Genomic DNA, 72,089 nt, shown 5'->3' with positions numbered 1-72,089 from the left:
TATCGCTTAAAATTTCTGTTTCGTTGCATGTGATAGTCACTTGGTCTATCCTCCGCTGTTTATTTCGTATGTCTGTAGTTTTGAAGGTTGGAAACATAAAACATTTTTATTACTTTATTAGTCAATACTTTGTAGTCTATACACCGTTGCTACAGTCGATACTCTATAGTCTATAATAATATCGGTGAGTACTACGTACTCAGTAACGCAGACATTCAAAATATTTCAGAACCACATTCGAGTATTTACCCAGAAACCACTAAAAATTACGCGTCATTAATAAGTATAGATTTGATTGATAAATCAATAATAATATCTTCAACGTGATAAGGTATATTTTATTTAAGATTATCCATACCTATAATAAAACACTGATTCATGATTAAATACATCATCTATGTATGTACATTAATGACACAATTTTTAATTTTTACAACGTAATTTCAATAATCATGAGTATAAGTACTTTGCATACATTGATTGCTCAATAAAATCTTAAAAATCAATTTACGTAGGTGCATGGTGCATGTATTATACTAAAAGATATCTAATAATTTGACATGAAAGTTTATTATTCTAGTATTATCTAGTATTGGCAAAAATCTAACTACTTAAATATTATTTACCAGATTAAAATTGTTCAATTAGGGCATTTTGTCAAGTTATATATTTACTATAAAAATAGATATATCGTTGAAAATAGTAACAATGTTGAGCCTGAAAGTAATGTTCTTTATCTCATATGATTTTTTTTAAGTAGGTACTCATTTCGGTTTCGAATTTTAATGTATAATACGCGTATACATTATGTTTGTATGGAATTATTATCGTTTCGACTATCTGAATATTGATGATTTTAAACGAATATAGTACCTAACAATTATTAATTCGCTCAAACTTAAAAACATATTCCAAATAATATATGTATTTATCTCGGGAAAACGTGTTAATTGTAGCAACACATTTCCGGTTTGATATTTTTTCAGACTGTAATTAAAATATAGGTCAATATACATTTTAAAGGTCATTTTTATTAGTTGTTTTAATTGTGTATTTTGTCCGTAGTCCTAATCCCTAATTACGAAATGCCGTTTAAATATCTATTATTGTAATCGGATTGGAGTTGAAGGATTAAATATTTTTTTCCTTCTATGAAAACTCGGATTTAATACAGCTTAATGCAAAATAATAATATCGATTAATGACCATAATATATTATATTGGGTTTTATATGACGTCTTTTGTGAAACAATATAAAATTTAATCAGACAATTCACTTTGAATATCGTTTTGTGTCTGTACAATTATTATAGGCGTATCGCTTAGGTATATGATATTGTTGATAATTTCCGCTGAAATTTCAGAATACTTGCAATATATTTTGTGCTTGACAGTAATAGACCAAGTACTATATAATTCTACTATATGCAGCCATGCAGGTAGCACCGTATATGTATATTATATTATCCAAATTAAATAATTAGGCATGCATTTCAATAATAGCCAATGTATAATGTGTACGTGAAGTATGACGTACAGATATATACATAACACTATTGGCACAGTATCGCAATAATCGAGAAATATCAACAGTACCTATACCTATTAATCCATTATCATAATTTATCATTTCGTACCTAAATAATATTATATCGTTGCAGCTACCGTTTCACTATGGTTCCTGGTGTTTGCCGGGTTCGCGTGCAACTACATGATACGCATCAATCTCAATATCGCCATAGTCGACATGACCACGGCGAAGAGCCGAGGTCGGAGTGTACTGTTGTGCGGCAATCTGACGGACAGCGTAAATTTGACCGTTGGAAATGATGTCGTCGTCAAAAAAGTAATAATCCGAAAACGTCGAGACGCGGCGGCCGCGGGCGTGTATAAGGAGGCGATCATTTTGATTTTATTGGGTTATTTCAGACCGACTTCGAGTGGAACGACCGCGAACGGGCCAGCGTACTTGGATCGTTCTATTGGTTGCACTGGGCGTTGCAGTTACCGGGAGGGTTGCTCGCCCGACAATTCGGCGCCAAGCGCATATTTGGCCTCAGCAATTTGTTCATGTTCGCCATGTCCCTGTTGATGCCGGTACTCGCACGGTGGGACATCAAAGGACTCATCGTAGCCCGAATGTTACAAGGGTTCGTCGGGGTAAGTGCGCCACACTTATCTCATTTCCGCACAGGCGACTATTAATACCCAAGACGTGGTATCTAATACGCACAGGACAGGTATCCGGTTTGCGGTTAGGACTGCAGTGGCGCAACCCGCAGTACCGCGCCGCCGCGATATGGTGATGCCTGACATCGGAGGTCCCTGTTCCGAATTTTGTCCCCTCGGAGCGGCAAACCTGTATATTTAGGAAAAACACATACATTTTTATTATTTTTCCTCGTAAAACGACAACAGTGCGAATATAGAAATGCTGAGAACACATTATTATCACTCGCTATTTCTTCCACTCACATTATGTGATTATCTTTGAAAAATAAAGCAGTAGATCATAATAACACAAATTATTCAAAATAAGTGAAATTATATTTCTTGTTGAATGTTTGATTATTAAAAACTAGAGAACTTAAATATATTTAATCTTGAGCAGTTTGGTGAGCTGGTTTTCTACATTTTTCAATGCAGTTTTCAATCAGTTGTAAAATGTCAGGTTTGGTTTTTAAATAGGAATGATAACGTTGATATGACTTTCTCATTTTAGTCTTGAGAATGGCTTTCAATACCTTTGCCCAAAGTCCCAACTGATGACATTTCCACTAATCCAATCTTATTCATACGAAAAAACACTATTGAGTGTCGACTAGGGCGTTACTGCTCGGCAGTCAGCAGATATAAATTAATGTACTCTACAATTAAATGAACACTTTTTTTTGCAAATGATCTTTGCATATGGAACTGCGTAAATACTTCTATCCAACAATCATTAACAACTATATTATTCCCCGTGTTCCGGTCTTTAACTTTTTTTGAGTATTGTTTGTTTACAAGGATAATAATATAAGTTCAGCCAGTTCAGGGATGTATTAGGGATTATATTATGACATAAATAGGTATTATATACTAAACATAATATAGTATGGTCATAATAATATTTATAAGCTACCTACTAAATATTCGGGAAAATAAATTAAATTTTTTTAGCTTTCGGTCAACTGTGCGGAAATAATATAATACTTCGTTATTTGTATCTGTATAGTCTGTTCGATTGCGACTGTATGTCTGGAGTTCACATCCCTTAAAACATTATATTATAATTCAATACCTATTATATTCTATAATGATAGTATTATTAGTCTAATGATAAACATAATAATTATTATTGTTCGTACCTATTAGTATTTATTGCATTGTAATTTCTTGATACTAATAACCAACATGTGTCGATTGTTTGTACAGGGTATGGCGTGGCCGTCGGTGCACCATCTAACCGCACATTGGGTACCACCAAACAAGAGGAGCAAATTCATTACAGCATATTTTGGTCATTATTTAAAATTAATATTTAATTTTCCCCTCCGCTTATTATGTTAAGCTCGCCGTTACCGTTTAAAAAAATATGTTATCGTATAACGACTGCAATATTCAATTGTTATTAATTATTATAATATTTATTTATTGCAAACAAATCAAACATTGGCTATATACAGTTAAAAAAGAATTCGTACATGTGTTTGTGCTCATCTCTTTTAAGCAAAGCTTGTGTTAGAGATAAGGAGTACCTAAGATTAAACATACAATTGGCATTAAAGTTATTTGAAAGCAGAGAAAAAAGAAAGGAAAATAACAATGAGACAATGGCAAATATAAAACATAATTTTCATAATAACATTAATTACTTTTAAAGATTAATTTGCTTAATAAGTACTTTAGGAACTATATCGAACTTTATAACAATTTTGAAATTGTTTTTTTAAAGTTACAAAGGTTGTTATACTGTTTAATGTTTATATTTAAAGACCTGCACAACTCAACTGCAGCTATATTTAAATTACTTCCAAGTTTAAAGGACTTACTACACTTTGTTTTGATTACATTGATATTTTTTTTGTATCTCGTATTATGACCATGTACACTGTGTACACACTAATGAATAAGATTTTTTTTTCGGTATTTAGAATTAGAACATTTTTTTTAAAATACGAGTAGTTTATCAAAATTAAAAATACCAAAGCTTTTTTTAATTTGCTCTGTGCTATAAAGGTTTGATAGTTTTAGTATATATTTAATAAGTTTGTTTAGGTATAGTGGCTTTTAACTAAATGAGATGGGAATTAAAGGTCTCTTCCCATAATACTCATAAATTTCTAATGTTTCTGATATGGTTGTGAATTGTGATTTGTGGCTAAGGGAATTGTTGAATTATAATTATGTTCGTACGGTTATTTAGATTCAACAGTTAATATTTTATAGTTTTATAATATTTTAAAAGTATTAGCTACAGTCTACAGATGCGTCATGCGTCATCATTATTTTCATTAAAATTATTGTTGTAGTGAGTTGTAACAGAATATTCAAGTAGTATATTTTAGTATACAACTACCTATTATTATTTATTTACAACCTACATTTGAGTAAAGTCGATAGGTACCTATATTATACTGGAAATCTATTTTGATTTTTTTACATCTACAACAAAAATACAAATATAAAACTCCGCTAAAAATCTAAATTTTCTGATTCATCATACGTTAGTAGGTATTACTGAACTAATATTGCTATTTATTTTAAATAAATCACTGAGCATTAATAATTATTTAACACTTAAAGTTATTGATTCAGCTGGCTATTGTTTATAATATCTACATTATACATATCGAAACCATAAGCTATTGATTCCGTCAGATACTATTCATATTAAGTACCTATTGATTTCACTGAGTTTTTTTAAAATATAAACAAATAGTAATAGCTTAAAAAATTATACCTATAGTAAAAAGTAAAAAGTAATTTTTTTTAGAAAAATTTTATACATACATAAATCTAGGTATGAGAAAATACGCAATTTATTATTCTGTCTTGTGTATAGGTTGCCATAAATATTAAATATAGGATGATTTTTTTTTTATTATTATGAATGACGAATCACTATTAATATTTAAAAAAGTATCAATGTTGTTTTTTTACATAATTGTATATAATAAAAAAATGAAAATTTCTAAAAAAAAATAATTTTTTTATATTAAAAAAAAATTAACACTGTGGAATCAATATAGGCACCTAATTAATATAAACAGTAGCCGGCAGAATCCATACTAAATCGATGGAATCGATATACGCCCAGTGCAACAACAACAATAATAAGTTTATTTAATTATTTAACCATGCTACCATCATGCTGGTACAATCACTTCTTACGTCCAACCATGGTTTATCCTACAATAATTTATACTATTTTCTTTTATTGACTTTAAAAGGCAGTTCGATCGGCGTGGCTATTACGTTCCCGTTTTGCGGATTCATACTTGAGAAATGGGGCTGGCCGTACGTGTTCTATATCACGGGGGTGATCGGAATGGTGTGGTTTTTGGCGTGGTGGTTATTAGTGTACGATACGCCTGCGCAACACCCTTACATATCTGAAGTTGAGCTTGTGCACATCACTAGTAGCCTCACCAACGTGGTGTCCACTACAAAGGTATGAACAGTTATTTTTGTAAATAATATATACACCAACCATTTGAACCGTGACAATTTAAACCGTATGATCTTTGTTTTTTTTTTTTTTAATTTGACCACAGCCTATATACTATTTTTTAAATATCGTAACTGAAAGAAGCAACATAGTGCTTATCTAAAAACGTTGACTTAAAAATATCGAACAATGAATGGATTTGTTTTATTATTCAAGTCCTGAAGAGAAAAGCGAATACCTATATAATAATAAGTATTGGCTACAGGTTACAGCTTACTTTTAAGTTTTGTCCTTTTGCAGCTTTACCCGTAACATCCTAACTTTCAACTCTATACAAATATTTCAAATTACACACAAACAAATTTTTGTTTTGTTTTCAAAATTAGAAAAATCTACTTGGAAAACTAGAGTTATAAAATATCTGGTTCAAATAATGAAACTCAAACCTCTAATTTGTGGTTGGTCGGATTTTTTCATTCAATCTTTCGTTTTACAGTTACCGATACCGTGGAAAGCCGTGTTGACGTGCGTGCCGTTTTGGATAGCATTGTCCATTCAATGGAGTACCGGATGGGCTCTGCACACGCTCATGACGCAGACTCCTACCTATCTGGTACTAATGTTCGGGTGGAATCCGGAAAAGGTAAATATGATAATAAGGCATTATAATTATTTACCGACGTTATTCACATTATGTAATTCACATAATTGATATCTTTATTGGCTTTTCTCAAACTTCCCATTTCATATATAATTTGTATTATATACGCGTACCACGCTTTCAATACATGCCGCTGAGACCTGAGCTTAAGTATAATTTTTAGTCTCGTAAGTACATACCACTGCAGAACTATGAAAAATGTCAATATTAGGTTAGATATAAAAAAGTTTGAATTGTCCAAAGTGGTTGAGAAATATATATATTGATAAATTATTATTGATAGGTAATAACCCAAGATTCCCTCCTATATTTGGAATGTATATAAGATACTTCGATTTACCAAATATTTGTTATTAATAACATGGTCGGGTCATAACTTCCAGAGATGTTTATATTGCATATAATATGATATATACTTTATGTATATAATAATACAAAGTACCCGCATTTTGCAATTTACCTTTTTATCCGACCGTACAAACTGCCTGCGTTATGCATTTTTAACAATGGACCGTGCAAAGTGACTATTTGCCAAAAATAATATAATAGGTACTTGTAGTATAGAAATATCTAACATTAGAATGGTAAAACACTAAAACAGTAACAAATAACAAATATCTTTGAATAAAGTTCTACATTTTTTATGAAAAAAAATATCCATCTTATTAATTTATTAGCTATTACATTATAATCATTATATAATACTAAATACTAATATTGTATATCTAATTAAATTTTTTTCATAAGTCTCACAATTTAAAGAGAATGATGCTGCTTGCACTTTGATTTTAAGCACAGATTCAGGTCGATATAATCTAGTTTACTACGAAATTTGTTTTTGTTATCACTTAGACACTTAGTAGAAAATGCAGTTTTACTAAGATGTATAAAACATCGCAAAGGACATACATTTTTAGCATTTAGTCAAAACTCACCTCCAACTCTACAGTCGTGAATTCAACTATTTTAAAAACTTTAAATAGTTCTGTTCAAATATTAGGTACCTATATTGTGTATCGTACAATCATCATGTATCAATCTTTGCTTGAGCATAGTGTAGTTATAATAAGGGTATAAAACACTTTGAAAACCCTGTTGACCTATATATATTGTATTATATAATTATAAATCTACTCATACTACCAAAATGGGTTTTTTTTAGAGGTATAGTCAATAGGACGGGAAACCGTTTTTATTTTTCAAAGTTCATACAATATAGATGTTTAATAAATCGTATACCTACGACCGTTTTTCTCCACAGATCGGCCTCTTGTCCGGAATACCGCATTTCACCCGTTTTGTGTTCTCGCTGGCCCTGTCGTACGCCATCGACTCTCTCATGGCCACCGGAAAATACAGCCGCACTTGTGTGCGTAAGATATCGACCACCATTTGTACGGTGGTGCAAGCCGTTCTCATCGTGGCCCTAGTGTATTCTGGTTGCGACCCGATTTTGGTCAACGGATTCCTTCTGCTGGCCATGACGGCCAGTGGTGCTTCCACGTCCGGACCGCTGTCCATTATGGTCGACTTGTCGCCAAATTTCGCCAGTGAGTGATCGTCATCCATAGTCATCTATCGTCGTATATTACACCACTATATTATAATAATTCGTCCGTGCATAGTTCGTAATAATGTATTCAAGTACAATCGAACCGTGTAAGAACGTTTTATAATTTTTTGAAAAACAAAAAAATTGCACACTACAAATCTTTCTAATCCTGTTCTAGGCGTGCTCCAAGGATTCAGCGGTATTATCGGAGTCATCCCGGGAATGATTTCGCCATTTGTACTGTCTTATTTCACGAACAACAACGTGAGTACCTGTACTACCTATTTCATCTTATAATACTTTCAAAAATTCTTAATTACGCTCTTATCCATACTGATTGATCGCCGTCTTTTCAGAACACGCTCGAATCGTGGCAACACTTTTTTGCCTTGAGCGGCGTGCTAATAGCCATTCCAGGACTGCTGTACAATTTCATCGGCTCTAGCGAACTCCAACCGTGGAATAATCCTGTTCCTTCGGTTGATCCAGAATCGGTTGCCACCAACGGCCGCTCTACTGCCAAAAAATGATTATTTTTTTTAAAGCGTACTTATATTTTAATATGTGATCACTGATCAACAACCGAATGACCAATTTTGTATTTTACTTTTTTTTTTACAATATTATTATATTTTATGTAACACCCAACAAACCAGCGTTTGTATAGAATGCTAAATATTATTATGGATTTGAAATCGGGGTACATTACTATACAGAGTAAATAGACGTATGGTACAAAAACAATATTGCAGGTTTTTATGCATTTGTACCTGCAGGCTGCAATATGTTTAGCACGACTAAATAATATCTACAGCATGTTCATAAATTATATTATTATCTATGACTGTGGTGCTTACTGTTTAGTTACCACAATCGCATTCACATATTTTATTGATGATTATAAATTATAATGAACCGAAGAAAATAAAATAGGTAGGTATACTAGGTGCAATATCTTCTGTAATATTAATCTGTTTAAGGACATTATCTGGAGCACCAGGTACCGGGTACATTGATAATTTAATTTTAGTATTAGATAATCAGTCATCAGAGCTCAAATTACGGTGCCTGACTTTATTTTAATACAAAATATGGTACCCTTGTTATACCTATTCCTATAGTCTTTCAATAATATTGTAATATACAATACAAGCGATAGTCATTATTATTTCTTTATTATGTATTAAGAAACGCCAATTTTTGTTTATATTTTGTCCATGACTTTTTGGCTGTAGCTACTTATTCAACATCTGTATAAATCATATGACTAGGAAATATATTTAAATATACCTATACATATGTATATAAATGTAGACCAAACTTTGGTCACCTACCAAAAAAGTACCTACCTATACTAATAACTTTGTTTATACAATATTTTGGTTATAAAAATAAGATAAGTTCAAAAAAAATGTGTTTCTTATAAGTACAATAATAATTTAATATATTGATTAATTTACAAATATAATATTATATGGCATAAAATATGCATTAGACTGCAGATTGGAATATTTTTTATGAATTTTGATTATTATATATTATAATTGGTATGTTATGTATAGTAACTTAATGTGATTTACAATATTTTTAAATTATACTAAATAAAATATTTTATTAGATTTGTGTTCTTCTATTTTTTTTTAAAAAGGTGGGAAAATGGGTGCATCGTCTACACTGTAGAGTGTGTTAGGTCACTGCAAAGAATGTGTTCAATTTGAATTCAATGATATCATATCATAGGACAATTTGGGTACGAAAAACTATTCCGAGCGAAGACAAGCAGTTAGCCAATATTAACAAGTACCTACATTTTATTTATATTTCATTAGTCTAGGATATTTTATAAAATATTTTTATTGTTCAGAATCGTTTTTGTTCTTTTATTGTACTCAGCTCAAAAATGAATGACTGGAGGGACTTAAAATGTTCATCAAAATATTCATTTACCTACCTACCCACCTAAGCATCTTAACCTAACCTAAGCATCTACTGTATCATTTTCAAAATATTTTTTATCATCTTGCAGGAGCTCCATTTGGGGGTTTGAGCGCACACCCTGATCATTTTTTTATCTAAAATTAAGCCATAGTATCAACCTAACGCCCGGGCCACGTTGGCTTTCAGTTTCAGTTTACCAAACGTTAATTGCAAATGCACCGCTATTCATTGCTAAATGCTAATCATAAATAATACGTTTAACACGCAACCCAACTCGTTACAAGACTTTTATTATATGCGGGCTGTTGTATGGCATTATTAGTTTGGTCTCTTTAATCTATCCTCTAGTCTTCATGTTTTTAATTATAAAAATCGTATCACTTAATTGGTAATTATTCCATGAAATAATAATTTATTCGGCTGAGAACAATTATTTACGGACCACAGTCCACAGATAATGTGATTGTTACAATGGCGTTAACTACCCGTAAGTACTTGAAAAAACAATTACTAAACATTTCAAACGTGTCAAACATGCTAGTCGTGTACTTAGGTACCTACTCTTATATAATCAAAATAATATGAAGAAAGTATACAAAAATTGTTAAGGAAATTAAGTATCAGCAGAACAAAAATATGGGCTGGTCAAATTTATAGAAGATCACCCTGAGCTTCAAAAATGAAAATTTGGTCCAATTGTTACACTTTAACAGGCAAATATGCTAAGGAATTAAGTCGTTATGGAATTTTATAGTATAATCGGTGCTAATAAAAATGCAGAAAAGTAGAAAAAAGTAAGTTTAATTAAAAAATCATTGTTAATTTTATACCTACTGAATTTTATTGTATTCTAATAAAAATAATGACTATTTTGGATTCATATGAAGTCCAATAAAAATTCTAAAAACATTAAGTTAAAGAAAAGTCAAATACAAATTGGTGGAGGAGAAGGAAGTACCTAATCTATTTAATTGAGTATTATTAGATGAAAAAATGTCAACATTATTTTTATATTTTATAGAATTGGTTATTCTTTATTATATTTCATCCGTTTGACTATTTTTGGTTAAGTAATATATGGTAATAAATGTAGAAGTAAGACGTTCCACATTTTTATTTTAACATAAAGAAACTAGAAAAATTAAATAGGTATGTACACAAATTTAAACTTCAATGGTTAGTGTTTTAAGAGTAATTATTATTATCAGAATTACTGACTTATCATTGAGTTTCAATGTTATGGTATCCTTTTCTATTTACACACAATATATGATTTAAACAAAGTTGGTTATATGCATTAGGAGGCACTATTGGTAGTGAATTCAGTCTTTCACAACCAATTACATCAGGTATTCTATACTTTTCATAGAATCTTGAAAATTATATTGAAAATATTAACACTTTACTGTTTAGTAATAACCATCATTGTTTTATATGATTTTAAGTAATAATATCAAACTATTAATTGTAGTACATTTTTTATCTTAAACAAATTTAAATCTAAAATGAATATGATATAAGTAACATAAGATTAAATATTAGTTATGGTTCACATCTAGGGAAAGATAGTTTTATGTACTCTTACATTACTTATATTATTCATATTCTTTTAAAATTAAAAATTAAAACCAGTTATAATCCATGAAGTACGAAAAACAAATCTTAGCAATGGTAAATCAGGTAGGATAGATGGATCTAAATAAAATTAATTATAACTCAATTAAATTTATTATTTAATAACAAAAAATATTTTGGTACTTATACATTTTTTTGAAAAATATTAAAATTAATTGAAATTAACTATTAACTAATAAAGACGTGTTAGTAAAAATACAATATTATACGTAATAGACTTTTTTTTACTAAAAATGTACAATATAAAATTATTTATCACAGATTAAGGTAAGTAATTAATAAATACAATACAAATTTCGAGAATCATTAAGAGATTTTATGAAAAAAAAAATTCTTATTTGATTTTGAAAATCAAAAAAGTAATTGATACTTCAAAAACAAATTGTGATTATAATATAAATAATAAACTAGGAAATACTTAAAGAAGTCCAGTTAGTAAAAATAAAATGTATGCATAAATACATAGGTACTAAAATATGTCTAGTAAATAAATGTATATAGTTTTAACAAAAATAAAAATATTATAAGACTAAAACATTTCTGAATTTGGTACTAACGTCATAATGGGGCATTAAGTAGATCATTTGGTATCAATTAGATCTACTAGTAGAAAATATGATAAAAGTAATTTTAAATCATGTTTTAACTAAAAATAAAATATCAAGTTATATCAATAGCAAAATATTTAAATTATTTGAGATCTTATTTGGTTTTACGTTTCACATATTTAACTTAATCATTTCAAATAAATATAGATTTAGTTTTAAAAATCATAATACAAAAATATAAGTATCAGCTTAAAAAGTGATTAGTCACTTTTATGTTGATACCACAAATAATGTATGTATATTGACTTTGTCATACTGTTTGAAACATGAGTCTCATATTGTGTGTAAATATGGGAGCAAGACGTCCGCAATTGGTTGATGTAGTCTCATTCAGCAGACTGGCAGATGCCTCCAAGAGATATTTAACCGGATCACTCCCAAGTTGATACTGTAAAATAAAATTTATTTTAACAAACCAACATATTTTATAATGATTTTGAAGTAGCCTATACTTGGGACATAGCATTAAATAATGCTCGGAATGCAGGTTGTTTGTTAGTCTGAAACGTAGACCGGGATCCATGAAGTACTGCTACTCCATCCTCTTCAGCTGACTTGCAGTTGCTCATATACATACAATGATCAGAGCGATAATTATATCGACACGGATATACATAAACCTTATCTAAAATAAGTCATAACAATCATGTTAAAAATATACTAAACAATTGTTTCATGATAGCTTTACCTGGATGATCGTGAAAAATCACATTTATAATATCTTGATCTCCCCAAGTCAGGTATAGTCTATATTTTTCCAAGACAGGCGCTAGTCGACTTATCCAATCAAATTCTCTCATACGGGTGAGATTCATTAACATTACACCAGAATTCAATCCTAAAGTGTATATTATGTATAATATTATTTGGCTACACATTTTATACAGACACTAACCTAATTTTCCATAATATGGATGATTGGCAAATCTATTGTACCACCCAACATTCATGTCTTCATGTTCCGGTACCATTGCAGCCAATTGGGAAGAATTCATTTTAGAAAAATGTTTCCATACATCTTCCACGCTGCTTAAGAATAAGGTATCAGTGTCTACGTAGAGAATTGAGTCTAAATGATTTAAAACTGTCTGAAATTTTAAATGGAAAAATAATTACAAATGCTATATATATATTATATTAACACATTGATTTGAACCATATTTACTGGCAAAAAAAGACGTTCAGATGCGCATGGCTGAAATAGTTTTCTCCATTCATCAGAATGTTCTTTAGGAAAGATAATACTATGTATCTCGTACGAAAATGAATCATTAGTCAATAGCCTCCAATCGCGTAACTAAAACAAGATCCATAAACGATACATATACATGAATATAATAATATATACATTTTGAATTTTGTATGACAGTAATATACCTAACAATACTCACAGTTTCATCAAATTCTTGTTGAATGTTTTTTTCAGCAATCACAACAATTCTCAGATCTGAATTACCTCGGAAGACGATTGCTGATTTAATCATAACTAGTGCTTCGGACGTACGATTTCCACAAATCACTACAGCTATAACCACTTCTTCATTTTTCCTGCAGACAATAAAATGTTAGCATATGGATATAAATAAGCGATACAAGTCACTTAAAATGTAAAGATTTATGGTGGTTAATTATTATGTTAGGTATGTAAAATCAACATGCGTTGCACTTGCAATGTTGTGTAATATGTCTTACTTGGTCTGAAACAGTTGAACCGAATGGCTGCCAAGTAAAATACTGGCATTAAGGGCTGACAACCTACCAATGTTATACGCAATCGGCTTGTCGGGGAGATACAAGCATAGCAGTGTAACAATTGAGAACCCGATAACGCACAGAAACAGACACGACAACTTCAGTCGAACCATTGCATCAGATATCTTTCAAACACGTTCAAGACGAAGAATACATAGGTAATAAATCTAATGCAATCGTACACAGTTTGAAGTAGCGAAGACTAGACGGTAAATAAACGATAAATTCGAGAGAACAATGACATGATGTGAGTATTAGCAAAAAAGATGGTTTTCAATTTTTTTCGTACTTGAAATGCGACCTCATTTAAAAATAATATTTAACATTATAATTTAGTACTTAGTATTTGAAAATTCTATCACGATTTACGGAAACTACTCAGAAGTTAGAACAAACTAGAAGTATTAAGCAGAAAGTTAAAAAATTATTCTATACTGTGACAAAACTACAAAAGGTCTAAGTTTGATAACGTTTCTTCTGATAACAAATGTGATTATATGTGATTACATACATAAACCGTTAGAATATGACATTCTAACGGTTAACCGATAACAAAAAACTGGCTTACTGACATCACAGAACAATAAGCTGACATACAAGACAACTTGATAGCCAACTACAGGATTATTGGATATTGAAGTCGGGCAGCCATATGCAAACCGGGAAAAATTGCATGGTTGATAATATACATAATAATTATTATAATATACGATGTACCATATAAATATGCATAGGTATATTATCCATTGAGTTATTTTGTAAACATTGCCCTCTTGACATATTATGGCCGCAAGACTTCAACGTTCCTGTGGGAATGTATATGCAGTCCGCTATCTAGTTGTTTTATAATATGTCTTATGTCTATGCTTGCTAACAAAATTAACTTCATGATGCCAGAGCACTATTTGTTTTCTTTCACACTCACGATCAACATGAATATGACACTTTTACCTAAAATCGCTTTTAATGATTTTTGAATAAAATCACCTATTACAAAAATGATAGTGAATAATATTTGTAAGGGTTTGACACGTCGGTTTTATATTTTATTATTAGGTATTTGACTTTAAAAATTAGAAAAAATGTTGTATATTTATATAATGTTTAAATTGTTTTTAGACAATAATTAGACAAACTGATAGTTATACCCTAAAAAATAATGGTATTTTTGGTATGGGCTATTAAACTCTAAGATTTCTCGAACTCATTAAAAAAATGATTTTGCCTAAATGCGGTTTGTCTGTTGCACGTGAGAACGAGAGAGAAAACAAACAGTCTTCTTAAAATGATGTCAGAGCGCCATTTGTTTTCTCTCTCTGACCCACACACAACAAAAAATTTATGTTTAGTGGAACCAACCCTTGAACTCTGGCCTCTGCCACTCTGGGTTTATAGTTTCAATATTAGAGTGAAATAATGAATTCACTTAATATCAAATATTAAGCTAAGAATAATACCCGTGTCCCTACATAAGCTTTTATAGGATATTTTGATTTTTATACAATTTATAAGCATTTTTAAACAGTTGTAATAATTTACATGCTTATAAAGTTATATAACTATCTTTCCAATCTCCAACACTAGCCCAGCTTAAACTGCTTAAAGGAAATAGATAATCGAAAATGTTATATTTGTTTAAAAATAATTTGTATTAAATTTCTTTTTCAATCAATTAAAAAAAAAAAAAAAAATTGCATACAAATTCCAACGTAAAATAGCCAACGTAGAACAATTGTGTCCTGCAGGTAACGTTCTTAACTTAAAGTTCGATAATACTGTAGGTAATGGATGAGTTCACTCTAAAATTAAAAGCAATAAAACAGAGTTGGTTCGGCTAAAGTTTTGCAGAATGTGATAGGTTTAGTGTGTTATTGCCGTTTGGAGTTTTCTCAATGTACATAGATAATCTATACATTATTTATGACAATGGATAAAAGTGTACATGGAAATTAAAAAAAAAACAAATGTCTGTAGGTATGTTTTTCACCTTTTTATAGTATGGGGGACAAACATAAGTCCCCCCTTTCTTAAAAATAAATCATTAAGTATTTATGTAAAAAATTCTTCGATTTCTAACAATGTTTTATTTTCTGTTTCTGGTAAATAAAAGTAGAAGTAGAGTGATCCAAGAATGCCAAAACAACCAAAGAAAACCATCGTGTATTCCAAGGTTAAGAGGGTCTCTACTGTTAAGTATGATTTTGTTAAAATGAATATTTGTAAATATGTCAATCCTGCAGTTAATCCAGTTGCGATTCCTCGACTTCTGTAATAAAAATTGTATTTAATTAAATTCAATAATATTGTATTATGTTGTATGAACCAAAGACATACTACCTAATTAGTATAATTATTGATATAATTCAAAAACTAAAATATACAGTAATTATTATAGGTAATTATATTCAATTAAAAATAGTTGGATAGGTACACGGTATTATATTTTGACGAGTAAGTGTAAATAACTGTCGGCAATTATTAAATATCAAAATAATTTTGAACTACGATAAAAAAAAAGAATATAAATTATATTAACTATTCATTATTAGAGTCTAATATTAGAGATTATTACAATTCAAAATAAAGAAACCCGATGCACAGTATTATATATATAAGTATATAGCTAGTATATTGTAAGATTTACGTTTATGCATGGTTAAACATATGAAAAAAAATATCAAATATACATGAAATAAAAAAATGCCAACGGCACGTAGTGTTCCCAAGCGGTCACCCATCCAAGTACTAACTACGCCCGACGTTGCTTAACTTCAGTGATCGGACGAGAACTGGTGTATTCAACGTGGTATGGTCGTTGGCATTTTTACTTTATTTTGTTCCAACATTTCAAGACCTAATATTCTTCACATAATATTACCTATTGAATAAGAGTAATAATTACTCTAATGTTTAGATTTTTATTGTGTTGATTTCGTTTTATAATTTATATACCTAATATTATCATTGACTTAATGTGTTGATAACAGCTAGTCTATTATGCATTTTTTACAGTAAGAAATAGATACACAAACTGTACTTTTGAGCCCAATACCCTTGTAAACGTGATGAGAGATTAAAATTAAGATTAAAATTTTGAATACGAGTCAAGGAATTCCCTCTTTAGTGACACTTGTCTGGGAATATTAGTCTATTATATTAACGGTTATGGGATAATAATTATTATGTTGGGTCTCTAGATACCACAAAACAATTCTTGCTGAGCTCCGATTGTATTTAATTAATTAAATTCTACAGAGCAAATTAAATTAAATCAAATCGGTACCTATTTATTTCTGCTATTACGTTACCGTCGTTAGTCGTTACCTATAACAATTGTGTAATGTGTACATAAAATGAAACATTATTTTTAGTAGAGTTGGTACCTAAGTCCTAAATAGTTGTACTACCACTATTTTTAGTTTTTTATAATAAACAATAATTTATTATTCCAAGCACTGTTTAGTTGAACTTTTATGGTTTATAATATATAACTAGTATTGTTAATGAATACGGTATACTTAATAAACTAATGAATACAATTAGTACTATCATCGCTACTTGATATTTTTCCCTTGCAAGAAAATTCTATGAACTATAAATATGTCTTACGAAATTAATATTAGTAATTATAACCTGGAAAACATATTACTAAAAATCTGTCAGAAACAAAAAAAAGGAAATTGAAATTACCATTGAATTAATTAATTTTGCATGCAGCCCGTGCATGAGTTTATTTTATATCTAAATACCTATCGATGATACTAAAGAAGTAATTTAGGTTACTACTAGCTGTATAACTCAACTTTTCTTGGAAAGCAAGTAGGTACTGGATTGACAACTGACCTATTGAGTTTGTTTAAGTTAAAGTCGATTAGTTGCTATTATAATTATAGTCCTAAACATAAGTAGGCATACTAATACCTTATACCCGTGTGATATTAAATTTGTTATTGGCTGTACCTACTTGTTCGGAAAAACTTCGCTTAATAACATCCATGGCAAAATAATAATTGCTGCCCCAAAAAAGGAAATTCCACATAATATAGTTATAGGAATCCAAGGAGTTGAACAGATATAGTTATTCTTCATGGCAATAATGTAAATTCCGAATAGAAACATCAATAATGTGTTGACTGAAAATGTCAAATTAGTCAAAAACCTTTTCCCTAGATAATGGACGGCGGAGACTACAATCATACATGAGATATTTTGTAGTACAGCGAAAACAACCTACAAATAATTTTAAAAAAATAAACATTATTGTTCCTTTTGGTGTTTATAATAAACAATTATACAGTATAGTAATATATTTACCAGTAGTAAACTTTGATTATTCAATAAGCCAACTTCTGTCATGATCTTACCAATAAACGGTTTCCAAGGTATACTGCCCATGATAATAGAAGTGAAGAAATAAAATATGATTAGTCTAAGAGGTCTGTACACCGACGGCTCCTTAAATTGGGCTAATTTTGAAAATAGATTTTTGTGATTAGCGTCACGAGCTAACCGTTGAGTTCCAGATACTTCATTATACCGGACGAGTTCGAGATATTCCATTTTTACCACTTCAGGTTTCACCCATCCTCTTAGCCAACACAAGGCCTTTTCGGCTTTTTCATTTTCTCCTTTAGAAACCAACCATATAGGTGACTCTGGAATCTAATAAAAAAATGGGGACCGATATACAATTTAAATATGAGTAAAAATAAAACAATACAAAATATTATTAAATATTCTAAGAACATACCAACATGACAACGCATATACTAGTGATCGGACAAAGTGTACTCAGCAATGCGACGGTTCGCCATTCAAAGAAATATCCCAAAGTGAATAAAAACGATCCTCCGAACATAGGAGCTGTAGACGTCAACGAAGCCATCGCTCCCCTGAGCCTAGGTTCGGTTATCTCGCCGACGTAAGAAAATATCGGAGCTTCACTGAAACCTATGCTCAAGCCCATCATTACAGTCGACGCGTAAAGAGAAACCACGGAGTGAGTGTAGTATAGTAAAATCCATCCGAAAATACTCGGGAAGTTGGCGATAATCATGCATCGTTTTCTTCCAAATCTTTCCTGCAGTAATCCCGAAAGAACACTTCCGGCCGGATGAAATATACATAATAAACTCCCTATAATAATACAAGTTAAAGAAATTAAATGACCTTGATCGGAATCGTATGTGCTGTACGAATGTAGTTGGAATATGACGTGTTTTTTGATTTACTGTACATAATATTATATTCATCCAGTGGTTAAAGTGGGGCCCGCTCCCCCCATCGCAAGAGGACCGGGGATTTGGTTGGTAGGTTAAAAAGCGTCCCCTCTAACAAATTAAGATTTTACACATTAGACACTATACATAAAATTATATAAGGAACGTTTAGAGCTATACGGAGGGTCCCCTCTGGAACATTTTTCCACTTTTTATTCGTCACTGTCACTATCATCACTACACAGTATAAAACAAAGTCGTTCTTCCGCTGCCTGCCTATCGATGTGTTTCCTTAGATCTTTAAAACTACCCAACGGATTTAGATGTAGGTTTTTTTAATTGTCAAATTGATTCAAGGGGAAGGTTTATATGTATATAACATGCATAATATAATTGAGAAACACTGATATATTTTAAGGTTTCGAATGCGATGTCGTAAATAATCATATTTGTTGCGCTTGCGTTGCAAACGCTGCCTGAACCCTAAGAGATATATCAAAATAATGTTCTACATTATTGTACTGACCTTTAAAAGGTCTACGTAAAAGTCCGCGATGGCATATTCTGTCTATCTCTCAGGGATAACTCACAATAACCATTTTTTATTCTTTACTTTATTCGAGAAATAATGGCTTATTTACGAAGTGATTTTAAGCAATACATAATATTAAACCTTATACATTTAAGTATCTTAAATACATTGCACATTTAATATAGATCAATATGGCCCTGTACAGCATGTAATTTAAATTAATATTTAGTTTTAAATTTACCATGAATAATCATTTTTAATACTAGTCTTCGATAAAATATAAAATAGGTAGGTATGTATTATATTCAGTTAAGTAGCCATTTATTAAATTATTATAACATGTTAATGCTACAATTATATTTTATATCAATTTTAATAATTCAGAAACTACTCCTTTAAATATATATTTATCCACATAAATAATTTTTAAAATTGATTAATTTACAGTATAAAAGTGTGGTAGTTATTTAGTACATGTTTTTATCAACACAACATAATATTTAAATGGTGTAAAAAATCTAAGAATTTGAGTATTTGGTGTTTTAAAATCAGAATTGTGATAAAATCAGTACCAAATGAAAATTATGAGTGATCATGATTGTTGAATCATTCTGTATATTATAAAAACATATAAGGGTCCATAACAGAGAGCCATATTTTTATCGTCGGTCAATGAACAAATTCATTAAGTTCTATTTAGTTTATATTATGTTCCCATAGTACACCGAACGATATAGAGTATGATAAAGTAATGGAAATGTTGAACAAATATTTAACTACGCCTAACAGTCGTACTTTACGGCTAGGCATACCATTTTTCAACCAAAAAAAAAAGATAGGACTTATCTGTGTGAAAATGGGTTGCACATGTCAAGAATCTTACATCGAAATATGTACGTTCGTCGGAATGAACCACGGTAATCTGAGTCATTAATTATCGGTATGGGTTCGGGACCGATCCAAAATTGTCTCGAAATTTTAAAAAAAAATGTATCAAAATCTAGAGTAACTTATTCAAGTCTAATTGAAATTGCAACTACTAAGGAAACAGCAATGAACTGAAAAAATGGTTGGATTGTTAAATCACTCTGTATGACACACATCGACGTAAGGCGCGTACCACTACTGGCACTACTTGAGCCTTTGACGTGAAGTATTCCCATTTATGTTTAATGAACAGATTTAAGCAAATCATTAAATCTTTGCATCAATTTATTAGTTATTACTTTCAAATTGTTTTCATGTTCTGCAATCCCGATGCTCATAAATTAGAACAATTCAATTTTTTCATCAACATTATTATATTATTTCCGTTACTTTGATATATATATATGTTACCTATTCTACACTGTTCAAGTGTTGTTATACTTACCATACCACGAAATTTCAGTTAATGTTAATGAGAATTCACTGTCTGAATTTTGATACAATTGTTGTATAACAATTACGGGCATTCCTAGTTCCATACCCAATCCAATTAATAGAAAACTCTGCGCTATTGTAGCAAAAATCTACAATATTTGAATGCAAAATATGTTGTAGCATTTTTTTAGTTCTTTTTATACTTTTAAGCATAATAATAAAATATTGTTGTACATACTTGTGCCACCGTGGCTTTTGTGCCATAAGTTTTCGAAGTATTTTCATTTTTATTCTTCATTTATGAGTCGTTTAAGTAGGACTACAATACACAATAAATAAATAAATAAATGCCTATCTGGGTACGAGCTACTAATTGAGTTAAATACTAAAAATCAACTGTCGATATTAGGTACTAAAAAATAGTTACTAATCGATATTAAATACGTCATTATAAATATCGGCAGTTTTTCTAATCAATCGATACATTACTAAGTATAATCTTTAAATCGTTTAATTGGTAAACATTGTAAAAGACATGAATAGCATAAACTATAGATACACCTTAAAATGTTTATTTGTTTAACATTTTTATGAGTGTGTATTTTTTCTTTGAATAAATATTTTATAGAGCTATTGCTTGACTTTATTTAGCTTCAATATATTAATTAAAATCTGTACAGTTTCATGCCACATACCTAATATTGTTATGGGAATCCAAGTAGTTGAGTTGATATAGTTATTCTCCATGGCCATCAGCACGGTAGACGCGTAAAGTGCAACCGCGGATTGTGTGTTGTACCTTGTACAGTAATATCCATCCGAAAATACTGGGAACGTTGGCGAAAATCATGCACTTCTTCCTTCCATACCTTTTTTGCGGGAATCCCGATGGAAAACTTCCAGTCGGATGAAATATGAATAATATACTCCCTCCATAATAGTGAAAATATAAAAGTAAAATTGAGTAAATATATTTGTTGCCTCAAAGTGTGATGGGAGATTTGAATTAACGGGCAAACAGCAGTTAGTATATTAATGATATACTATGATATTATACTCCGCAATCATTTTTATTTAAAATACGACACATAACTGTATAAGTCGTGTAAAATATTTAGTAACACTTGAGGTGTACACTGTATATAATAGTGTTCTGATTTTCAGTTTGATGAACAGAACAATAGGCAAACCTATATAGCTCTTTAATAAACTCAACTTTTTTTTGTTGATATTTTTAGGTTATCTTTTAATTTTAAAGATTTTCATATCCAGATGAAATCTGAAATCTCAGTGCACATAATATTATAATTAGTAATTACTAATTACATCAAGTAGAATCAACATTGAAACTACAATGTGGCTGCACTTGTACTTAACGTATCGGTGATGTCGATGCGTTATTACTACAACAACTAGTTGTTAACACATGTGATGTAAAGAGAGAAATTTATAAATGCCAAGTAGACAAGAAAGACTCGAAGGAGTTCAATATTTTAGAATAAATTAATGATTTTGAGTTAGAAAACGCTTGGTGGTTCTAATATTCCTCTATTTACAACATAAAGAGTATTCCCATTATTTACAAATGTTTTACTTACCAACAACCGTATATTTATCATTTATACTGACCATACACACAACTTTCTGTTAATGTTAAGAGACGTCACTGTGTGGATTTTGATATAAATGTTGAATCAATTTTATTATAATTAATAATTGTGGGCATTCCTATTCCATGCCCAATCCAATTAGTAGAAAACTCTGCGCCGTAGTAGCGAAAATCTATGATATTTCATTGGATGTGTGGAAGTTTGTTTTATTTTTAAAAATGTTTGAATATAAAGTTTATTGTGAAAACTACTTGTGGCACCGTCGCCTTTGGCCCGTAGGTTCTGGGAGTACTCTCCATGATATTTTCATTTTTATCAGACATTGATGATTCAATTAAGTAAAACTACAAATTAAAATACTTTAACAAATGTTAGTTACGTTACATTACCTAGGTATACACTACACGCCGAAACATTTTAAGTGTAAAATCAACGGTCGATAATTAGTATGAAATATTACTCGAGTACCTAACTATACTACCTAGCCACTAAAAAATTGAATATCGATCAATCACGTTATATTACCGGATTTTCTAATCAGACAATTCATTGTATTAATCCATAAATAGTTTATTCCTACATCGTATTTAGAATATAGAATAATAAACTGTATACCATTATGTTTTTCAACTAATATTGTCGTAAAATTGTTTTGATGGTTCACAATATCATATTATAAAAGATTAAAAGATTATATTTTATGATACTTACTTCACTTGAGCTTATGAGCTATTAGGTACAGTATAACCGTATTATTTATAACAGTACAACCAGAATTTTATGTTATTGATAACCTTGCAAAGAAATGTTTAATAGAGATTGGATGCATCAACAGTTGCATGAAACACTTCTATTTATCAATATATAATACGTCTATTCATATTTTCACGTTGGTACGTATTAATGGCTACTATAAGTTAGTTCGGACGAATTCAGACCAACACACCAAGTTTTTCACATGAATTATTGTTGGCTTATTGAAGATTTTTTAAAGGAACCAATACATTTTATTCCATTGCTTGATTAAATTCATACACTTTGCCTGCGTGGACAAGATTATTGGAACCTATTACCTCATATCTCCACGAAGAATAAAAAAAAAAATATGGGTATAAGGAAAAATTTCATAAATTTTGGATTGTATTAATAACCTATTGCAAAGAAATGTTTAATAGAGATTAGATGTATCAAAAAGGATATGAAACATTTCCAGGTATTTTCAATATTATCATTGACAAACTTCAAACGATCCGTTGTTGTTGAAGTCTATGAAGTGTGAAGAATGAACAACGACTCCATCTAAGTCTCAATCATTATATTATAAAGTCCGTCATACTTGATACTTTGCAATATTTTATAAGAAAAAAAAAGTAAAAAATTAATTTTTATAATTTTAATAAATTTCAAAACACATTATATTACGACACATAGGTATATGATGATCTTATTAATTTTTAAAACTCTTAAAATAATAAACTAGAATGTCATTTAATAGTTACATGGTAGTAAAACAACCTTAAACCGGGTAATAGATGGGGTAATTTTGTGGCTTATGGTAAAATTTCAAAATTGATGTACCATTATTTTGTAAGGTAGCTTAATAGTTACTTATGGTTTAGATATAGTGGTCTTAAAATTAAATTATTTTGTATTCATGTAAAAGATTCTTCGATTTCTAACAATGTTTTATTTTCTGTTTCTGGTAAATAAAAGTAGAAGTAGAGTGATCCAAGAATGCCAAAACAACCAAAGAAAACCATCGTGTATTCCAAGGTTAAGAGGGTCTCTACTGTTAAGTATGATTTTGTTAAAATGAATATTTGTAAATATGTCAATCCTGCAGTTAATCCAGTTGCGATTCCTCGACTTCTGTAATAAAAATTGTATTTAATTAAATTCAATAATATTGTATTATGTTGTATGAACCAAAGACATACTACCTAATTAGTATAATTATTGATATAATTCAAAAACTAAAATATACAGTAATTATTATAGGTAATTATATTCAATTAAAAATAGTTGGATAGGTACACGGTATTATATTTTGACGAGTAAGTGTAAATAACTGTCGGCAATTATTAAATATCAAAATAATTTTGAACTACGATAAAAAAAAAGAATATAAATTATATTAACTATTCATTATTAGAGTCTAATATTAGAGATTATTACAATTCAAAATAAAGAAACCCGATGCACAGTATTATATATATAAGTATATAGCTAGTATATAGTAAGATTTACGTTTATGCATGGTTAAACATATGAAAAAAAATATCAAATATACATGAAATAAAAAAATGCCAACGGCACGTAGTGTTCCCAAGCGGTCACCCATCCAAGTACTAACTACGCCCGACGTTGCTTAACTTCAGTGATCGGACGAGAACTGGTGTATTCAACGTGGTATGGTCGTTGGCATCCAAACTTTATTTCGTTCCAACATTTCAAGACCTAATATTCTTCACATAATATTACCTATTGAATAAGAGTAATAATTACTCTAATGTTTAGATTTTTATTGTGTTGATTTCGTTTTATAATTTATATACCTAATATTATCATTGACTTAATGTGTTGATAACAGCTAGTCTATTATGCATTTTTTACAGTAAGAAATAGATACACAAACTGTACTTTTGAGCCCAATACCCTTGTAAACGTGATGAGAGATTAAAATTAAGATTAAAATTTTGAATACGAGTCAAGGAATTCCCTCTTTAGTGACACTTGACTGGGAATATTAGTCTATTATATTAACGGTTATGGGATAATAATTATTATGTTGGGTCTCTAGATACCACAAAACAATTCTTGCTGAGCTCCGATTGTATTTAATTAATTAAATTCTACAGAGCAAATTAAATTAAATCAAATCGGTACCTATTTATTTCTGCTATTACGTTACCGTCGTTAGTCGTTACCTATAACAATTGTGTAATGTGTACATAAAATGAAAAATTATTTTTAGTAGAGTTGGTACCTAAGTACTAAATAGTTGTACTACCACTATTTTTAGTTTTTTATAATAAGCAGTAAAATATAAATTATTACTCCAAGCACTGTTTGGTTGAACTTTTATGGTTTATAATATATAACTAATATTGTTATTGTATACGGTATAGGTACTTAATAAACGAATGAATAAAATTAGATATTTTTCCCTTGCAAGAAAATTCTATGAATCATAAATATGTCTTACGAATTTAATATTAGTAATCATAACCTGGAAAACATATTACTAAAATTTTGTCGGAAACAAATAAACGTGTATCCAGCCCAAAAACATATTTATGTTAAAATTACAATTTTAATATAGCTTACAAAAAATTTTAAAGAAGGTTGAAAAGTGGTTACTGCTCTGCTTTACATCAGTTGTCCTAGGTACATTTGTGGGGGACTCTACTGTCTATAACGGATATTTCAAATTCGAATTCAATGATTTAAGATCATAGTAAATATACGTAAAACAATTTTGAGGAAGACTGTCAGCAAGCTTGTATGAGTATTGTGTGGTACTCGGATTACACGTACTATCACTAAACATTTAATAAATCAATATAGTATAGAAATATGGTAACTTAAACATGATTTAGTATTTTAGCGGGCTCTTAATTGGTGCGTTAAGTTTTATTGAACCATTAAATTAATTAATTTTTCATGCAGCCCGGGATGAGTTTATTTTATATCTAAATACTTATCGATGATACTAAAGAAGTAATTTAGGTTACTACTAGCTGTATAACTCAACTTTTCTCGGAAAGCAAGTAGGTACTGGATTGACAACTGACCTATCGAGTTTGTCTAAAGGAGCACAAAACACAAATAAAAAAATTTTTTAAATTTTTTTTAAATGCTAAATTATTGTAGATATGGTTATATGAAATGATTTTGTGAAGATACGATGTAAAAAAAAAATATAACTTTAAGAGATATTAAGAGATGTAGAATATCCGCGTGACGTCACTGGGCCGGAGTCATCGTAATTGCCTATCTTATACGTGTAAAAGTTCCTTGCTTCACACAACGATTTATCAACCTAAACATTTTCTTTTTAAAATTTAATTGACGTATAAATGTGAGGTTTTATGTGTTTAAGACGATGCAAGAATCAGAATTTCAATATGACGTTTAGTTTTTTAAGTATTAAAAATCTTAAAACAGACATTTTGGATAACGGCTGACCCGTTTTTCGAACTCCGCGCGTCGCTCGCCATGACGTGCGGTTTATCCAAAATGTCTGTTTTAAGATTTTTAATACTTAAAAAACTAAACGTCATATTGAAATTCTGATTCTTGCATCGTCTTAATCACATAAAACCTCACATTTATACGTCAATTAAATATTAAAAAGAAAATGTTTAGGTTGATAAATCGTTGTGTGAAGCGAGGAACTTTTACACGTAAAGGATAGGCAATTACGATGACTCCTGCCCAGTGACGTTACACGTCTTTTTTCAATTGCTCATAACTTATTGAATAATGTGAGTAGAAACGTAAAACCCATACCATTATCCTTAGAATTGAACATTCTTTCAAATAAAAAAAACTTATTTTGTGTTGTGTGCTCCTTTAAGTTAAAGTCGATTAGTTGCTATTATAAATATAGTCCTAAACATAAGTAGGCATACTAATACCCGTGTGATATTAAATTTGTTATTGGCTGTACCTACTTGTTCGGAAAAACTTCGCTTAATAACATCCATGGCAAAATAACAATTGCAGCTCCAAAAAAGTAAATTCCACATAATATAGTTATAGGAATCCAAGGAGTTGAATAGATATAGTTATTCCTTATGGCAATAATGTAAATTCCGAATAGAAACATCAATAATGTGTTGACTGAAAACGTCAAATTAGTCAAAAACCTTTTCCCTAGATAATGGACGGTGGAGACTACAATCATGCATGAGCTATTTTGTAGTACAGCGAAGACAACCTACAAATAATTTAAAAAAAATTAACATTATTGTACCTTTTAGTATTTATAATGAATAATAATATAGTTGTGATATATTTACCAGTAGTAAACTTTGATTATTTAATAAGCCGACTTCTGTCATGATCTTACCAATAAACGGTCTCCAAAGTATACCGCTAATGATAATAGAAGTGAAGAAATAAAATATGATTAGTCTAAGAGGTCTGTACACCGACGGCTCCTTAAATTGGGCTAATTTTGAAAATAGATTTTTATGATTAACATCACGAGTTAACCGTTGAGTTCCAGATACTTCGTTATACTGGAGGAGTTCGAGGTACTCCATTTTGACCACTTCAGGTTTCACCCATCCTCTTAGCCAACACAAAGCCTTTTTGGCTTTTTCGTTTTTTCCTTTAGCAACCAACCATATAGGTGATTCTGGGATCTAAAAACAAAATGGGGACTGATATTATGCGATTTCAATATACGTAAAAATAAATCAAAACTAGAGATTATAAAATATACTTAAAACATACCAACATGACAAGGCATATACTAGTGATCGGACAAAGTGTACTCAGCAATGCGGCAGTTTGCCATTCAAAGAAATATCCCAAAGTGAATAAAATCAATACTCCAAACGTGGGAGCTGTGGACGTCAAAGAAGCCATCGCTCCCCTGAGCCTAGGTTCGGTTATCTCGCCGACGTAAGAAAATATCGGAGCTTCACTGAAACCTATGCTCAAGCCCATCAGTACAGTCGACGCGTATAGAGAAACCACGGAGTGAGTGTTGTATAGTAAAATCCATCCGAAAATACTTGGGAAGTTGGCGATAATCATGCATCGTTTTCTTCCAAACCTTTCCAGCAGGAATCCCGAAAGAACACTTCCGACCGGATGAAATATACATAATAAGCTCCCTTTAATCATAAAAGTTGAAGCAATGATATGACTTTGATCTATATACTATGCGCATTGTGCAGTACAAATGTAGTTAAATATGACGTGTTTTGATTTACTGCAAATATTATATTTGCCCCACCTTTTATGTCTTCAAATTCTGATTTTCGATATTTTTAAGTTTATTCTTAAGGAGCATGATATTTGAAAATATTCGAATTTCAATTACTATTTTTATAGTCTTTTTTAACAATCTAAATTTCAAAGACAACCATTTGTTTTTATAATTACTTTTTCAAATGCATTTTTTTGAAAATGTTGTATGGAAATCATATAGCGCACCTGGCGATATAGAGTATGATACTCTCTAATGAAATTGTTGAATAAATATTTAACTTCGCCTTACAGTCGTACTTTACGGTTATGCATATCCTTTATCAAGCAAAAAAAAAAAAATAAGTACTAATCTGTGTGCTAATGATCACGTGTCAAGAATTTCACATCGAAATATGTACTTTCGTCTGAATTAACAACGGTAATCTGAAACATTTATTATCGGTATGGGTTCGGGATCCATCCAAAATTGTCTCTTACGAGAAAATTCTTTAAAAGCCGGAGAAACTTATTCAAGTCTTGAAATTGCAAAAACTTATTAAACAGCAATGAACGATAAAAATGTTTGGAAAAAATCACGATTGTTGAATCACTCTATTCATTCTGTATTACAAACATTTAACGTAAGGCGCGTACAACTACTTAAGTTGTTACGTGAACTATTAAGTGTCCCGATTTAAATTTTATGAACAGATTTAAGTAAATCATCAAATCTTTGTATCAATTTATTAGTTATTACTTTCAAATTGTTTTCATGTTCTGCAATTTCGATGGTCATAAATTAGAACAACATAATTTTTTCATCAACATTATAATATTTTATTCAAATTACTTTGATATATATATATATATGTTACCTATTCTACACTGTTCAATTGTTGTTATACTTACCATACCACGAAATTTCAGTTAATGTTAATGAGAATTCACTGTCTGAATTTTGATACAATTGTTGTATAACAATTACGGGCATTCCTATTTCCATACCCAATCCAATTAATAGAAAGCTCTGCGCTATTGTAGCAAAAAACTGTAATATTTGAATGCAAAATATTTTGTAGCATTTTTTTTAGTTCTTTTTATACATTTATTCCTAGTTATATAATATATTGATATACATACTTGTGCCACCGTGGCTTTTGTGCCATAGGTTTTCGAAGTATTTTCATTTTCATTCTTCATTTATGAATCGTTTAAGTAGGACTACAATACTTTAAAATAAAAAATAAACACCTATCTGGGTACGAGCAAGTAATTAAATAAAGTACAAAAAATCAACTGTCGTCATTACTATAAAATAGTAACTATTATTATATAACTGTTATTAACCGATATTAAACACGTCATTAAATATTAGCAGTTTTTCTAATCAATTGATACATTACTAAGTATAATCTTTAAACCGTTCAATTCGTAAACAGTGTAAAGAATATACATATTATAGACGACACTTAAAGTTATTTATTTGTTTAATATTTTTATGAGTATTTTTTTTTTAAATAAATAATTTATAGAGCTGTTATATAATAATATGATTTTATTTTGCTTCAATAAATTGTACAAAAAAAATCTGTACAGTTTTTATTAATAAAATTAAGTATTACAATATTAAAACTTGTGATAAGTATGAAGTAAGTTTGAGACATTAAAGTTTATTATTTTTTCATAATAAAAGGAGGGGGGACCAAAATAACAGACAATACCTATTCAAAGACGGAATTGTTTATTTTTATCTTAATTAGAGAGAGACTTAGGGATGTGAAAAATAACAGAATGATAGGAATCAAGAGAGGGTATTTTGTAAAAGATTTGAAATCGCTATGTAGTGGAGTCATTTTTTATGTTTATTAAATCTATATTTTTATTTTTATAATATTTATACAATCTATACTACTTAGCATAATAAGTATAAGTGAAAAGAGACAAAAACATGATTAAGATGTCACTTACTAGTAACTCTTTGCGTGATGGTAGATTTGGGAAGATACGGTAAAAATATTTTCATATATATTTTTTTTTTCTCGGGGAGAGGAAGAGTTCGATTGATCATTGTAAAAGATCTCTACACCATCTTCTTTTCAGTCTACGATGAGAAGTGTTAAGGTATTTAAGTTACTGATTAGAGGGTTATTATGATTTGCCAGACTTGAGAAGAATCGCTTGTAATATAATACAGATTCCTTTTCGATCGATTTAACATGTAGATCGTTGTGCAGTGTTAAATTTGAAATGTATGGAGGAGCGTTAGTGAGTTGACGTAGAGTGATATTACAATTACAAAATATACCTCCCAGCCGCAGAAAGTAAAGATACAAGGCTGTTACTATTAGCGCGCCCTAACGGATTCGATATACATAAAAATGTAACTCATTGTTTTACAAAAAATAAGAAAAAACTAATAGAGTCGCACTGTAATGGATTTATAATAATAAACCATATAAATAGGAATGTTAATAATATCTAACAGACTGACGGCCCGGGCACAGATTGGGTAAAACCTCGGCTAGTTATTTAATAATAGCGAAGTTATCTTATCAGATCCATTCCAAACCTACGTCAGTATTGAAAAAAAATAACAAACCAATCAATAAAAAACGTGTAAGTGGATGTCAATCTGCTGTACATTAGGTGTCTAGGAGGTCACTGTAATGGATGGTAATAAATTTGAATTCAGTGGTATGAATGTATGATATATCATTGTACCTATACAAAAAACGATGCTGAGCGGAGACGGTATGTCAGTCTACGATATTTTATATTGTTATTACTTATTATTAATATGGTAGCCGGTAATTTGAATTAATATTATTCCTAAATCATCAGTGATACTGGAAAAATATTAAATATACCTATGTAAAATTGGGCTTTTTTGGAACTGAATTACAACAAAATGATAAACGTTATTCTTTGTGTTAATATGTAATTTTGTCCAAATTTGAATTTAAAATGCCTGTAAAAATAACTGTGTTTGTATATTTTTAGATTTTTTAGGAAAAAACTGCTTAAAAAAGAATCTTGTTTTAAATTTTCAATCCTAACCTATACAAATTGAAAATTTTAAACATTTTTAACTAAAAAATCATTTTCAATTTCCAATTTGATAAATATTGTCAAAATTTGAACTTTAAACGCTTATAAAAAAATCTTGCCAAAGTATTTTTAATATCTTGCAACTACTATTTTTACATTATATCAAGAGTCTTGTATTAAATATTCAGGTTTTTTGACCCAGCCAATAAAATTTTATTGGCATTTATAGAAAAAAAATCAAAAATCAATGTTTTCGAAAACTGGCTTTGTGTTAGTAAGAATTCCCGTTTTACTTTTCGACTTTCTTGTCCCTATTAAAAACTTTTGTTAATTTTAAATTTTGACCTCCCGAATGCACCAACTAGATTCACTTTTCTACCAGAAAAGTTTTTGTTGAAGAAAATCGAAGCACTTTTACTGCCCAAAACCGTGATGACAGACACAAAAAAAAAAATTATAAAACACACATCATTGTTAAATCAATACATTTATTGCTCCTTTCAGAATCTAAATCATTGATAAGTAATAAAAATTAAAAATTAAGAGACAATATCATAAAAAATGATTTATTAAAATACACCCAATAAATCAGTATTAAAAATATTAAAAATTAAATTATTATGTAAAAATTAATAATTAAGTATTGTGGGTGATTCTAAGTAAAACTTATGTTTTAATTCTGGTTTACACATAAATTATAAAATCAATGAGAATGGTGTGGTTATCTTATCTTATTATAGTTTTTTAATTGAATATTACGTTTTAACGAATTGTATCATTCTTACATGGAACCGCCCAAAATATCTTACTAATTGTAAATAACAATTTCATTACAATTGTATTAAAGTACATATGAGTAAATATAAGTAATATGAATAAGTATAACTGTGTTTGATAACTATTTAATATAACTATTTTTTTTTTTTTTTTTTTCATTTATATTTTTATTGATTGATTTATTATATTTTTTTATAAGTCAAATCATCCCTACGTCCAAATGGCTCCGTCAAAACGTTTTGTCCATTTATCCTTTCGAGGCGATGATATTGCACAATATTTATTATGACTATAATATGTTTGCTAAAATGAAGGCAATAATGTTTATTGTATATTTTTTTAAAAAAATACAAAAATTGGGTAGGTACTCTTACTTTCGGGATGTGACTCGTAGTTAAAAAAAGATTTCATACCTCACATATAATACTGACTAATTAAGTAGGTACGTCGAATACGTGATACAAATATACAATGTATAGTTTTAAATTTAAATCATCAATTTTATGGCAATCTAAAAACAACAATAAATAATATATACATATTTTATTAACACATGTTTAGTTATAATAAATAAATAGCTTGTATATATTCTATGTGAAAAATTCTTCGATTTCTAATAGTGTTTTATTTTCCGTTTCTGGTAAATGAAAGTACAAATAGAATGATCCCAAAATGCCCAAACAACCAAAGAGAACCATAGTGTATTCCAAGGTCAATAGAAGCTCCAATGCTATGTATGATTTTGTTAATATGAATATTAATAAATAAGCTAATCCTGCAGATGAGCCAGTTGCGATTCCTCGGCTCCTGAAAAAAATTATCATGATCAACTGAATTAGATTAGATTATTAAGACAATGAAATACACTAGATAAATAATTTACACAGCAATTATAAAAATAAACAATATTACCTACATTCTCACCCAATCCGTTAAATTCTTCCCTCCCCCCCCCCCACCATAATTAAGTCACTGAATTTCACCATAACTTGTTGATTTTACGACATATTCGTCGATTGACTTACTGCCATACTTCTAAGAATACTACATTTGTAGAAGTCGATGTATAATATTAATGATCTTTACTTGTTTGGAAAAACTTCGCTAAGCAACATCCATGGCAAAATAATGACTGAAGCTCCGAAAAAGTTAATGCCACATAATATTGATATGGGAATCCAAGTAGTTGAGTTGATGTAGTTATTCTTCATGGCAACGATGTATGCGCCAAATAAACACAGCAACATAGTGTTGATAAAAAATGTCAAATTAGTCAAAAATCTTTTCCCTAGATGATGAACGGTCAAGACTACTATCAAAGATCCAATAATTTGAAGTACAGCAAAAACCACCTTAAAATAGTCCATTATAAATATTTATTATTATTTCTATAAAAATGTGTATACAGCCGTAGTACCTATATTTACCAATAGCAAACTTTGATTATTCAATATACCAACTTCTGTCATGATTTTACTGGTAAATGCCCTCCAGGGAACACTGCTAACGATATCGGAAATCAGGAAATAAAACATTATAAGTCTGAAGGGTCTGTATACCGACGGATTCTTGAATTGGGCTAATTTCAATAGTAAATTGTTACGATTAACATCGGCGGTTCCCCGATGAGTTCCAGATACTTCGTTGTATCGAATGAGTTCAAGGTGTTCGGCTTTGACAATTTCGGGTTCCACCCATCCCCTTAACCAACGTAAGGCTTTTTCGGCTTTTTCGTTTTTCCCTTTGGCAACCAGCCATACTGGAGACTCTGGAATCTATTAACAATGCATCAGGCGTAGGCGAAAGATTAAAATACACAGCAGTTGAGTAAAAAAAAAAGAAAACGACTTATTCATAGAAGCGTATGACAAACATAGGTAGGTACCAAAATCACTAGGCATATACACGTGATCGGGCAAAGTGCACTCAGCAATGCGACGGTCCTCCATTCGAATAAATATCCCAAAAAATAAGTCAACAATATTCCAAGCATAGACGAGGTGCACGCCAACGAAGCCATCGACCCCCTGAGTCTCGGTTCGGTTATTTCGCCGACGTACGACAGTATCGGGGCTTCGCTAAATCCTATGCTCAAGCCCATCAGCACGGTGGACGCGTAAAGTGAAACCGCGGAGTGAGTGTAGTACAGCAATATCCATCCGAAAATACTGGGGACGTTGGCGAAAATCATGCACCTTTTCCTTCCATACCTTTCTTGCAGGAATCCCGATAGAAAACTTCCAGTCGGATGAAATATGAACAATATACTCCCTGCATAGTAGGCAAAATATAAATGTAAAATTGAGTAAATATATTTGTTGCGGCACAGTATGGTGCAAGATTTGAATTAGCGAGCGAACAGCTGTTAGTATATATTCATATAACTATGATATTATACCCATCAATCATTTTTATCTAAAAGCGACACATGACTGTATAAGTCGTTTAGTGACACTTGAGGTTTACACTTGTAGTGTTCTGATCTTCAATTTGATAAACAGAACGAGGCAAACCTCTTTTTAATAAACTCAACTTTTTTTGATTATTTTAGGTTATCTTTAAATTTTAAAGATTTTTATGTTCTGATGAAATCTGAAATGTCAGTGCACATAATATTATAATTACATCAAATAGAATGCACATAGATAACTTGGAAAACGCTTGGTAGTCTAATTATGACTCTAATGACTCTAATGTTCCTTTTTTTTTTCGACATATAAAGAGTATTCCCATTATTTACAAATGTTATACTTACCAAAAACTGTACATTTATTATTTATACTAACCATACCATGAAATTTCAGTTAATGTTAAAGAGAATTCACTGTCTGGATTTTGATATAAATGTTGAATAACAATTGTGGGCATTCCTATTTCCATGCCCAATCCAATTAGTAGAAAGCTCTGCGCTATAGTAGCGAAAATCTGTGATATTTAATTGTAAGTGTATTAGTTTGTTTTATTTTTAAAAATGTTTGAATATAAAGTTTATTGTGATAACTACTTGTGCCACCGTCGCCTTTGGCCCGTAGGTTCTGGGAGTACTCTCCATGATATTTTCATTTTTATCAGACATTGATGATTCAATTAAGTAAAACTACAAATTAAAATACTTCAACAAATGTTAGCTACGTTACATTATCTAGGTATACACTACACGCCGAAGCAGTTTAAGAGTAAAATCAACTGTCGATAATTAGTATGAAATATTACTCGAGTACCTAACTATACTACCTAGCTACTAAAAAATCGAATATCGATCAATCACGTTATATTACCGGATTTTCTAATCAGACAATTCATTTTATTAATCCATAAATAGTTTATTCCTATATTGTACATAGGATATAGAATAATAAACTGTATACCATTATGTTTTTCAACTAATATTGTCGCAAAATTGTTTTGATGGTTCACAATATCATGTTATAAAAAATTAAAAGATTATATTTTGCGATACCTACTACACTTGAGCCTATTAGCCATAGGTACAGTATAACCGTATTGGTTATGACAGTACAACAAGAATTGTATGTTATTGATAACCTTGCAAAGAAATGTTTAATAAATGTTTTATGTATCAAAAATGTTATGAAACAGTTCTATTTACCTACACATAAAACGTCTGTTCACATTTCCACGTTGGTACGTATTACTGTATTAGTGTTAACTGTAAATAGTTCGGACGAATTTAGACCAACACACCAAGTTTTTCATATGGATAACTGTTGGATTACTGAAAAATTTTTTAATTGACCAATACATTTTGTTCCATTGCTTGAATAAATTCATACACTTTGCCTGCATAGACGAGTTTATCGAAACCCATTATCTCATATCTTCTTGAAGAATAAATAAAAATAGAAATATGTGCATAAGCAGTGCATAATATAATAATATTATAATATATAATTATATAATAATAGGACTGGAATCTATTTTTTTATCAGTGAAAAACTGGTCTCGAGGCGAATTATGGAGCATACACCATTCATGCCTAAACCGTAGACATACCATACAGATAAACAAAAAAACTAAATTATATTTTCTTCAATATCTATTTTACCAAATAGCATTATTATTAATAAATAATAGTGATATTATTATTTGCATCCGAGTTTATTACCTATATTATAATCTGGAAATAAAATAATGATTGTAATTTGTTTAATAACAGTGGCGTAATTTGGTCATATTTGTAGGTACGATTGGAATATTTACTACCCCTTCCACATGAAAAAAATTGGCTTATATCATAAAAACCTCCAAGCCCAACCATTGTGATCTGTATAATGTAAGTAGGTACACATCAAAATAAATAATTACATACTACCTATTTCATAAAGTTTTAAAATGTACTTTTTTCGAGTAGATTCGTCTAGTAATCTGCGTAAGCGTAAACTACTCAAAATTGCAAACTTCAAAAAGTTATAATTTTGAAACTAAGTCCGGCATTCATATTGACAAACTCTGATTGAAACATTGTTCTTATAGTTGACTGCACACTAGGCGATTCTAACGTCGAAATATTTAACGTTTCGCCAATACCTACTTTGTATTTTGTGATATACTAGTCTTGTATTGTTACTTGAACACATTATTTATTTTGTAAATATATTTACAAAATATAAAAATTTATTTTAAAAATAACAACTTATAAGAACTAAAAAAGTTTTGTCAAATAGCTATTACAAAAATGTTGCCGTCAGAAAAACGAGATTAAATTTTACTAGAGCCTGCCTGATTAGATGATAAATCCATATATATTTGTGTTTGGACAGTGAAGAGATTATCAGTCCAAAATAAATAAAACAGTATTTTTTAAGTGGTCTTTAGTATGGTAATTATTGGTTAACACAATACATATACAATAACTAATATGAGTATTTAATGATAATTTTATATAATAATAATCAGTAAATTTTTAACATACCTTTCGGCGTTTCGTAAATTAGTTTTGTACTTGGTTTCTTTTATTCATTTTTACGAGTTAACGTTAGCACAATTAGCAGTAAAATAAACATTATAAAATAGTTTTATAATACACTATAAGCGGTGTACAGAATTACAAATTACAATTGTTATCTTCTTAAATAATTTTGATTTTTTGTGCCTGACTTTCGTTTATAGAAGTCAGATTATCGGTGACAATACCTATAATAAAACAATACCTATCCAGCTTATCTTAACCGTCAACCCTAGTTTTTATTACGACGTTGAAGTAAAATAAAATGATACATTTTATTTTATTTGAAATTACTGCTTTAACGAAAATATAAAAATATTCTTAATAACATTATAGTCAATAAACTATATTCACTACGAAAATGTTTCTACTTTCAAAAGTTTTCGGAAGGGGAGTCCCTACTAATCGGTTATGGACTTATGGTATTATTTATTTATTTTCTTAAAAATGAATTGAATAAAAAATATTAAGTAATTCCAAAAAATTAAAAACCAGAATTTTAATAAATGTTTGACTATAATTTTGACTATCATTCAAATTAGGTGTTAAGTTTATTTATCAAGTTCTCACATTATTTCATTGATATTTCTTTTACCTATGCTTACTGCTCGAAGAGTGCGTCGGAGACAAGACATTTATGTGGACATTTAAACACACGTATAACAATACACATCGTAATTTATTTACTAAACAGGTAGATGTGTGAAAACTCCTTCACCGTCTTTGCTTAAAAACTATAACTTTGGAATATTGAAGTCCGTTTAAATACATGAGGTATTACATTTTTTTCATTGTGGTATCCCCGTTATGGCCTAGTCCACAAGTGTCAAGTGTACAATTTTGAGTGCAACTATCCCAGATAGTTTCATGTAAACTACTTTTCTATGGCAAAGATGAAGATGTTTTTTTTATCCAACACAAGGAACACACAAAAACATCAAATTTAATTTTCGTTTAAAATTAAGAATTTTCAGAGTTATGCATTTCAAATGAACTGCTGTAATTTTAAAGTCATTTGTTGGTAATGATTTGGGAAAAAGTTATTTCGATCGTCAATACCCAAACGGCTCCCGTCTATTGTTTATTATTCCCAAACGGCTCCCGTCAAAAAAGGTTTTACGAACAGGTCAATACCCAAACGGCTCCCGTCGAAAAAGGTTTTACGAACAGGTCAATACCCAAACGGCTCCCGTCGAAAAAAGTGGTAGAATACGATTCGGTACGGTCACATTTTAAGACACACGATTTTACAATATTTTTATATATTTTTTTTATATTTTGTAATTATATTTTATTTTATTTTATTTATATTTTATATTTTATATATGTTACGGGCAAAGTGGAAAATTCTTATAAAGTATAAATAGTTATATGCTACGTCTATCCTTTGGTTAAACTCTAATGACATTTGATGTCAATGCACTATAATGTAGTAGTATCATAATCGCCAAAGCTTGTGTATATTATTTCGTCGTGTATATATGACTCGTATATCATCGATATCTAATCTATAGCATATTGGAAATATCGACCGATTATGCGATAATAGATAATGGATATGGCACACAATCGTGTCGGCTTGTGCAGTTCGTTTGAACTTCAGTCTGTTCACAATATCCGCCGCCGTCGTGTTGTGTGTATGTTCCGAGATGTCAAGTGAAATCCGTGAAAAAAAATGTATAGAACATTTTTGGTTTTCTTTTCACAAAAAACTCGCTGACGACGCGGAGCGTTGGAAATGTACAACACGTAGCTGTAAGGCTTATTTTAAGCAAAACAGTATTGGTGAAAGGTACGATGAACATCTGGACCATAACCACGAGCAATTAGATGTCAGTGTTTTAAGGAGGAGGGAGATTAGCAATAGCTTAAAGCGTAAAGCGCAAGAAAATTTGCACGAAAGGCCCGCGAAACTTCTCCGAAGTGAACTTGTACCTAATGATTTACATGTTTTGACCACACAAGATGTCAATGCTATTCGTAAGACAGTATATTATGCACGTTCAAAATTACTACCAAAATTACCTAAATCGACAGAGGAAGCGCAGGATGCTTTAGATAAAATTGGTATTAAGACTTTGACAGGCGAGAATTTTTTATTTCATAATGATACAGCTTCAAATATTGTTATTCTTACATGTAACACCAACTTGAACATTCTCAAGAATAGCCGTAGTATTTATGTTGATGGCACGTTTAAGTGTTGTCCAAAATTTTTTTACCAAATGTTTACCATCCATGTTTTACATAACGGATACTATCTTCCTCTGATTTACTGTTTTTTGCCTAATAAAACCTCGGTTACCTACGGAAAAGCTTTTTCAGCATTGTGTGATTACATTGACCCACAAGTTGTTTTCGTAGATTTTGAAGAGGCTATTCATTTTGCAATACGAAAAACGTGGCCATCAGTAAAAATAAAGGGATGTAGATTCCATTTGGGTCAAAGTTGGTGGCGGAAGATTCAGTCAGTTGGACTTGCATCAGAATTTAGAAACAAAGATTCTGAAATAGGAAAATCTCTAAAATATTTATTTGGCCTTCCTTACCTACCACCGTCAGAAGTATTGAACTGTTTTACAGATGATTTAATGGCTATCAAACCGATAGATGATAAAGTGGACAAAGTGTTCGACTATATTTTTGAAAATTATATGATGTCAGATAGTCGTTTTCCTCCTGAAATGTGGGCTGAATGTTCATCTTCCCTTGCTTTGACCACAAATGGCTGTGAATCGTTCCACAGCAGATTCAACAACGAATTCAATTCTGCTCATCCTAATATTTTTAAGGTTATTGACATACTAACCGAAATACAATCCGAAACACAAATTAAAGCTCGAAGTGGTGTAAATACACCAAAACCAACAAAAAAACAGGAGCTCATTGAAAACATTATACGAGAATTTTCATCAAATAAAATAACTACCATCGATTATATAAAAAAATTGTGCATCAAAAATTTACCTATTTCATAATTTTTTTTTATATTTTTATACATAATTTTTTTTTATATTTTTACATTATATTTTACATTTAATTCACAGAATATAATTTTTATAATTTAACCTTAAAAAACAACAACACATTTTTAACCACACCTCTTTAGAGACAGTCCTAAGTCTGTATGAAGTGGGAAGGAATTTGTGTTGTAAAAAACAGAATTACTACACGTATTTTACCTGATTGTAAAACTTTTTTCGATGGGAGCCGTTTGGGTATTGACCTGTTCGTAAAACCTTTTTTGACGGGAGCCGTTTGGGAATTAACCTTTTTGAAAACGGGAGCCGTTTAGGAAAATCGGGAGCCGAATGGGCTATGCCCATTTCGATGTCACCTCGGAAGATATATTTTGGACTTTAGTACTAATCAGTAATCTGTAGGTTGCAATTAAAAACACAATGTGCTAAGTATTGTGCTTAAATATACCTTTTGTTCATAGATATCTGAAGAACCACAACAGACGAACCAAATGCTTATTGTTAGGGAGGGCGTGAACATATTAACTGGTGGTGATCCGTATCTCACAGGCGTTATAACCAAAATAAATGGGAAAGATATTTATATAAAATTTCCGTTTGGCAGATTCGATCGTTACGAATACAAATAGAACGAAAATGACATCCTACCTTTTGTAAAACAATTTCCAAATGGGATATTCAAACCAATTAAATTGAGATGCAAAAAACTAAAGAATATAAAATGAGATTCGGACATTATTTTAGCAAAGAAGTAAAATGAGCCAGGAACATTTTTCCTCAACAAGTCCGATTTCAAAGTATCAGACGAATCTCACAAATGTTTATAAAGCCGAGTTTGAAAAAAACTTATATATTGAAATCCCCCTATAAAAAACAGATTTCACTTTTAAAAATTCCAGTGGTCCGCTAAGAGACTACAGTATTTGTAAGTGTTTCCATGAAACTCATATTGTGTGTAGCCTACATCATTTGAAATCAACTGTGAAATTGTCCAGCCGACTGCATTATTTACGGTGATTAAGATTGCACAACAACCCAGGGGGATATTTTAATTTTTGCTTTAGTTTGGCCGATTGAAGGACTTATTATTCATTTCACAAGTACAAAAGCACGATAAACAAGTCCCGAGAAATATACTCATGCCATTTGCAAAACTCTCGGACCAATACTTTTTTTTGTATAATGTTATTGAACGAGAACTCTTATGGTTTACGACAAAATGAAATGTTCTGAAAAGGGGGAGCAATTTTACACCGGCAGTATTTCCGCTTTGTAATCTCACCAAACTCACAATTTATGGACAATCGGTAAAATCAACATATTATCTACATATTTGTATACTCGTCAGCTGACAGCTGCACTATGTTAAAGTTTCAGGAATATGTACTACGAATTCCGGTGCTTATATAACTTATAAATGAAAATAATATTTTTATTTTGAAGTGCAATCCAATGGTAAATCCTATACTTACCTGCCGGCTGGCTGTGATAGGGCCTTATAGTTTTTGTTAAAAAAAACATTGTACTGCAATGGATCAAAAGCTTTGAATTCCCTTAATGTAACCTACCATTTTCAAAACCTCAAGACCAAAACTCGATTTATTACGACTACGCAGTTAGGCGAGTCAGTAGTCTTATTTAAAATTATTTTTAAATTTCAAAAAATAAATTTTTTCTTCGTAATCATCGATTTTCTGACACTCATCCAATGGATCTAAAATACTCCCTGGGCCCGGTCCTGTAGGTTCTGTCGATAAAATCCTTCGGTAGAGGGTGGTTAAATTTTCATTTTTCGAGCTAATGTAATATATTTCCGACCCTCCAGGTGAGTTTAAAGTAGTAAAAAATAGACTAACTTATAATTAATAAACTACGTATACCGTACGACCTGCAGCCAGTTCTTGATTATTAGCGAAATATCACTTCACACATAGTATACAGACTGTTGATTATTTTAAGTAGAGAAAAAACAGCTCAATTAATTTATAGCATTGCTTTAAAGTTGAAACACACGATATTAAATCTAAAATTCAAAAAAGTCAAAAGTTATTGGATACATTTAAAACTATTTACTGTCATAATATTACGGTATAAACAAATTAATCATATTCGATTAGACATTTACGCATTGTATACAAAACAATATTATATTATCCTTATTAGCCAGCACGGTATTACTTACACTAATGTTTATATACTAGGCTACTAGCATTATTATTATTATTATTATTTATTGTTCTATGCTACTAGCCAACATATTAAAAAAAAAACAATTTTAAGTACGTTGGTATATGAGTGTACCGTGGCTTATTTGTTTTTTAAAATAGAAGTTAAATTCCTAACAGCATCATACTTAATCAGTAAATATGTAAACAATATTCAAATTATGTCATTATTTATTTATATAATTACTTATCATTCACATTTTTCATTTTCAATGCTTTCAAAACAAATTTTTCTTCATTATCGTGTAGGCAGAAATGTAGGTACTAGGTACCTACCTAGTTTAATGTAATAATTAAAACTAAAATAAAATGAAAAATAATTAATTGCACTAAAATATTAATATTCTAGTTATAAAAATGTATTTGTACTTTTTAGTTTTATACTTACAATCTACATTTAATTTTGCCACATAAAAGCAATGACAGTTAATTTAAAATATCATTTATAATTTATTATCCAAGTGAAATAATCGGATGATATCAATAAATCAATCAAAAAGTGTAAGCGTTTTGTTCATTCTACATCGTAACCGTATTCCAACCTCCCGCAATTTTAACTATATGCCAATATACCAAAATATACCAAACCCTGGGAAGCTGATCGGAAAATATCTTGGTATAACTTTGCAGAAAGTTTATAAGTGTATATAAGAAAAAACAATACAAATAATTAGATTTTAAATTATAAATTATTTATTAACTATTATAAGGTACAACATACAGTTTTAAATTTTAAAATATAAATCATTAGTGGGGTATTTGACTTTACTTAACTTTCTTTACTTGTTTGATGGTATTTGAGAATATGTAATCTTCAACGAGTTTTCTCTAGGTGAGCGGAAGTTAACCGAGTTCTAGTATTAGGTTTGGTGATTTTGATTCCTGAAGTGTAACTGTGGAACTGTGTAAGTACACAGTACACAAGTGTATTACGTCTACAACCAAAGAAAGACATCATTTTTAAATCGATGTTTTTTAAATAAGGATTATATCCAAATAGTCTCCATAGCGTTATACTTTGAATACAAAATTAAATAATTTATATGATCAAATAATGATAGGAATATAGGACCTAAATTAAGCGATCAACGTTTTTGATATCGATAGTGAGGTCCTTATAGCTATTCTAATTTGAAAATAGAAAATTATACATACTAAGGTAAAAATCTGTGTGAAGTTATCAAATAAAAAAATATGCAGAACCATCCATTACATTTTTAAGATTATTTATTGGCAATAATTAAATAAAAACTAAAAAAATTTTAAATTTCTAAAAAATGATGAACATTTGGTGTAAATTTCAAGTATCTAGAATTGTTCGTTTTTGAATTACGACAAATTAAGAAAATCGGTTGATAAATAGTTAAACAAGTCATAATAATCGATTGTATAATTAATATTTATTTATTTTTATACTTTTATTAATTATTTTTTTTTATGATATTTATAATCGATTTGACTCCGAAAACTGGAGGTACTCCTTTTGCCCAAATTTGATAAAGTAGTTTTGTATTTCACCAAATAATAGTTGCATCCTTCTAGGTTCTCGCCCACAGATTCACGCTGAACATTTTGGGATGCACTGTTTAAAATTATTTATGTTTGATATTATGTTAAAGGTTTCACTAATAATAATACTAATATGAGTTATAGCGTGTGTAGATTTTGACAATCTTATCTGTTTACCTATATCTGATCTACAGAATGTATTGAAGCCTTTATCTATAAATAATTATTAATAATTATTAAACTATAAAGTAAAAATAATCTTATAAATATCATATTATTATACAAAACCCATGTACTTAAATGTAGGTACACAAGCACAAGACACTTTGTGCAGAGTAGTAGAAAGCTATTAATTAGCAATGGAAGCTTTGTGGTGCGCTCTGAGATAATACTAAATATGTTTAATTGATCTTAGATAAATCATTCATTAAAGAAATTAACATTGTATGATTAAAAAATAGAAACCCGGACATTCACCCGAATCCTGTAGCAATAGTAGCTCAACGACTACAACAACTCATAATAGCCCCGATTTTCCTCCGAAGCGGGTCGCACCCAAACCGATGTGCATCTTGAGGTCAGTGATAACGGATATTTAAAATTAGTATTTTTCTTAAACCAGGCAAAACAATTTTTCATGCGAGCCCTACGTCCGTTTGCCTAATATTTTATCTGCGATCAATTAATTACAGTGAATGCTATTTAAATATAAAACAAAAAGTTGTATTTTGCATGATCATCGAATATAGAATAAAAGATGTTAATGCAATAAGCGTCACGTAACTTAGGACGTTAATATAATAATTCGTAGTTATGAATGAGATAAAATCATCAATAGACAATACAACAAAAAAGTATGAAACGTGAAAATTATTAACGGTCAATTGGCCACAATAAGAAGTGAGAAAAAAAAGAAATGTACAAAAATAAGTAATAACTGACATTAATGATTTAATAACACTGTATACATCTACACATATGTAATATGTAATATTATATGTAGAACATCATCTACAGCAATACTTATTTATTTCATTCATAAATAAACAACGCTGAACAAAGTAATAGTTTTACAATAATTTAACATAGCATAAATTGTTGAAGTACCTCTGTAATAGAGTAGTGGGTATAATTAGCAATTATTATACCATTAGTACCTATATTGTTCAGTATTCAATATATATTGTAGATAAAAATAAAGGCATATAACATTATATAATACAAAGATTATTCACTATGTTCTAGACCATGCCATATTATTATTTTGTAAAGCAATATTGTGATAAACCGATCATTGCAGAGTATTAAATATTAATATGAACAATATATTATACTGTTGATAACACTTTTGGTGTTAATTTTATAGAGATACTTCCACTTTTATATCGTAAAACATCTCCAAACTCAATAATTTACAAATATACAATTTAATCTAACTCTAGATATACTGTATAGTGCATTTTTATACATATATTTTTTTATATATATTATATTATAATTATAACACATAAGACAATTAATTAAATGTAAAGCACTAACTATATACAATTTATTTGAAATTTTCTTCAATTTCTAAAAGCGTTTTTTTTTCAGTTTCCGGTAAATAAAAATATATGTAAACCAATCCAAAAAGCCCGATACCACCAAATAGAAGCATAGTGTACTCCAAGGTTAAATTAATTTCAATTGTTAAGTATAATTTTGTTAGTATGAACATTAACAAATACGATGAAGCTTCACATGATCCAGCAGCGACTCCTCGGCTTCTGTAAACATAATAGTTTTAAAAACATTTAATAACTTTCAGAGCAAAAATGAATAACTGCAATACACATATTTAAATGTAGATAATTATCAATAATTCGTGTATTAAACAAAAGAGCATAAACAACTTAATTTAAAAATTTAAAAGAAAAATTAAGAACCAAAATATTTTCCTGTGTAAAAGTGAATCAAGTTGCGTGCTTGCGAGGTCAACATTAAAATTCTCAGTAATTTTCAAAATCGCCGGAAAAAAACCAAAAAAGAAATTTCAAAATCAATTTAAATTATTAAGCTAAAGAAAATACACAAAAATACATATTATAACAACTAACAAGCTTATATTGGAACCTATTGTCATTTGTTCTATGTTTTCATTACCGATTTTCTCTAAAATTATATTATTACAAAGTTATTAACTTATTACCAATCGTTTGAAAATCGAACAACTCAAAAAGATTATTCAGTTTAGAATTTTAAAAATCAAAATTAGTTAATATATTATTATTATTTTATCGATAAAAAAAATCTATGAAGTCAATATTTTCCTTATGTTTTGCTCATATAGTATTTAAATATCTGTATTTATCTGATTTACTTGTTAGGAAAGACTTCGCTAATTAACATCCAAGGTAAAGTGCTGATAGAAGTTCCAAATAAAGAAATTCCGCTTAATAGGACTGTGGGAATCCAAGGAATTGATGTGGTGTAACCATTTTTCAATGCCATGACGTATAGACCGAATAAAAATAGCAAAACAGTATTTATCGAAACCGACATTATGGCTAAAAATCTTTTTCCCAAGTGTTTCACCGATAAAACTAGTATAAGGCATCCAGCGTTTTGCAGAACGCCGAAAATAACCTTAAAAATGAAAAAAATAAAATAATATTAATCCAATTACCTACTTACACGTGTATAATAAATTATTATTGTTTGTGTGACTTAAAGTATTTTCTTACAAACAACAAACTTCGATGTTCTGATAAACCAACTTCACCCATTATTTGGCTAAAATACGGTTTGCTAGGTAAAAGACACGCAATGTAGGAAATAAAAAAAATAATCATCACTAATCTGAAAGGTCTGTAAACGGATGGATCTATGAGTTGTGCTAATTTTGAAAGTATATTTTCATTTTCAATGTTGACTTTGCCATTTTGAGTTCCGGACACTTCGTTATACCGAACGAGTTCCGAGAGTTCGGTTTTTACCACTTCGGGTTTCGCCCATCCTCTTAACCAACACAGTGCCTTTTGAGCCTTTTCGATTTTTCCGTTGGCGATCAACCATAAAGGTGACTCCGGGATCTAAACAACCAAAAACCAAATGTAAAAAAATAATACCATACATTTTATGTTCGTAGAACTGCAGTACACGTTAGATACCTACTTAACGTACTGAATATTATTTAATTAACATACCAACATAACGAGGCATATGCACGTGATTGGACAAAGTGTGCTCAGCAATGCGACGGTTCTCCATTCAAAAAAATACCCCAAAATGAAAATCAACAACATCCCAAACATGCCCGCCGCGGACGCCAACGAAGCCATCGTTCCCCTGTGCCTAGGTTCGGTTATTTCGCCGACGTAAGACAATATTGGAGCTTCGCTGAACCCTATACTTAACCCCATCAGCACGGTGGACGTGTACAGTGAAACCACTGAGTGTGTGTAGTATAGCATTATCCATCCCAAAATACTGGGTATGTTGGCTAAAACCATGCATCTTTTCCTTCCAAATCTGTCCTGCAGGAATCCCGACAGAAAACTGCCGGTCGGATGAAATACGAACAATATGCTCCCTGTACGCATGATTAAAAAATAAAATATTAAATTATATAATTAGGTGAACACGTCAATTGCACTAGCGATTTGAATGTGATCGCTTATTCCCACGTTGCTTTGAAATGTTTAAATCAAATCAAATAAAAGTAAAAATTATGTAATATGTTGTAACTGTATCATAAAATATGTTGACATTTTATCTGAAATTTCTTTTTTTCGGGATCTTTTAAGAACTAATGTCAATAACATGCAAATCTTATTACTTCGAATTGACTACGATAGTAGCAAAACTCGTTTGTAAAACTTGTGTTCAAAACATAAATTAAATCCAAAAACCACACACATTATATTTACATATAAATGTGTATATTATTTTAAATGGAAAACACGTTATATAATATTTATAAATGTTCAAATAATATAACGATATAAATTACAGTCATCTAAGTGGGTTACTTATCAAAATAATTACCTATATAAGAATTCAAGATATTTTTTTACACGTTAAAATAACAATATCATCTTCTATGTAAACATAAGTCATTTTGGATATTGAGCCGAGCTTATTCATGAATATATTGATTTTACAATGATGTGCGTTTTGTATCTTTCTTAAGATTAATGAAAACAATTGCATGCACTTTCATCTTTTAGGGCAGTTTCTAAACGTCTAGTAGAAAACTGGTTCTATTTGGTACATTTTAAAGGTCAAAATAGAAATTGCCCTGTATTTTTTGTAGTGATCGAGAAAAGCATAAATACATAAATAAAAAATAAAAAACAATAACCTTTACTCAAAACTAGTTTTCGACGAAGTCGTTTTAAATTTTCAGTATAATCTAAAAGCAAATAACCATAGATAGGTAGTTAAATATTTTCACCGAGTCAAAAAGGTTTAAAATAAATTACAGCGTTTCTCATAAGTTGTTATAATAGCAGTTTAAAAATAACAAAGATACATTGACATAATTTTTTTTTATCACCGTACAAAGTTAAAATTTTTACGAAACCACGAAAATTTGCAAATTATTTTGTTGGTAGTGACAAATGTCGAAAAGGTTCAATTTTTAAGCTACGGACTGAAAATACCCGAACAAAAATAAAAAAAACATGCGTATACATAATACTATGCTTACCGTACCACGATACTTGCTCCGTTGTCAACGAAAATTCACTTTTTGGATTTTTATACAAATCTTGAATTACAATCGTTGACATGGTCAACTCCATGCCCAATCCCACTAATAAAAAACTTTGTGCTATGGTGGCGCACACCTACAACGAATTTTGAGTTTAGATAAATTATTATATTAATATTTTTTTTTGTTGTACGTAAATACGATATATGAACTAACTTGTGCCAACGTCGACATCCCGCCATAGTTTTTGGCAGGATTGGGTCCGTCGATGTCAATTTTATTGGACATGATGGTGAAAGGTAATATAATATTATAAGGCTAATATAATATATTCAAATTTATATGTATATGAATAAAAAAAAATCACCATAAATATTACAACTGAATCATTGGACTGAATTTTAATTTTGAACACTAAATAATATGTTTAAATAAGACCAACTACGTAAGCACCTAATATTATAATTTATGAAACATAATAACGCAACAAAATTTTAATGAATACTAATTGATTCAACACACAAAATTGTATTTTAAGCCTAAAGGCTTGTAGATAAAATTGTAATTTCTACGAAATAAATCTATTCAGATAACATTCTAAATATTCAGGTTTAAGGTCCATAAATGATAAATCTATTATTATTTATTATATTCACTATGATTTATGATACCGTATAGTTGTATTATACCGACTCATAACACTAATTATATCCATAATTGACCATTATTAACAGAAAAACCGACAAATTAATTACAAAGCATAAAGTATGGATGTACATACATACACATAATATTAATTATTGTACATATATATTATGAGTGATATATTTGTATGTGTACGGTTCTTTAACATTATTTATTATATTATATTATGTATATTGTATATGTATCATAATTGAACGTTTCTTGACTAAATGACTGATCGACGCAGAGCCTAAACTATGATCGCTATAAACTTGAAATTTATACAGAATTTTCGTTTCATACTATTAATGCACATTGCATGCTAAGGAAATATTTTACAAAACCGCATTTTAAAGAATTGCTCCTAACCCAGGGATTTGTTGACTCACGAAAAACGAATATTTTTTGTTTATACTCAGGGCTTCCATTGATTACAGAATGTAAAGTGATTGGATATAATTTTAATAAATGTAAATTTTATATGTGAGCACTACATCGGTTTACCTAATATTTGCTCTGCGATCAAATTACAGTGTTTTCTTTTTCAGTCTAATCCTAAGTTTTATTTTGCTGGAATATCGGATATAAATTAAATATGTTACAGCAGTAAGCGTCAAGTAAATCATTTTTTTAAAATTATCTTCCAATATTTAATTTATTAAAGCTGAACCGCTACAACAGTATTCACATATAAAGAAAAACAAATTTAATAATTAATAAATCACAAGGAATTGACGAAGAATATTACAAATATTGTAGCTATAAACATATTGGGAATCACTTAACTACTTAAGTCCATATAATGATTCATAGTAACGAATAACGATTAAAATTATAAATTTAGAATTAAATATTGTGCAATATTAAATATATATTATACATTAAAATAAAGGCACAGGATATTATATAATATAAAGATTATTAACTATGTCTAGATCATGCCAAATTATTATTTTGTGATGAATCAATCGCTGCGGAGTATTAATTACAATAAAGTATACTGTTGATAACACTTTAAGTGTTAATTTAACTAATTGTGTTAATTTTTTCCACTTTTACATCATAAAAGAGCTCCAAACTCAATATTTTACAAATATTCAATTTAATCTAACTTTAAGTATACTGCGTTTTAATACATATATATTTTTTTAGTTCCAAGTATATTATATTATAATTTTAACACATGAGACAATTAATCAACTGTAAAGCACTAGCTATTTACAATTTATTTGAAATTTTCTTCAATTTCTAAAAGCGTTTTTTTTTCAGTTTCCGGTAAATAAAAATATATGTAAACCAATCCAAAAAGCCCAATGCTACCAAATAGAAGCATAGTGTACTCCAAGGTTAAATTAATTTCAATTGTTAAGTATAATTTTGTTAGTATGAACATTAACAAATACGATGAAGCTTCACATGATCCAGCAGCGACTCCTCGGCTTCTGTAAACATAATAGTTTTAAAAACATTTAATAACTTTCAGAGCAAAAATGAATAACTGCAATACACATATTTAAATGTAGTTAATTATCGATAATTCGCGTAATAAACAAAAAAGCATAAACAACTTAATTTAAAACTTCAAAAGAAACTGTAAGAACAAAAAACGCATTCAATTGCATATTTTAATGATTTGAGATTCTGAGCGGAGGAATAATTGTCTTGGTTTTACAATGATGTGTGTTCTTTTAAAACTTTTTTCCTGTCTCTCATCATATTTTGGGGAAGTAAAAATGCTTTGATATTCTTTAAGAATATCTGTTCTTGTAGGAAAGTAAATCTATATGATTCTTTTGGGGATCAAAAGTAAAAAATTCAAAATAGTCTATAATAGAGGCACGAAAAACAAACAAAAAACCTAAAAAGGGAATTTTTATGCAAATCCGGTTTTTGACAAAATCTATCATGGTTTATGGTGTAACTTTACAACAAATTGTTGTATAGATACATGCAATTTTCAAAAACACAATTTGCCAACACCTTAAATTGTTCAAAATATTTTGAGTTATTTTGAGCTGTTTACGGACATTTTTATGTCTTAATTTTTTTTTTCTTTAAATGTCAATAATCTGGATTTCTCAAGCAAAGATTTTCTTATTTTGGTGTAATTAAAAAAAAAATGGATGTAGATTCTTGAAAATTTACACAGTGTGTTTATTTTATCATTTATTATACGTGATAACTTTTAAAAAATATTTTGACTTGCTATGAACCATTTATAGACATTTTTAATTTTTAATTTTTTTTAGTTTTTTTTCTATACACATTTGTCGATAAAAACTTTTTTTGTTGAGTCAAAAATCTTGAAAATTTAATTTAAGATTCTTGATATATAGTAACATCAGCAGTTGAATAATATCAAAAATACACAGGCTTGATTTTTTATAAGCATTAAAAACAAATTATGACAACATTTATTACAAAATGTACAAATTACTTTGCTGTCTTATAGCTGAGGATTGAAAATATAAAACAAGGTTATGTAAATAGTCAATCCTGTAATTAAAAAATTTTAAATATTTATAAACATAGTGATTTTTACAGTTATGTGAAGTTCAAACTTGAACGAAATGATATATTTAAAATGTTAAACTAAGAATTAAGTTTTGGTTATTTTGTTGTGATTTTTGTTTTAATTATTAGCTTTTTGAATTACAATGATATAGCTCGTCAATATTATTTTAGTATACATTAAACAAAGTTCTGTTATAATTTAAAAATATTATTTGTGGGTAGGTACTTGTAACTTTAAGAGTAGGTATATACTTATTTATATTATACACACACAATTACGTTGTAAATTTAAATTTTTTAGACAACCATGAATTTAACCTACTATAGTATACTAGTGTGACTAGTTTATAGAAAAATAAATTAAGTACATTGATCACAATAATATCATAAATTATTTCTACTTAGTAATATTAGGTATAGTCTGATAGGTCGTCTTTGCTCAGAATCGTTTTTCGTACGTAATGATTTTATACCAATAAATTCAAATTTAACACGTCCATTAGAGTGAAAAATCTCTATGGACACCTAATATACAGCAGACAATAACCCACTTACCCGCTTCTTTACTCTAAATCCAAATTCAATTTGAATAATTAAATTACATTTCATAACAACTAACAAGCTTATTATTGGAACCTATTGTCATTTATCCTACGTTTTCATTACCAATCTTCTCTAAAATAATATTATTACCATGTCATTACCAACCGATTTAAAGTCGATCAACTCGACAAGTAGTTGAATTAGTTCATGTATTAATTTATCGTTACAAAAACCTATTAAGACAATATTTTCTTTATGTTTTGCTCATATAGTATTTAAATATTTGTATTTATCTGATTTACTTGTTAGGAAAGACTTCGCTAATTAACATCCAAGGTAAAATGGTGATAAAAGTTCCAAATAAATTAATTCCACTTAATATGACTGTGGGAATCCAAGGAATTGATGTGGTGTAACCATTTTTCAATGTCATGACGTATAGACCGAATAAAAATAGCAAAATAGTATTCATCGAAACCGACATAACGGCTAAAAATCTTTTTCCCAAGTGTTTCACCGATAAAATTAGTATAAGGCATCCAGCGCTTTGTAGAACGGCGAAATTAACCTTAAAATAAAAGTATAATATAATCCAATTACTTACTGAAATGTGCATCATAATTATTTGTGTGATATAAACTTATTTTCTTACAAACAACAAACTGCGATTTTCTGATAAACCAACTTCATTCATTATTTGGCTTAAATACGGTTTGCAAGGTGACATGCAGACTACATTAGAAATAAAAAAAATAAACATCACTAATCTGAAAGGTCTGTAAACTGATGGATCTGTGAGTTGTGCTAATTTCGAAAAAATATTTTCATTTTCAATATTGACGTTGCCATGTTGAGTAACAGACACTTCGTTATACCGAACGAGTTCCGAGAGTTCGGTTTTTACCACTTCGGGTTTCACCCATCCTCTTAACCAACACAGTGACTTTTGGGCCTTATCGTTTTTCCCGTTGGCGATCAACCATAAAGGTGACTCCGGGATCTAAACAACCAAAAACCAAATGTAAAAAAATAATACCATACATTTTATGTTCGTAGAACTGCAGTACACGTTAGATACCTACTTAACGTACTGAATATTATTTAATTAACATACCAACATAACGAGGCATATGCACGTGATTGGACAAAGTGTGCTCAGCAATGCGACGGTTCTCCATTCAAAAAAATACCCCAAAATGAAAATCAACAATATCCCAAACGTGCTCGCTGCGGACGCCAACGAAGTCATCGTTCCCCTGTGCCTAGGTTCGGTTATTTCGCCGACGTAAGACAATATTGGAGCTTCGCTGAACCCTATACTTAACCCCATCAGCACGGTGGACGTGTACAGTGAAACCACTGAGTGTGTGTAGTATAGCATTATCCATCCCAAAATACTGGGTATGTTGGCTAAAACCATGCATCTTTTCCTTCCAAATCTGTCCTGCAGGAATCCCGACAAAAAACTGCCGGTCGGATGAAATACGAATAATATGCTCCCTGTATGCATGGTTAAAAAATAAAATATTAAATTATATAATTAGGTAAACACGTCAATTGCACGAGCGATGTGAACGTGATCGTGTATTGCTGCAGCGGTTTGAAATTATTTTTGTATTTATTAAAACGTTGGAATAATTTACATACTTAGAAAATGAATCAAATAAGAAATAATTCCTAAGAAGCTCAACAGTGTATAGCAGCTTAAACATTTTAAAGATACATAGGAACAATTTATCTTTATAGTCATTTAAAGTTCAAATTTTTACGAAATCGCGAAAAATTGCAAATTATTATGTAGGTAGTGAAAAATGTATAAAAGGTTAATTGTATAGCTAAGGATTGAAACATGATCAAACAAAAATAAAAAAAACATGCATATACATAATACTATGCTTACCGTACCACGATACTTGCTCCGTTGTCAACGAAAATTCACTTTTTGGATTTTTGTACAAATCTTGAATTACAATCGCTGACATGGCCAATTCCATGCCCAATCCCACTAATAAGAAACTTTGTGCTATGGTGGCGCACACCTACAACGAATTTTGAGTTTAGATAATTTATTATATATTATATCATATAATTTATTATGTTTTTTGTTGTACGTAAATACGGTATGTGAACTAACTTGTGCCAATATCGACATCCCACCATAGTGTTTGGCAGGATTGGGTCCGTCGATGTCAATTTCGTTGGCCATGATGGTGGTAGATAATATAATATTATAAGGCTAGTATAATGTGCACAAATTTATTATTATGAATTAAAAAATCCCAATAAATATAACTGAATTAACGAACTGAATTTTTATCGTGAACACTAAATGTATATGTTTAAATAAGGCTAACTACGTATAGATACTTAGTAGTATAATTTATGAAACATAATAACACAACGAAATCGTAATGAATACTAATTTATTCAACCGACAACATTTTATTTCAAGTCAAAAGGCTTGATGATAAAATATTTGGAATAATATTTATGGAATAACTTTATTCGGATAAAATTCTAAATATTCACGTTAAAAATTCATAAATGATAATGTTTTATTTTATTCAAATTATAACTAAAACTGTATGATGGTTCCATTATTTTACTTATTTTTTAATATCCAATTACGTCAACGTTTAAATATCACACTTACATAACAATAACTGTGAAACCAACCTATAATGAATCTCGTAATACATGAATATAAAGTATAAACATATAATAATATGTAATATATAATAGCTTTGACCAAGCGACATTATTTATAGGAAAAAATAAAAGGTTTATAAATATATAGAATATAAGTAGTAAAAAATAGCCAAAATGTTTTTTTTAATTATACATGTATAGAAAATGCTTATGTTAACATTTTGTGAAAATATCAAGTACCTATTGTTATTTATTTTTAATAACAACAAAAGAAAAAAATAATTTTTGTGAAAATCTGATTTTGTGTATAAATTCTAGTTTTTCCTTAATATTATGAAGAGTACTGGGATTTCTTTATACAATTTTCTATCAGAAACCATCCTCATAGTTGAAGATCAAAGCATTTTTCTATTATAAATTCCCACAAAAATAAAAACGCATCAATAAATTATTGAATCAAACGATTTAAAAATCAATACACTCCCACTTTACTCAACATTTAAAATTATTTCTTAAAAAATATTCCAAACTTAATTTATTTAAATAAAAAAATTTACAAAACAATAAAAAAAATCTTCAATCAATTTCACATTTCACCAATAAATTATATGCATTCAGTGTATACAAAATTTAAAACTCTCAACATAGACTCAACATTAAGTGATTTTACAATGTAATATTATTTAAACACCAAATTAACTTAAATTTAATAGGTTTACACATACTAATATCATAACTGAAAATATTATTTGACAGTATAGGTAATTTAACCTAGGTAATAGTTAATGGTTTTGAAGGTCGGCACCTATGAGTTATAAGATGATGCTAAGTATATACTTTTAATTTTCTAAAAAAAATACCAATTTCGTATTGTTAGCTATAATATCAACTTATTATATAATTACAGGATAGTGACACTATATGACGTGTTTATTTGTTTACGATATTTATATCAAACATGATATGGTGATTTTTAAGTTATATTTGTAATAATTTACACACTCATAATTTACTAAAAATTTAAATATCGCAAAAAATATCAGCGTTTTAATATAAATATTAAACAATGTTCTCACCTTTAAGTTTGATTATAACTCATAACAACTAACAGCAAAATATAATTGGCTCTGCCAAAAGAAAGTATTGTCGTTTTATACTATGTGAGAATCACACTTGCGGGTAGGGCGGCGTAATGCGCGTGGTAGGGCGGCAACCTCTTAAAATCTAAGACTTACATAAAAATAATGAATCACATAAATATGTATTATTATGTACATCAAAAAAAATAATTAATAATTTTAGCCGTTTTTGGTCGATACAAAAAATTCTTCAATTTCTAATAAAGTTTTATTTTCAGTTTCCGGCAAATAAAAATAGAAATAGATCAAACCAAAAACGCCAACACAACCAAAGAGAATCATAGTATACTCCAGACTTAAATACATTTCAACTATTAAGTATGATTTTGTTAGGGTGAATAATATAATATAAGCCAATCCAGACGTTGTAGATGTAGCAACTCCTCGGCTTCTGTAGGGAAAAAAATTCAATTAGAAAAAAATTCAAGCATAAGTTTTTAAAAAAAAAAAGGTACACAATATTATTTTTAAGTTCAACATTTTATACACAGATTTTTAGGTACACTAAAATATGATGTCATATAACTTACAAGTATTAATAAAAATTATAAATATTTACTATTATACCTACATCTGACACAGTTAGTTACCTAGGACTTAACTTGGATAAGCGCCTCACTTAGAATAGACATATTCGTATCAAGAGATTTGCCTAAAATGCCCGTCGCCACGAACCTTACTCACAAATAATAAAAACTCCGGTTTAAAAGTTAAAGTTCTTATGTACAAAACGTTAAACCATTATGGAGGTATGGTCTTCGATTATGGGTTATTGCAAAAGGTGTTCAATACCAACAAAATTCAACAATTCCAGAATATTGCGCTTAGGAAGATAACGAAGCCCCGCCCTTTGTATCTAATTACACTTTGTATAAAGACTTCTCAATTACAACTGTGTCAGAAGAAGCAGCACTATTTTACAAACATTTTCATATCTGTCTCCAAACTCACCAAAACCTACTCATCAAAAACCGGTCAACTCAAACCTTAACTAACAACCCCAGACGTCACCTAAAAAATAACTTGCGCCTGGATTTGCTAGGAAACTGAGGGGAGAAAAATAATAAATAATAAAATAATCTAACATCCCAGACAAGTGCCACTAGTGGGTGGCTTCTTATCCAGTAATCATATTATGATAGCCCTTATCATATATATGCTTACTGTGCGTTAATTATTATAGATTGTGTAAACTATTGTGAAATTAAAAAAATAAGTTTCCTGTAGCAATGCCGTTTTTAAGAAACATCTGAATTATAATTATAGTCATTAATATAATTTTAAAAATTAAAAATTAAAAATGTTATCACTAATTCATTAAATACATTTTAAACGCAGGTTGGATAGACGCCTAGTTAATATCAAATAATGATTAAATGACAATCGTCTTAATTAATAAATGAATTTGTACAGCCACCAAATCGTTAATAAATTTTTTAATTACTAATATATGAGAATGAATCAGCATGACAATAGTATTTTAATAAAAATCATTTGATTAGATTCAAAAAAAAAAAACTAAACTCGAAACAATTGTTTAAAAGATAAACTGCGCATTCTGAGAAAGGCTCAATTTAAAATATATTAAATAAAAAATATAAATATTTTACTTGTTGGGAAAAACTTCGATTAGTATCATCCACGGAATGCATGAAATTCCGCATGAGCCAAAAAAGTAAATGCTGCACAGAAATGTTAAGGAAATCAAGGGAGACGATGAAAAATATTCTGCCTTGACTGAAATAATGTATGCACCAAACGATAACAATAAAACAGTGTTTATCGATAACGTCAATATGGTCAATAATCTTTTCCCGGTTCGATGAACAGTTGCAGTCGCTATGATGCACCCGATACTCGTCAGGCCTGTCAGGAGGACCTAAAATGATAATCAAGTGTCATCGATTACAGTGTAATATAGATAATATTATCGGCATAACGAAAACGACGGTTTTATAAGTTCATACCAACGATTCGTTTTGGTTATCGAATAAACCAATTTCTTTCATTATTTTGGTGATAAATGGTCTGGTTGGGAAAATGCTGACTACGAAAGATACGAAGAAAATAATCAGCATCAATCTCAGTGGTCTGTATACAGCCGGGTTTTTGAACTGGGCTAAATTCGAAAAAAACCTCTTATCGTCGATGTTGATTTTTCCGCCTTGTGTGCCAGATACTTCGTTATAATGAACCAGTTCGAGAAATTCTGGTTTAATTTGTTCAGGTTCCACCCACCCCCTCAACCAACACATGGCCTTTTTGGCCTTGTCGTTTCGGCCTTTGGCGATCAACCAAATGGGTGACTCCGGGATCTAGACACGGCAACAAAACAAAAACCGTACTTCAATTTACACAGCGCATATATTATTCGGTACTTAATACAACGTGCGCATTGACAATGAGCACTCGACGAATGTCACGACTAATAAAATACCATATAAAATGGCAAAATCACTTACGAAAAGGACGAAGCATATGCAAATGATTGGGCAGAACGTGCTGAACAGTGCCACGGTCCTCCAGTCGAAAAACAGGCCCAGGATGTACATCAGTAACGTCCCAATCCTCATCGCCGTGCTTCCCAGCGAACCCAGAGATCCTCTGAGCCTGGGTTCCGATATCTCGCCCACATACGACGAGGTGGACCCGGCTCCGAATCCAGTGCTGAAGCCCATCAGTAAGGTCGAAGCGCACAGCAACACCGACGAGTGTGCGGAGTACAGCAGCACCCATCCGAATATACTGGGAACGTTTGCGAGTATCATGCAGCGTTTCTTTCCGAACTTGTCTTGCACGATTCCCGACAGAAAACATCCGACAGGGTGGATTATGAACAGTAAGCTTCCTGTAAAGTTGCGAATACGAAAATAATGATATTATAACGTTATAGACGGACACTGCGGGCGTGCAGGCGATCGCCGTATAATACAAGAACACCTCCAATGTGACCTGAATCGGTTTTGTTGAACTCGGGCTGCTCGAAATGGCTTATGAGTAAACGTTGTAAACATTAGAACATCGACAAATGCAATCGTTTTTCTTTCCACGGCAATCCGCCGATAAGTGCGAACACATAACGTTAAATTAAATGTGGTCGGAGTCGTTATAAAGATTTGGGTATTTTAACGTCATCAGACCTAATTTTTGATGCGCATGTAAATACCATTTGCACACAACCCTACAGAAACTTAGCCAATTTAGTGTTTTTCAAAGGAGCTGAGAAGGATTTAATCGCGTACACATGTCTGACCGGCTGTGACGTTGTATGTATAATGTGCATATTATATATAAATATTAAATAAATCAGCTTTCTAAATCACTATCAATCCCGATCCGCGAATAGTTCCAACTCTACCTTGGACTAATCACCAACATTTTATTACAGCCAACATACTAACAATTTGATTAATGTGTAGAAGTATAAAACAATGTACCTTCATCCCACCACAGTAATTATACTCGAACGCTTGAAATAATAAACTATACATGAATAATAGATAAAGTAGGTCACGCAGAAATTGTGTGTTATGCGTAAACATTGTAAACCAATGGCTCAATATAAATCATATTATATAGGTGGTACTGCATGTGGGCAGCCACGTGCCGCGATCCAGCAGGCGAAGGAAGCTCTTCTATGACCACGTATGAATAAATACGGTTTTTAGCAGGGACAAGGACGATCGGCGCAGGAGAGCCACTAGAGCAACGTCACTTTCGGCCGACAAAAGTAGAGACAACGGACAAACCCACAGAGTACACCGCAGTCACATCTCGCTTGCCACCATATTTTATTTGATAGTCTATTTTGTTATTTAAAAAAACACTTAAACGTTATTAATTGTCAAATGAAACGATTAAATATTGCATATGGTTTTCGCAATCAAACGTAACCGAGATTGCTACGATTGCTTAAAACCGTTGCGCTGGTTCGTTCTGAGCTTGAATTTTGATCGGCCATTTTAAATCCTAATCCGTTGGGTAACATTAGACGAATAGATAACATTGAAAAACATTGTAGTATCGTAGGACGTGAACTCAATTTAACCGGTCACCTAGTTATTTTAGAAGTGGAGTGACAGTAAAATATGATTTCATTTTTTTTTTTTTACAGATAGTAAGACGAAATTAAGATATTGTGCCACAAGCGCATTATTATATTAATGATACAAATTAATGATATGCACTTAATGCTAACTTTGAATATTGGATGTATAATATGCATATATATTTAAATATTGAATACCATACTATAACTGTACTATTGCCCCCTCCGGGCGTTAAGTTATTTCATAAATAATAAATAGACAATATTCTTGTAAAGTCGCGAACACGAAAATAATAAAATTATATAAATAGATATTATTGACGTGCAGATGATCGCCGTATCGCACCTCTCAAAATCATTGCGATATAGTGTTGTTGTACTAGTTCTTGTGTACTTTAACGAAATAATCGTGCCCGGTATTATGCCTACTCATTACGTTAATAATGAATTATAATATATACGGTGTGTCCAGTGAAGATATACACATTAGCCGTGGAGGGGGACTCGCCGCCCGGACGAATCCGGAGTTTTGCCGTTGCGCCTACAAAGTAAAAAACTGATCGAAAATCATAAAATTGATGGAAGTCAAATGCTGGACGGTCAAAATGTTCAGGAAAAAAAAATCTCTACAAAATGGATGTCTTCGATTGTTTCAAAAATGAAAAAATACATTTTAAACTTTTTTACCAAAAAAATGTAATTAAACTAAATAATAATATGCACGTAGTGCTTGTCACCGCGAGTGTAATTGAAAAAAAAAAACCGATCATCATATTATCTCAGGAGATCTCGCAATGGGTAAATCCCCGAGGGACATCCTGTATATACTCGGCAGTTTTTAGGTATATTTTGTACTTCGTGATGTTGTTAAAAATATTTACGAGTTATTGTTTTTTTTTTTTTTTTTAATCACGAAATACTAATCAGCTGATACTCGTCCGAACTGTATTCATTTCTCATATAGGTAATATACATTGAATATTTCATCACTGCAGCTGTAATCAACTGCACAATATTATGTTCTGTGTGTGTCCCGTTCATATTTCAAAGTTTGAAAAACAGCACATCATAAGCCTGACTAAGTGAATTGTCTTATCCGTTTTTGCAAGGTTTAAACCTGAGATGTTATAACGTACAGCTTATATTATTATCACACAGGTTAAATTTAAAACAATATATTATGATTATGTAAGTAATATATGGTCAGAAAGTTCGGTGCATTACATATATTATGTACCCAGTATCAGATTAATAATCGTTAAGAAATATTTAATAGTCTCGAAAATATTATTAAATCAAACATAATTATGTTGAAAAACCGTTAACCTTTTCTGTTTTCAACACCCTTGAACTTATTATGTCCGAGAAATTGTCGACAACAACAATTTTAATCAACGCTTGAATGGCGAAAAGTCAAGATTCAAACTGTTCGATATATGTGTTATTAACCCCGTCGAAAATTATATTTGAGATTAATGTTAAATTCACTTACCGTACCACGAGGCCTCGGTGGTCGTTATTGAGAATTCACTATTCGGATTTCGATACAAGTCTCGAATGACTATTGCAGATATCGATAGATTCATGCCCAATCCGATGAACAGAAAACTCTGCGCTATTGTCGCCAAACACTATTTTTTAATACAGCGGGCAAGACATTTCGATTAAAAACGTTTTTCTTTTTACCTCAAATTAAACACTTACTTGTGCCAACGTCGCTTTCGGGCCATATCTTCGTGCGGAGTCTTGTGCTTCGATTTCTTTCGCGTCGGTCATCGATAGGTATAATGATATATCAACAAAATATGATATAACTGATGAGATTTTTTTTATTGATTAACGACAAGATATGTCATTTTGAATCGTGAACAGTGTATAAAGTTTTTAGCTAACACCTCCTACTGTTATCATAACACCACGGCATATTAATATTATGTTGAAGTACCTACCTACCAGCCGTGATTACAGCAAACTGTATGTTATTTCGCTACAAATAGTAACACATTGATATCGACTGCTGACATTTTGTACTAGCTAATCATTATTATCGTTGAACAGATAACCGCTAAACACAAAACATCGTACAACACATTGTTATTATATAATGTTTACAGATTATTGAATGTATTTTTAATTATTCACGAGGACAGTAATTAAGTGTAATTAAACTATTAATCCGATAATTCGAATCTGTTTAATATTGTAATCTGAATAATTATTTTAATAACTAGACAACGAGGAACTTGTCACATCATTTTTAAATGTAAACAATTCAAATAATAATAATTACAATTCAATTAATTTTAATCATACTATACCGACACCCGCATACCACACGTTAAACAATAATTCTTATATAAGGTAAGTCATGTACTTATGTACTGTCTCAGAGCTCATAATGTCTATATTATTCTCATTCTCTAGTTGGTCCAGTGCTCTGTACCGTATTTAGGACTTGAGAGAGTGTTTATTCAAGCCTTAACTATACAGATTGATAATTTAAAAAAATGTTAAGAGGACTCCACGCCCGCATGCGTTGTCTCCGTCTTACAAATGTACAACATAGAAAAAACTGTTTTGAGCGGGACAATTTTTTATCTTTCTATGTTTGTAGTAGTGGCTCCAAAATTTCTGAACATACAGAGTAGAAAATTATCTATGCAACAACCCGCCCAAATTGTATATAACATGAATACAATAAAAAGTTATTTGCTTCTAAACATTTTGTTTTTTTCATTTGCTTATAAAAAACGATTGGATAGTGTAATTTAAAAAAAAAGCACGCTGTTGCACAGATAAAGTTCTTCTTTACGTGTTGTGAAAATTTGGTAATTCTACTACAAATATGGTGCGAGAAAAGTTGTCAAAACAGTTTTTGCTATGTTGTACATTTGTTAGACGGAGACAACACATGCGGGTGTGGCGTCCTCTTAAAATTATTTTCAATTTTTCGTGAAAACTCGAAATGCTTAGGAAAAAAAAATAGGTGTCTTTAATATTGTTTTATACTTTAATAACAATTTATGAGGAATCGTGTATTAAATTGTTCGAGTCTTGTGGCCCAGCAAAATTCGTTTATAGGAATTTGTGAAAACAATTTTTTTTATATATCAGAATTCAGAACCTATAATTGAATTTCATTATTTTTATTTTGTTTACAGGACAATTTGTTCGAAGGAGTATTAAATAATAATTGAATTATTAAGACTCGGGGCGACTGACTTGAAAGCTAACCACTTTGAGCAAAGGTGCTCCTCGAGAAGTAGCGTACATAACGTCTTAACAGTTAACTCAATGGCCCACATGGCCGAGGGTCTTTACTCTTTACGAATAAAAATAAATCAAATAACGTCCAAAAGTGCGGGAGGTCAGTGGATTTTACAGCATGACACTATTCTTGAAGTTATAGACACGTATTTTTTGCCGAAAATATAAAATAATAATTCCATGTTAACTATATGTACTCAGTAAACGTCGAAGTTATAAATGTCCACAGGACAAAACTGAACGCAATTAATAATATTATCCGCTCACTGCTATGCCTCGACGCACTTTTTTCAAAAATTATGTTCTTATTTACTCATATCGCTGCACACGAACAAAGATACAATACTGACATTATATAGTTAACATCTTATACTGGATAAGATATCAGCCAGTACCTATTTTGGGTCCATTACTATGAAATTATTTTTGTTATTGTATTGGATACAATACTCAGTCACATCTTAGATTTGAACAGTGAAACAAAATTTTAAGTGTATCAGCGTGGCGAACCACGATAATAAGATTAAATACTTTTAATCGACATAAATATGTAGGTAGGTACTTAACGATATAATAGTTGCACGAGTGTAATTTTCTCGCCTATCACAATTATTATTGTTTTCGCTATTTAAATTTTAAATCAATTTGGATGCGATTAAACGCTTAAGTAGGAGTGCATAATGTGTACAGGTATTTATATTTATGCAAACATTTTTGCATTGTATTATAAAATATTGCTTTATTTAATAAGAAAAGAAGATTTGGTCATACGTGACTTATGCGAGGGTACCCAATGACAAAGGAAGAACCCCCCCCCCCCCTCATGCGATGTCTGTGGTGTCTAATTTACAGTGAAACATATAACCCAATGCCTCAAATATGAACAAGATCAACAAATCATCGGGTTAGATATGAAAATTGGAGTTGCACTGGGACCCAAAACCGAAGAGAACTTAGTGTTCTAATCTCAAGATCTTAGTGATGACACAATTTTTAAAATCAACAGGCCTTGACAATTTAATCTCATAATAATACATAATAATTAGTTTTATATATAATGCAAACATACTAAAACTGTTAATGTTGTACTATCTATAAAAATTTTTTTTGTAATAACTGTAAATACTGTAACCCAATTTAAATTGTAACTAATGGACATAGTTACCGAGTTTATAAATCAATTAAAAAAAACATTTTTAAAAATATTGTTTTCATATTAAAACGTAATGCAAGTATCACTTTTCCAAATTTGCAAAATATATTAGATTATGTTTTAAAAAGCTCCAGTTGTGATAAGCTCTTTTTTCTCCGTATAGTTTATTTCATATTATTTTCATTACAGAATTGAGATTATGAATGAAGTTTGTGTCAGGTACATACTGGTGATACAAAATACGGTTATATTATTTTTAGAATAGCTGACAATGAACGTGGAGAAAACGTTTCAACTTTTCTAGAAGCTCAATAAATTATACATCTCATATTAATGGTAACTATCAGAAGTAAGAACTAAGAAGATATTATTTTATCTTTTAGGATTTTATCAACAGTTATTTTACTTGCGTCGTAAAACTTGACTTATAATATGTTAATATAATTATACCATTATATCATTATATCATAATCCACAAATCAAATTAATGCAATATTCTGAAACATTTAATTTCGGAAAAATAAAAAATAAAAATTGGTTACCGAGTACTGCCTAAACATTAGAAAATATAGGTATCACTAACTAAGGTAAAAATATAAAAAAAACCATAAATATAATATTAGTTATAAGATTATTATTATATAAGGAACATGATATTGCGAAGGTACTCTATGATTACATACCATTCTAATACTTACATATGATAAATTAGAAACTTTAGCCACTTTGACACTGTGTATAACTGTACAATAACGTGTACAATACAAAAAAAAGAGTGCCTGCTCTGGGCGACATAATTCGTAAATAAATAATAATGATACTTTAAAGCTTAAATCGATGTGTCGATATAATTCTATTTTACTATTCTTAAAATAGTACACTGTACTATATCATGAATCATGATAATAACTCACGAGTAAGGAAAACCTATAACAATTTCCAGTGTTTCAATTTTCTAATAATTGTGATCAAATAAAATGTCTATACATATAATGTTTTATTTAACAGCCCACCTTAAACAGTTAATCCGATGAGTTTCACGTCCTTATCTTATGCAAAGTAATATTTATACGCTTACCGTTATAAGGATGTCACTATGTCAGCGCAATACCTGTTTCTCTCTCAAACCAACGAGCAACGCCGCAGCACAGATAAAACGCTTTCACCTTAAATCATCTTTTATGTTTTTTGAGTAATCCTAGACTAAAATCGCCTATTACAAATATTATTTCTGAGACACAATTACACTGCGACGACCACTATAAGGATGTGTAATAACTTTTATGTTCTCTATTATAACATATAAACAAAATACAAATATATTTGAAGTTGATATAAAACTTTTATTTTTACAAATTATATGATAATAATTTGAACTTCTTCATTGTATAATATACGTCACAAAATAACAAAATATTAGTGAGATTGCTTAAAAAACTAACGATTTTATTTTTCACTGAGATTCTCCATGTTAAATTAAAAGTAATGTTAAGTTATTATTTTTAAACATTCGTGATAAGACTTATTTAAAGTATCAAACAATAGATTAGTTCAACCTCAAAGACTATGAAAAAAATCTTGATACAATTTTTTTTTGCATAAAAAAAATGCAAAATTGAAAATTCATTAATTTAATGAAATACTAAAATATTTTTATCTATTTTCGATCTTTTGAACTGGATGCGAAAAATTCTTCAATTTCTAATAATGTTTTATTTTCTGTTTCTGGCAAATAATAATAAAAATATACTAATCCAAAAATACCAATACAACCAAAAAGAAGCATTGTGTACTCAATACTTAAAATCATTTCAACTGTCAGGTACGATTTTGTTAATAAGAACAAAAGCAAATATGACATCCCTGCACATACGCCAGTGGCAATTCCTCGACTTCTGTAATAATAAAATATAAATTGAAAAATTTTCAATAGTATAACAAATAAGAAAAAATGAAAAATGTTGAATGAAATTTTAAATTTTGCACAAAACACATCATTCAATTGTACCTACGATGTGCATATAGTAGTACAATAATATATATTTGCTTACAAACAATATGTTCCGAAAAATATTAACTATTCAATTTAGTTTTAAAGTTATTACAAACTTTAGAACTTCAAAAATAAAAAAGTTTAAAAAATATATTTTTGTTTTGAAAAAAAATATGGTAAAATATCCTATATTAAATTAGAGTTTGGGAAAAAAAATAATAAAACAATAAAAGATACCAAACAACAAATAGTTCCACGATGCTGGATAAAATAAAATACATATTAAATCAGTGTTATACTTTGGGACTGAACCCCTTCCCCTTGAAGAAAACAAAAGAACTACTTAAGAGTAAAGATACATACAGAGATACAAATTGAGATATTATGTAGATAAATTAAAATTGTTATACAGAATACAATAAACCAATAAACATAATATCCACAATTCGTATAAAATAATATAGGCAAACGGTACGGATTTAGAGTTTCTAAAGGATTTTATCCCGCTACCATTTGGAAATGTTATGTATTGTACAATAATTAATTCATGTTCTATAATACAACAATTAAATTATCAACCATTAAATTGTTAATATTGTTACAAAATAGTATACATAATTTCATCAATAATATTTTACTATAATAATTTAATTGTAAGAATTTGGGGACACCCCCTCCTCTTCCAGGAAATGTTAAGAAATACTTTTCTGTGCACAATATTGAAATTCAAAATTATATACCATAATCATAATATTTAATATTTATACAAAAATAAATTTGTAGAGTTGATAAGTAAAAAAATTAAAATAATATACCATATATTTTACAACAGCTTATAATATTGTATTAAAAAAACTTTAAAGGGTTTTATCGACAACGTATTTAGTTAATCGCAATTTAGTATGCAAAATATACATCACATACGTCATACTTGCAAAACAAAAAATAATATATTAAATATTAATGTATTACATCATATTTACTTGTTCGGAAACACTTCACCAATTAACATCCAGGGTATGCATGCTGCACCACAACCCCCAGATAGGTAAATACCACCGATTATTGAACAAGGAATCCATTGCGTCGATTCAATATAATTGTTTTTCATGGCCACGATGTATACGCTAAATAATAGTAACAATGCAGAGTTTATCGATACCGTTACTAATGTCAAAAATCTTTTCCGGAAACGACGAATAGTTAAGATCAATATCAAACTCCCAATCGTTTGCAGGACGGAAAAAATAATCTAAAAACGAATTTCTCTTAATGATTTATCCAAAATATGCAACTACTGTTATTGTTTATATCACTGCAGTGTTTGTACCAAATATATACTTTGGTAATCCTTCACACCGACTTCTGTCATTATTTTACCAATGAACGGTTTTCCAGGAGTAAGGTTAATTGCATAAGACGTGAGAAAGTAAATCATTATTAATTTTAACGGTTTATAAACCGATGGTTCCTTGAATAGGGCTAATTTCGACAGCAAACTATTATCACCATTTGCGTTGGAATTGCTACCTTCAGTTCCAAAAGTTCCAGAAACTTCGTTATAATGGAACAGTGTAATTAATTCGGGTTTAACTATTTCAGGGTCCACCCATCCTCTTAACCAACACATGGCCTTTTCGGCCTTATCGTTTTTACCTTTGGCGATCAACCAAATGGGAGACTCTGGAATCTAAACAGACGGTATGCAAAAAACACCATAAATAAATATCTAAACTTTAGCTAAGATCTGTTAAATAATAAATATTTTAACATATCACTCACTAAAAAGATTAACAATATACATATTACAGGACAAAGCGTGCTCAACAGTGCAACGGTACGCCAGTCGAACAATGCACCCAATATGAATCCCAACAATGATCCAAACAAAGCTGCTGTGTTCGATATGGAAGCCATGGATCCTCTGAGTCTTGGTTCTGTTATTTCGCCGACTTAGGCGTGTACTGCACCAGCGCCGACGCCTATACTGAATCCCATCAGAAGCGACGACCCGTAGAGAAAAAGAGGCGAGTGAGCAAAGTACAGCAAAGTCCACCCGACAATGCTGGGCACGTTTGCAAATATCATGCAAAGCTTCTTTCCGAATCTCTCTTGAAGGACTCCCGACAGGAAACATCCAAATGGGTGGATTATAAATAATACACTCCCTGCGGTTGTAAATACAAAGACCAAACTTCATTCGTTGTTGTTTATTAGTCAATAGAATAGTATTATAATCGATAATGTAAAACAAGTTTTTGTATACTTTATTTTTATACCTGTATCATAACACTGGGACCGTAAAAAATATTTATTTCAATTAATAGTTTTATTTTTATAGTTCTGATAATGTTTTGTTCCGAAATGATCTATTGCAGAAAGCAGTTTATTAAATAGGCGTTCCAAAGCGTTTGACGGTGACATATGCACATAACATATTATAAAGTCATACCGCTTACATCCATAAAAAGTTACGAAAACATGAGTTTAAGTTTCAAAGTTTCAACAACGAAAATGACACTAATATTTACTTACCGTACCAAGACGCCTCAGTTAGTGATATCGAGAAATCACTATCAATAATACTATTTTTGTACAAGTGACGGATGACGATTGCCGGTACTGCTAGTTGAATACCCAATCCGACTGACAGAAAACTCTGTGCAATAGTTGCCAAAAACTAAAATTTATGATTTCAACGTTTTAACTGAATATAAAATATGTTTTGCAAAAAATAACTTACTTGTGCCAGCGCCGCCCTTGGACCATATTTTATTGATTCATATTCGCAGCCAATTTTAATTTCATCGACCATCGCGTTATACCGCTTGCTCCAGCTATAGCCTACAAACGAACAATTTTACTGTACCACTACGGTGAGTATAATTTAAAGCCATACGAATTACAATGAATTTCGCTTATATTTCGATCACTGTTCACAACACACAGAAGCAACAGATGATTGTAATAATACTTTCGTAAAACCAAAAATATTATCGTAACTATTGTTTGCATTAGGTAACCACACTAAGACAGTGGAATATTAGGTTAGTTTATAATCTATATGATATTAGTTTGGATTTACATAACGCCAGTAACTTGTTATCAATACTAATTACGAACAGATTATTTCTATGAACAGATAAAATAAAAAACTTTGCATATTGTGTTAGTTTTGAGTGTTCCATTTCAATGAGTAACTATTGTAATGGTTGTGATACATTTAAATTTAAAGATAAAACGGTTCTGAGGAGAAACTGACGGCCTATATTACTAAGTATATTTTATGATAAATTTATATTGTCTTTACAGTTATATATTTTACAATAATTTTAGTAATACGTTGGGTTGAATTATTTTTGTAGAAAAAATTACATTTATTTTATTGTATGGTAAATTTTGACAATAGTCAAAACATACCCTTTATTACTATTAGGTTAGTGGTATAAATTGCAAATCCCTAGTGTAAAATGAAACAAAATATTTTGAAAAATGTCATTGTGTGTTGTAAATAAATAAAGTAAATACGCAGTTTAACAGTTTGATACAAAAAATGTCAAGTCCCTATAAATATAATTGTTTGAATTATAACAGAATAAAAAAATCGTTATCTTACGTTTAAATATTCAATTTTGTCGAAATTACAAACTCGATCGGAACCTGCATCTGGGGACTCTTCCTTCTATGTACTAAACTGCAATGAAGTATCTTGCATTAGAATGGAACGTCTCTTTAGCGGACCCAGGAGCCCGCCTTGCCAGCACGTCCGCTTTGGATGGGCCTTTTTTAGCTGCTTTCGAAACCTCGAGGCGGTGGATAGCGACCGGATCTCGACACCGGAAGACATCTGCACCGCAACGTTTGGTACGGAACCGTAACGTTTGCTCTGCGAATCGGTTAGGTTAGGCGAAATATTTTGTTGGTGGCTAGACTGACACCTTCAATATCGAGTCGGTGGTCAAATCGGATATAATATAATGTTCGCCATTATATAACATGCGTAGATTGCACGTTTTAAGTCTATAATATCATATTAGTTATTATTTTCGTCGATCGGCCATTTTACATCCACAACCTCCAAGTATAGTTGTCAAAAAACTTTAAATTTTAAAGCATATTATTGTAAATGTTAATAAAACCGTTAAACGATTAATAACGGTATTTTAAAACGATATAAGTTTAATTTTTTTTTTAACTTTTTAACAAGGATTTTCGTAAAAGTGGAACTCAACATGTTCATTTATGATTATTTGATATCGATAAATGTTCTGAATGAGCATTGAACTTATTGTGCTAAGTGTCTTAACAAAAAAAAGTATGCCATACGATAAACTGGTAAATTTACAATATGGGAGATTTTAGCCTTTAGGTAACTACAATTACCGTCAATTCACCTACTAATATGGGTGCAGTAATGATTTTTAAATTATTAGTTACCTATCATTTATTTCATATTTTCATAGAATATCACAAAAAGAAATCAGTTAAGATCAATAATATAACCTGATGTTCGAGTAGGTGTGGAATAATATTAATTTTTACTGTTTGTACACCGAGTAATTGCAACTTTACCTTTCTGTCTATCCAATTGTATGTTTGACTTGCTCTTGTATATCTTTGACTGGTAGCATTGCGGGTTATGTGACTTAAGTTTGTTTCAAATTTTAAGCTCGATTGCTTAAATTAACCATGATGAACTAACACTTATCAAAAAACTCACTGTAAAATTTTTCATTAATTTTCCGATTGATTCGACTGTGAAATGTACACTAAGAAATTATAAGTTAAATATTTTATATCATAGATGGATCTGTTTTTAACGATAAGTGATAAACGTGATGCTTCAACTAAGGGAAATATATTTTATTTTTTATATATGGATAGATATAGATAGATTGTAGAATTTTACTTCTTGGAACAATTCATATCTACGCACCAATTAAACACATAATTAGACGGACAAAGATGTATGGTTGCATGTCGCTATGAATGTACCTATATAGATATACAATTTATACGTAAACATTTATTTTTATCAATTTCAACCTTTTAAATCAAAATTTTGAAAAATCATTTCTAGTGGAACTTGAAATTATAATATTAATCTATCCTCAAAATTTCAATTCGGTAACTCAAATAGGTTCGGCTCTGCATTGATTATTGCTAAAGTACTTTATATATAGAGATATGCTTCTAAACTAGAAATAATCATTATAATTATGTAAAAAAGTTTGGCGATTTGAAATCTTCCCTTCATTAATCTAAATCATGTCACAATGTGATATTATTCTGATAACCTGTAGGTATCAATTTAAGAACATTTGTAGGTCTTCTTTATTAAAATAACTGGTAAAAAATGATTTAATTGTAATAATATTTCTCATTGACTAGCTGGCTACAATCTAACTATACTGGCCACACTATAAACCAAAAAAAAAAACAAACTGCTAGTT

The 72,089-nt window shown here is 30.1% G+C and overlaps 9 protein-coding genes across 13 annotated transcripts in view; 2 read left to right on the top strand and 7 right to left on the bottom strand.

Moving 5' to 3' along the window:
• LOC111031398 (sialin-like) overlaps positions 1-9,216 on the top strand; it is a 20,484-nt gene extending 11,268 nt beyond the window's left edge. Inside the window, exons 2-9 of the mRNA XM_022311317.1 lie at positions 1,662-1,846; positions 1,930-2,160; positions 3,418-3,502; positions 5,436-5,656; positions 6,150-6,296; positions 7,576-7,864; positions 8,045-8,130; positions 8,223-9,216. Of these exons, the coding sequence (XP_022167009.1) occupies positions 1,662-1,846; positions 1,930-2,160; positions 3,418-3,502; positions 5,436-5,656; positions 6,150-6,296; positions 7,576-7,864; positions 8,045-8,130; positions 8,223-8,396 (1,418 nt within the window). The 3' untranslated portion in view covers positions 8,397-9,216. The remainder of the gene's footprint in view (positions 1-1,661; positions 1,847-1,929; positions 2,161-3,417; positions 3,503-5,435; positions 5,657-6,149; positions 6,297-7,575; positions 7,865-8,044; positions 8,131-8,222) is intronic.
• A 2,570-nt stretch (positions 9,217-11,786) lies between these two features.
• On the bottom strand, positions 11,787-13,922 carry LOC111031259 (glucoside xylosyltransferase 1). Its single transcript, XM_022311134.1, has 7 exons — positions 13,740-13,922; positions 13,439-13,595; positions 13,213-13,344; positions 12,943-13,135; positions 12,736-12,885; positions 12,500-12,672; positions 11,787-12,435 (listed from the first exon to the last, which is right to left on the bottom strand). Exons 1-7 carry the CDS (start codon positions 13,910-13,912, stop codon positions 12,298-12,300), a joined length of 1,116 nt encoding a protein of 371 aa, XP_022166826.1. The 5' UTR covers positions 13,913-13,922; the 3' UTR covers positions 11,787-12,297.
• Positions 13,923-15,772: 1,850 nt separating this feature from the next.
• Positions 15,773-23,027, bottom strand: LOC111031221 (facilitated trehalose transporter Tret1-like). 4 transcript variants are annotated; one of them, XM_022311089.1, is made up of 8 exons: positions 22,511-23,025; positions 21,608-21,842; positions 21,151-21,231; positions 20,923-21,061; positions 18,550-18,935; positions 18,114-18,461; positions 17,764-18,029; positions 15,773-16,065 (listed from the first exon to the last, which is right to left on the bottom strand). In XM_022311089.1, the coding sequence occupies exons 3-8, from the start codon at positions 21,208-21,210 to the stop codon at positions 15,849-15,851; spliced, it is 1,416 nt and encodes a 471-aa protein (XP_022166781.1). In that variant the 5' UTR covers positions 21,211-21,231; positions 21,608-21,842; positions 22,511-23,025; the 3' UTR covers positions 15,773-15,848. The 4 variants fall into 4 exon arrangements, with proteins under 4 accessions (XP_022166781.1, XP_022166773.1, XP_022166791.1 ...); XM_022311081.1 differs by having other exon boundaries at positions 21,608-22,694; positions 22,774-23,025; XM_022311099.1 differs by having other exon boundaries at positions 15,963-16,065; positions 17,760-18,029; positions 21,608-23,027.
• Positions 23,028-23,973: 946 nt separating this feature from the next.
• Positions 23,974-29,828, bottom strand: LOC111031244 (facilitated trehalose transporter Tret1-like). Of its 2 annotated transcripts, none has more exons than XM_022311117.1 (6): positions 29,588-29,810; positions 29,357-29,495; positions 27,986-28,371; positions 27,547-27,894; positions 27,199-27,464; positions 23,974-24,391 (listed from the first exon to the last, which is right to left on the bottom strand). In XM_022311117.1, exons 1-6 carry the CDS (start codon positions 29,645-29,647, stop codon positions 24,175-24,177), a joined length of 1,416 nt encoding a protein of 471 aa, XP_022166809.1. In that variant the 5' UTR covers positions 29,648-29,810; the 3' UTR covers positions 23,974-24,174. The 2 variants fall into 2 exon arrangements, with proteins under 2 accessions (XP_022166809.1, XP_022166816.1); XM_022311124.1 differs by having other exon boundaries at positions 24,289-24,391; positions 27,195-27,464; positions 29,588-29,828.
• A 2,972-nt stretch (positions 29,829-32,800) lies between these two features.
• LOC111031571 (facilitated trehalose transporter Tret1-like) lies at positions 32,801-35,348 on the bottom strand. The gene is made up of 6 exons (XM_022311594.1): positions 35,277-35,348; positions 35,059-35,197; positions 34,158-34,543; positions 33,700-34,047; positions 33,359-33,624; positions 32,801-33,079 (listed from the first exon to the last, which is right to left on the bottom strand). The coding sequence occupies exons 1-6, from the start codon at positions 35,346-35,348 to the stop codon at positions 32,863-32,865; spliced, it is 1,428 nt and encodes a 475-aa protein (XP_022167286.1). The 3' UTR covers positions 32,801-32,862.
• A 3,539-nt stretch (positions 35,349-38,887) lies between these two features.
• LOC111031268 lies at positions 38,888-40,848 on the top strand. Its single transcript, XM_022311146.1, has 2 exons — positions 38,888-40,087; positions 40,681-40,848. The coding sequence occupies exons 1-2, from the start codon at positions 38,888-38,890 to the stop codon at positions 40,846-40,848; spliced, it is 1,368 nt and encodes a 455-aa protein (XP_022166838.1).
• Positions 40,849-45,473: 4,625 nt separating this feature from the next.
• LOC111031340 (facilitated trehalose transporter Tret1-like) lies at positions 45,474-48,934 on the bottom strand. Its single transcript, XM_022311242.1, has 6 exons — positions 48,863-48,934; positions 48,644-48,782; positions 47,139-47,524; positions 46,677-47,024; positions 46,313-46,578; positions 45,474-45,719 (listed from the first exon to the last, which is right to left on the bottom strand). The coding sequence occupies exons 1-6, from the start codon at positions 48,932-48,934 to the stop codon at positions 45,503-45,505; spliced, it is 1,428 nt and encodes a 475-aa protein (XP_022166934.1). The 3' UTR covers positions 45,474-45,502.
• Positions 48,935-50,475: 1,541 nt separating this feature from the next.
• On the bottom strand, positions 50,476-62,249 carry LOC111031542. The gene is made up of 13 exons (XM_022311549.1): positions 61,928-62,249; positions 61,716-61,854; positions 58,638-59,023; positions 58,143-58,490; positions 57,786-58,054; positions 56,340-56,566; positions 55,041-55,063; positions 54,522-54,623; positions 54,288-54,426; positions 53,502-53,887; positions 53,040-53,387; positions 52,690-52,955; positions 50,476-50,772 (listed from the first exon to the last, which is right to left on the bottom strand). Exons 1-13 carry the CDS (start codon positions 61,997-61,999, stop codon positions 50,556-50,558), a joined length of 2,922 nt encoding a protein of 973 aa, XP_022167241.1. The 5' UTR covers positions 62,000-62,249; the 3' UTR covers positions 50,476-50,555.
• Positions 62,250-65,974: 3,725 nt separating this feature from the next.
• On the bottom strand, positions 65,975-69,712 carry LOC111031602 (facilitated trehalose transporter Tret1-like). Its single transcript, XM_022311634.1, is given in 6 exon segments — positions 65,975-66,538; positions 67,620-67,888; positions 67,967-68,326; positions 68,419-68,804; positions 69,172-69,316; positions 69,380-69,712. Coding segments are annotated over 6 exon segments (1,470 nt in total). The 5' UTR covers positions 69,452-69,712; the 3' UTR covers positions 65,975-66,300.
• Positions 69,713-72,089: the final 2,377 nt, after the last annotated feature.

The sequence above is a fragment of the Myzus persicae genome, unplaced genomic scaffold, assembly GCF_001856785.1.
Source record: "Myzus persicae strain clone G006 unplaced genomic scaffold, MPER_G0061.0, whole genome shotgun sequence".
In the NCBI taxonomy this organism is placed as follows: Eukaryota; Metazoa; Arthropoda; class Insecta; order Hemiptera; family Aphididae; genus Myzus; species Myzus persicae.
This window is presented reverse-complemented; position numbering and strand designations above follow the sequence as displayed.

Excerpts from the sequence above, each read along its gene's own strand:
- LOC111031542 (XM_022311549.1), bottom strand. The coding sequence starts at position 61,999 with ATGACCGACGCGAAAGAAATCGAAGCACAAGACTCCGCACGAAGATAT. Across the intron at positions 61,855-61,927 it reads CGAAAGCGACGTTGGCACAA|TGTTTGGCGACAATAGCGCA; the intron begins GTAAGTGTTTAA and ends ATTAAAAAATAG. Across the intron at positions 55,064-56,339 it reads TTTTGTATCGACCAAAAACG|GTTGGTTTCACAGTTATTGT; the intron begins GCTAAAATTATT and ends GATTCATTATAG.
- LOC111031571 (XM_022311594.1), bottom strand. The coding sequence starts at position 35,348 with ATGTCTGATAAAAATGAAAATATCATGGAGAGTACTCCCAGAACCTAC. Across the intron at positions 34,544-35,058 it reads AACTGAAATTTCATGGTATG|GGAGTATATTGTTCATATTT; the intron begins GTTAGTATAAAT and ends CCTACTATGCAG. Across the intron at positions 33,080-33,358 it reads AGCGAAGTTTTTCCAAACAA|GAGCCGAGGAATCGCAACTG; the intron begins GTAAAGATCATT and ends AATTTTTTTCAG.
- LOC111031244 (XM_022311117.1), bottom strand. The coding sequence starts at position 29,647 with ATGAAGAATGAAAATGAAAATACTTCGAAAACCTATGGCACAAAAGCC. Across the intron at positions 27,465-27,546 it reads ATAATCAAAGTTTACTACTG|GTTGTCTTCGCTGTACTACA; the intron begins GTAAATATATCA and ends AATTATTTGTAG. Across the intron at positions 24,392-27,198 it reads AGCGAAGTTTTTCCGAACAA|AAGTCGAGGAATCGCAACTG; the intron begins GTAGGTACAGCC and ends TTTTTATTACAG.
- LOC111031221 (XM_022311089.1), bottom strand. The coding sequence starts at position 21,210 with ATGAAGAATAAAAATGAAAATACTTCGAAAACTTATGGCACAAAAGCC. Across the intron at positions 18,936-20,922 it reads AACTGAAATTTCGTGGTATG|GGAGTTTATTATGTATATTT; the intron begins GTAAGTATAACA and ends GTATTATTATAG. Across the intron at positions 18,030-18,113 it reads ATAATCAAAGTTTACTACTG|GTTGTTTTCGCTGTACTACA; the intron begins GTAAATATATTA and ends AATTATTTGTAG.
- LOC111031259 (XM_022311134.1), bottom strand. The coding sequence starts at position 13,912 with ATGGTTCGACTGAAGTTGTCGTGTCTGTTTCTGTGCGTTATCGGGTTC. Across the intron at positions 12,673-12,735 it reads GATTTTTCACGATCATCCAG|ATAAGGTTTATGTATATCCG; the intron begins GTAAAGCTATCA and ends GACTTATTTTAG. Across the intron at positions 12,436-12,499 it reads TATTTAATGCTATGTCCCAA|TATCAACTTGGGAGTGATCC; the intron begins GTATAGGCTACT and ends TTTATTTTACAG.
- LOC111031268 (XM_022311146.1), top strand. The coding sequence starts at position 38,888 with ATGTCAAGTGAAATCCGTGAAAAAAAATGTATAGAACATTTTTGGTTT. Across the intron at positions 40,088-40,680 it reads AAATTAAAGCTCGAAGTGGT|ATATCTGAAGAACCACAACA; the intron begins GTAAATACACCA and ends TTTTGTTCATAG.
- LOC111031340 (XM_022311242.1), bottom strand. The coding sequence starts at position 48,934 with ATGTCCAATAAAATTGACATCGACGGACCCAATCCTGCCAAAAACTAT. Across the intron at positions 46,579-46,676 it reads AACATCGAAGTTTGTTGTTT|GTTATTTTCGGCGTTCTGCA; the intron begins GTAAGAAAATAC and ends TTCATTTTTAAG. Across the intron at positions 45,720-46,312 it reads AGCGAAGTCTTTCCTAACAA|AAGCCGAGGAGTCGCTGCTG; the intron begins GTAAATCAGATA and ends TTATGTTTACAG.